The sequence below is a fragment of the Elaeis guineensis genome, chromosome 14 (genome assembly GCF_000442705.2).
Source record: "Elaeis guineensis isolate ETL-2024a chromosome 14, EG11, whole genome shotgun sequence".
NCBI classification, from domain to species: domain Eukaryota; kingdom Viridiplantae; phylum Streptophyta; class Magnoliopsida; order Arecales; family Arecaceae; genus Elaeis; species Elaeis guineensis.
Window position 1 is genome coordinate 52,208,398 of NC_026006.2, and position 72,089 is coordinate 52,280,486.

Sequence of the window (72,089 nt, forward strand, 5' to 3'; positions counted from 1 at the left end):
GCCCCCTGACAGGCCCTCAAAACGGCCGCGACCCTGCTCCACCTCCTGTGGCGGACTCCACGCAGTATCATCATTCCCTGACAAGCCGCAGCAGCCATAGCCGCCCTGCTCCACTTCCTGTGGCGGACTCCGCACAGCTCCATTATCCCCCTGGCAGGCCACAGTAACGGCCACGAACCTGCTCCACCTCCTGCGACGGATACCATGCGATTCTCCTGACGACGGACGCTGCTCCACCCCTCATAACGGATTCCACGTGGCAAGTCGAGGTGATACCCACGTGTCCGCTCCATTATCTTTCGCAATCAATTCCCCTGACCATGGGCGGCCCACTACCAGGCAGTTACACACGTCGCCATCAGTCCGTTGCCTCCCCCCGCCTATAAAAGGGGGGGGACTCAGATACGTTATTTTTTAAGCTCATTTTTCTTATCTCAAAACTCTGCTAAATTCTCCGTTCGAGCACTCCATTCTTGTTGAGGCAGAGAACTGACTTGAGCGTCGGAGGGTCTTGCCGGAGCAACCCCACCTCCGGTTTAGACTTCCCTTGCAGGTCCCGGCGGCGACCGCGGCCTCCTCAACTCCAGCTTCTCCGGCGCAGGCGGATTTTTGCACCAACAACTGTAAATTCATCTCTCGGGATATCGGCCTGAGTGAGCTTTAACTTCATGAGTAAAGAGAGCGTTACCAGTTGATGAGGTAGAGACAACCAACTTCGATCCATCTATTATTTTGATATCAACTTTTGCTAGTACTTCTACCAATCTCCACATAGTTTTTGGAAAATGTATCATCAAGACCTTTTGTCTAGGAGTAGATGTTGATGTAGCAGTACCTTTTGGCCTCCACTCTCCTTGCTGAGTCCTCTAGGATAAGAACCTCAGTTTGGGGTAGAGATTCTGCTCTTAGCCATGAGGCTGGCTTTGAGATTTTAGTTGGGGATGTTTTTTTCTTCTCTTTTTTTTTTGTAATGAAAAATATGTTCAATTACATTGTTTAGATACATAACATGCAGCATACTAGCAAGCCAGAAGAAGAACAAAGATACGGCCAGTCATAGTTGACTTAGATACATTACTAGAAAAATACAAAACATGTAAAGATAGCATCATAATCAGGATATTACAAACAGTTGTAGAGGTTGTATCATGAATCTGATATGTAGGAGAGCATTGTTGATGTGTTGAAGTAGGAAGCTGTGTTAGAGATGCATGTTGATGAAGACCCACAAGAGCAAAGATGAGAGCAATATTTTCCTCAAAAGAAAGTGAAACATTGCATGATAAGATATGTAAAATTGAGCTAGCAGATATTAAGCACAAAGCTAAAATCCATAAGTGCTGATAGGTGGAACAAGAGCACTTTAAAATCAGTATGTGTTGCAAGGAATAATAGCATCTATATGTATTGTCCTCAGAGCATGTGGTCCAGGAGTTCCAAAGGGAATAATGATAGTTGAAAGTATGAAGATTACTCCATTGATGCATGAACTGGAACTTGCACAACAGCAACTGAAACTGGGAATGAAGTAAAATCTCCAGGTTCCTTTCAGAAGTGATAACTATTTTTGATTTGAAAAGAAAACTTTAAACAACCATTGTTATAATCAGCATAAAGATGGTTAGTATACCTAAGGCCTAAAAGATAAATATATCTTGCCAAACCTTAGGCACAATGAAAGGCTCATATATAACAATACAGATGTGTGAAAGAAGAGGATTCAAAGCCTTCCATAATTGAGAAAAATGCATTAAGGGACCCTTCCCATTAGCCACATATAACTCTGGAACATCATTTGGGACATATAATTCATAACAACTTAAGGCCACAAATATATGAGATAAATATAATGCTTGCCCATTCCTATCAGAACCCATTTGGGGTGAAACATCATTTGAGATGAAGTAATAACAGCAGCAGAACCCATGTAAGCAGCAAAGACAATACTAGATATGTCCCATATATAGTATATACTATACAATACCTGAAACTGTATCTGAATTTAAATAATTATAATGGTCCAGTGGCTGATACATAATGGACACTTGAGGTAAGCGCTAACTCCCATCAATGACAAAGACATAAAAAATATCATCTGGGATATAAGTGAAGTACCAATCTGAATTTTCTAACATAGTAAAACAGAAAACTAATATACAGATATCGATCTCATCAGTGAGAACATAATCTGGGTTAGAAGAAACACAAATATATTGATATATAATCATTATAACTTGCATTGCAAAATCATATGCTGTGAAGATCCTATTAACAATAAGATGATAATAGGCCGATGATGATGAAAAGCACATGCAAGTTAAAGAATTTATATCCAGAGAACCTAACTTAGGATATGCCTATCACAGAAAAAAGATATTTATCCAATTCTATAGGCAAGATATTATCCACTGCTGATACCATGAAAAATTAAATAAAGAATAGCAACCATGGATCCTACGAACAAAGCAATGATAGGAAGTCATAAGTAATTTCAAGAGCGGTTCCCTCTATGCTCAAATTTGCAGATGCAGTATCCAAATATAGCAATAAAGCAAAGAGACAAGCAATAATAAAAATTGAAAGCATAAACACACCATTAGTAAAAGTATCAAAGTAGTAAGCAATATGGCTCTATTTATAATAGTTTTGAGAAGCAAATGAGTACTTACAGGAAACCACAGCATGACACAAAAGTATGCATAGGCCTATACCACAAGCTGAGATAGTTATATATATCTCATGACACCATATATCTAAGAAAGGCCATAGAATATCTATCAGATTTGAGAATAGCACCAAAATCCTCATTAATAATATTACCAGGCTGCTAAATAAAGTCACCACACAAAGTTCATTTAGAAACATAATCAGCTGCCCTATTTGCCTCACGAAAAGTATACAAAATATAATAACACTCAAATTCATATTTCTAAACAAGTAGATCATTTAACAATGGATTATGTTGTAATTTCTGTGAATGAGTGGATGATATCCAAGAGATAACTGTTTTAGAGTCACCCTCCAATCAGATTCCTATGCTCCCAAAATATATTTGATAGCGTAAAAGCCTAACCAAGCTATAGTGAGTTCAGCCTTAGACATAGAAGAGGGCAACAACAATTTGCCACCAGCACATATCATTTGATCCATTTTACTTTGAATAACATATCCTACAGCAGTCCGTCCAAACTCAATCAAGGCATCAAAATTGATCTTTAATATTCCAATGGGAGGGGGTAGCCACCACATAGTAATGAGGAACTTTAGAAGCCAGCTGCTGCTCACACAAACTACCCCAATGCCATAACAAAATATTAAGACTATTTTGCAGATGACTACTAGTTGAATTCATAGAAAATCAGAGTACCGTACACATCAGTTGCGAAGGAGGCTTGTGCTCTTGTTGAAACAAGCATTCATTGCATGCCGATCATATCAGTCAAATAGCGTAAGCAATAAGATTTTTACGGATTCACTCTATCTGGACATCCAAAACATGTGCAAAACGAGCTGATAAAGTCAAAGGATAAAAATCTGTGTTACTTGTCCCACTTAGCAACTGCCAAGAAGCCCTGGGATAAGAGCATTGAACCATAACATGAGCACAATCCTCCTTAACATTTTGACACTGGTCACAACACCTAGCATCAAAAGGAATAATATCCTTATGAAACAATGCCATTTTACAGAAAAATTTTTCATGAAACAGTCTCCACCAAAAAATCTTCACTTTAGGAGGAACCAACAGCTTTCACACCCAAATAAAAGTAGAATCAGCACTATGAAGAAGTGCATCTCTTCTTATAGTATACATATTAGAGAGGGTGATATAAGGAAGGCCAGTAGCATTCCAAACTAACTGATCAGCCCAATTATGATGTGAAATAGACATATGTCTTATAGTAGTTATCATTTTAGTGGTAAACAACATTTTCAATTGGTCCTCATCCCACTTAAGCAAAGGTATAATCAGTTGAGCAACAATCACGTCATCATATTACTGATCCATATTGATATAAGTTGGCTAGTGAACAAGGGGAATGGGTGAAATCCAAAGATCTTCAAGAACTCGAATATCTTGCCCAATTCCAATAGACCACTGAAAGTGATATTGGACAAATGGTCCATATGAACAGAGTTTCCTCCAAATAGTCGAACAATGTTGAGGAGGAGAATAAAAAATTCAAGAGCCAACAAAATAATATTTAGCTGAAATAACCCAAGCCCATAAGAAAAAAGGATGAAGAATAAGTTGGGGTAGTAATTTACACAAAGAAGCTCTTATATGGGTCAATAAAGAAACGATTTCCAGCCCATCATAGCTTTTAGGCATGCAAGTCTGCTCCCAAGAAATTAAGTGTGAGCCACGATGATCCAGAAAATGTCCCCACAAAAGGAATGAAAGCTTTTTCAAGCTGATGTAAAATAGATAAAGGAATAGTAATCGAGGAAAGAAAATATAATGAAATTACTGATAAAACAGATTACAATAATGTAGCTCTTCTAACTAGAGACAAAGCCTTCCATTTTCATCTTGCAATCTTTGAATTCATCTTATCCATAAGATTGATAAAATGAAAAGGTCGCAAGGAATAACCCGATATGGGCACCCCAAGATACATCAAGTCCCGTTGTCTATGAGATATATAAAAAATACAACTCACCTGTTGTTTAATTTTCAGAGAAGTCGAAGGGCTAAAAAAGATTTGAGATTTATGATAATTAATAGCCTACTCAGATATGGAACAATAAACAATTAGAATAGAGTGTAAGGTAAGAGCATCAAGCACTGTAGCTCTAACAATAAATAAATAATCAACAGTAAAGAGTACGTGAGAGATTGTAAGTCTCCTTCTAAGAGTATAAGCCTTTAACAGCTTACTTTGAATAGCATAATGCATAAATCTAGAAAAGACCTTCGAGTATAGAATAAATAAATAGGGTGACCTTAGACCTCTAGTTGGGACAAACCAGGATGAAGGCTGACCATTGATTAGTAAGACAAAGGAAGGATTAAAAACACAAGCCCATATCCAAGCAATAAATTGATCATGAAGCCCATATTGATATAAAATATTTGTTAAGAACTTCCAATGAAGACGGTCATATGCCTTCTCCACATCAATTTTCTTTTTCTCTTCTCTTTGGCAGCTGAAGTGTGCACTATCAAAGTATCAGCTAGTATTGCCACTATTATTTTTATGCTTTGTTGACTAGGCTTCTCCTTGGTTGTTTGGAGAGGGATAAATCTTGATCTGAAGGCTTCTTGGGGAGGTGAACTAGACCCCAGAGAGACCTTTGACGGCGATCCTTTGTGCATCTTTTCTAGTTGTATTCATCCTCTAGGTTGCTGATAACTAGCTTGTATTGAATTAGATGACCTCTAACCTACGGGTGTTTGTGGTGATATAAGGACCCTAGCCACACATATCCAAGGGCCTTAGATCGACTTAGTATTAATTGGTTGAATGGTAGAACAGCCCCCAAACTCTACTGCACATCCTATTAACCCACAAGTGTAGTAGATCTCTAATAGGTCTTCATAAGTGAATTGCTTTCACAATGCCATATTATTGGTTTTAACCTCGGTGCCCACATAGATAGGTTTAGAGATATTAATAAGTACACTCATCTCTTAAACCCCATTCTCACTGTGGTCTCCATCCATTCATAAAGAAATAGCAGAGTTCCAGCAATTGACACTATCTTATGATCTTTTTCTTCTCCCACAGTTTCAATGGAAGATCAGACAATCGGATTCAAACCCTAGCATATCGGATAGAATCTTTGCTAGGTCTAAAATTTGGCCTCCAACCTTCTAAGACTAGCAACTGTCCAGCCAAGGACCATGGTTCCTTTGCCAATATTTAATCCTTCACCTCTTCTAAAGGTAGATCAAGCAATAGAGGGCCATCTAAGAGCGGTGAGATATGAAAGTCTCTCTCCACTCCCCAATGGATTTTCATTTTTCACTGGACAAACTCTAGAGGAAATCCTTTGTTGAGAAACTTATCAACTATATATAATAACTTTTCATCAGAGCATTGGATCTCTTCCACTGAAAAAATGACCATATTCTAGAATCTGGCTTCCAACATCGCAATCTCCTCATTAGTCACCTTGGATGTCTCCTATTGGAACCATCGGTCACCTTAGACCTTTTGTGACCAGGACTTTCCTGCTTCCATCTTCTTGGAAGCACCTTTATGAGAAGAACTTCTAGGAGACAATGTCTTCGTTTCTTTCAGAGATTGATCTAGCCTCAAAGATTTATCCGATGAGGAAACCCTCTTTAGAGATGGTTGATTAAGATCCATCGCCATTGATTTTTTTCTTATCAATCCACTCGTTAAAACCCTCGCTCTATCTCTATCTGAGTCAGCCATATGTGACTTATCTCTATCTGAATTAGCCATATGTGACTTTTTAAGATTGAGCTGCAGACTTTGATACTTTTAGACATCTTATGAGAGCCACTGCCTTTCTTTTTGCCCAAATTGTGAGAAAGAGGAAGAGAGAGATGGAGAGAGGAGGAGAGAGGGACTAAAGGATGTCTCTATAAGAAGAGGAAGCCGATGGTATTATAGAGAGAGCCATTGGATCAGGTGAGGACAGTCTTACATTTTAAATGGCTAAATTGAAAATAAGAGAAAAATTAGGAGGAGCTATACATGATTTTCTTTCCTTTTCTGCTTGAATTTTCGATATGTTATATATTGGTGGACGACACCCTACCAACATGGTAACTTTTTTTATTTTTTTCATAAATATATTATTTTTTTAAATTATTAATCTTTTAAATTAGAATATTAGTAAAAAAATTATATTGGGGATGAAAAAAATTATTGCATGCATGCATTAATGGTGGAGAATAACAAAGGAGGTGGACTCACCCAACTGAAACAACATCAGGTGGATAGCTATAGTAATGTTGCAAAGTGTACCAAGGACATAGCAATGTTAAATTTGCAATAAGGGGCCATTTACTTAGTCTGAATGAAGCAAAGTAGGTGGCCAGAAAATAAAAGGGCTTGGTTAAACCATATGATAGCCAAGTTCAACAATCAATATACCAGGGATGATTAGGAGAATTTATATGAGCAGTCCGATCTTAAGATGATATAGAGATTCATGTGATCCATAAAACCCTTCGGGCCTTCAAGCGAACACATTAGGATTAAGAAAAGGTAAACAATTTGAGCCTTCATATTATGAAAAGAGTGGCATCCTTAGTGCATTATGGAGGCATTGCCATTCATACCCAAGAACCAAGAAGCTTTCAATAGATGACAATATTAGGAAGGATAAGAAAACTACAATAGGGACTGCCATTGCTAGTGAAGTGCAAAAGTGGGGCCCAGGTATGGAGCCTCCACGAGCTATATCCGAAGAATGCATTTGAGGGTCTAAAGAAGTAGCAACTCACATGAGCCAAAATATGAGTTATATCGTGTGAAATTTATGCTTGATGGCTCGCTCTGGTCAACAGGGGGGACTCCTTTTTTTTGGAACATGACCTGATGACCATATTTGCTTAAATATGTTGTTAGATTATGTCACGCCCTCCGATCCAAGATTTGAATCGAAGGTCATGGAAATCGCCGCATACTCATAGAAAACTCTTTCCATAAGCATGCAAGGCATCTTATCATACTATCCTAAAATAACAGCAGAATAATTAGTCAATAATTTAAATCCAAAATATAACGACCTAAATTTTTTCTTTAATATCTCAATAAATTCAACAATGATTCATAGTCCTTACATCAAATTCAATAAGACTTTCAATCGAAAATAAAAATATAGAGATTCTGCTTCTGATCACTCTTCCATTCATATCTTGTATCATCTTAATTCCTCAACATCTGTAAAAACAGTAAAATAGAAGGTAATGAGCTAGACAGCCCAGTAAGCAATGATCACTTTTAACAGATTTCATCAGGCATTTAAGTAAATAATCATTTATAGAAAATAAGCATATAGAGTTCATCAATTCGAAATCAATTTCAATTATGCAACATAATTCATGCCAAATTCTTTTTTTTTTTGAAAATTCAAATTTTTTTTTAGATTTCAATTTCTTTCGTTCTTTAATTTTTTTTCATCAACCATGAGCTATGACCATATTTGTCCTGTGGCAGGATCATAATACCGCGTATCTTCTTGCGGTGAGCTGCGAATCATCTGGCAGCAAAGTTCTTCGGAATCGCTGGTCTCTCTTGCGGTTTATTACTGGTCTCTCTGACGACGTAAACCCTCAGGACAAATCAATTGCCAACGTATATGCCCCCATTGGCAGGGTCCTTTACATAGTCAGATTGTCAATTCATAATATTTCTTATATCATAATTCTTCATAAATCATATTTCATATTCTAATTTTGATAATAAAACATATGATCATGTAGTATCGAAATAAATCGATATAATGCATCATGGAATCAATATGTTCAATCATACTTCATCATAACATTTCAAATAAGATATTTTCATAACAAAATATCATTCATCCAATTTATGCATTGTTTCACAAATCATGTCAGAAAAATATATTATAATTTATCGATAAATCTAGAAAAAGTAAAACAATACTTACCTCGAACGCATTCCAATAAATCCACATAATTCTATAAATTTTCTTCCAAAAATTCTATTCGTAGATCATATTGCGATATCCCATGATCAAACATCCACAATCCTATACAGAATCAATTTCAATAATTAGAAAGAATACGAATACCATATTTCAACGATTTAGATTGGATCCGATCATCTAATTTTATCTAATCAAAATCTAATTAGGACCAAAATGATCCAAAGTTTGACTATCAGATCAAATCGGATTCGAAGTGATAGGATCGAGATTTCTTCATCGATTTCATAAAACAAGTAGAGAGAGAAAATCAGAGGAGAGAGAATTCATGAGGTACAATTTGAATTGATCAGGTGACACAATCCAACATTACGATTGATCTAATATCTCGATTGGTGAAATCAACATGATCAAATCAAGTCATGGCTAGATCGAAATCATGGATGATCAAATCTAAAGATTCATGATCTGATTAAGGTGGGTGCCAGTACGCTGTCTGACAACCATGGATCAGGGTTCTTCATTAGAATCAGATCAGGACTATTAAAATAAATTTCTTCATTCACTAATCTTTTTAGAGAGAGAATCAATCAAGAGAGAGAATATTTTAGAGAGAGAAAATTCTAGAGAGAAAAAATTTTAGAGAGAAAAAATTCATCTTGAATTCTTCAGACAATATGATTCAACAAATCTGATCGATCGGATCAAATCATGCTAAAATTATTATGTGGACAATTCAATAAAATCATGAGAAATAAAATTTAAAAATACCTGATCTGATCAAAGTGGATGTCGGTGTACCGTCCGACAATCATAGATCAAAAAATCCATCACGAGGATCATTTAAATTCATCATCATTTTTCTCAAAATTCTAAAAATCTTAGGAGAGAGAAATAATCTAGAGAGAGGATTTTAGAGAGAGAAAATAGAGAGAAAAAATTTAATTCTAGAGAGAGAAAATACTAGTTCAGGCTGAAGGAAGAGAGGGAAGAGAAAGAAACTCTCTTTCTCATATTTTATTATTTATATCATTATTTATTAATTAATTAATTTTATTTTTTTTCTTTTCTTTATTTTTTTTCTTTTTCTTCACGAAAGAGAGAGGAGAGAAAATCCTATTTATTATTATATTATTATTATTTTATTTTTCTTCTTTTTTTCTTTTTTTTTTTTCTTTTTCTTTTTCCTTTTTCTTCCTTCTTTTTTTCTTTTTTCTTTTTCTTTTCCTTCCTTCTTCCCGTGGGTTCCTTTGGGCTGAAACAGGGGATCTCACAATCCCCTATTGGCTGGCCAGCCGGCAGTGCAACCGGTGTGGGGCGGCCGTCGGCAGGAGGGGGGCGACTCGCCGCCTGAATGAGCCAAAATCGATGGCCGACGACGACCACCGGCACCCAAAAAAAAATCAAAGGAAAACCGAATCCCTTTTTCATGAAAATCTGACGACTCTGGTCGCCGGTGAACATGCATACTGACACTGGAAGGAAGGGGGAGAAGAGAGGAAGGGGAGGAGGCTTACCTTCGACGCCGGCGAGGCTTTTCCGGCGAGCAATTGGACGGGTCTCCGTGAGGATTTTCCGACGATCTTTGCCATTTTGCCTCGGGATTTCTCGATGAGAGGGAGAGAGGAGGGTTCTCCTCCTTAAATAGAGCCGGAGGGGGCTCTTTCCGACTCCGATTGGGAGCCGACGAGAGGAGGAAGAAGACTCCCTTCGGGAGTTCTTCTCCTCTGTTTTCTTTTTTTTTTTCGTTTGGGCTTTGGCTGATTCTGGGCTGGGATTTTTACTCGGGTCGGGCCATCACAGATTATCTTTATTTTTGAGCATGAGATATTTGGGTTTACTCATGGATAAAATTTGAACCTAATGGATTATTTTGATTGCATCAATAACAGCTCTATTTTCAAATCAGGTTCAAAAAGCTTGGCTTGACGATTTAGATCCTGAGTTCTAAGTTTTAATATTGCTGAATGACTTCATTAGATTTTTAAATTTTATATGTTGACAAGATATATAACTTATGTTATTATTTCATATTAATGATTTATGATTATGATCAAACTTAGTGCAAAGTTTACTAAATATGGATCAGAACAACATTCAACCAAAAATCCTCAATCTAAGCCAAAACTTTCCACTAATGAAATTTTGATATATTATGGCTTCAATTTTCCAACTCAAATAAGATATTGATTTAGAATTGGTACAGTGTTATTTGTATTAAAATACTTTTATGGTTTGCTGAAAAAAATAAATCGAGCAAAAAAGAAAAGAAAATCCAGCTTGATAGGGTATGGCTAGGTGAGGTAGAGATCATAATTTTAGCTGACCGATCAGATACCTAACTCGATTAGATCTGAATGGAAGTGGGTTTTATCTAGTCTGATTAAAATTGAGATGGATATGGGTTCTAGATAAAATATCCAAATGGGTTCTAATCGTATATAAGTAATAGTATGCTCCGTCACGAGTTCAATCTAATACAATTTTAATCTAAATCTTTTTTTTTAAAATTACAATTATTTTATAATATTTGTATGATGAGTTCCTTATTTGATCTGACCTCCTCTTATCTATACGATCCGACTTGACCTACATACACTATTTGACCCAATCTAGACTCCATCCAAGATGAGTATAGGGTGGACATGAGAATGAAGTTTTTAACTACAGGGCCGGTATTGAATATTGACTGATCCGGTCCATATTTGAACCGTTGCTATCCCTAAAATGAGGCTCATAATTCGGTATATATTAACAAATTATTTTATATAGTAAGCATATATTGCTATTATTTTTTATATTTTTTTTCTTAAAAAATTTAAGCTAGCTAGGATACACTTGAAAGTAAAATAAATAGTATACAACAAAGGGTAGTATATAACTGGCGGAGGGGGTAACCAAAACAATCGAACATTCTATTTTTAGTTTTAGAGCAAATACATACATACATACATATATACATATTATATATATATATATATATATATATATATATATATATATATATATATATATATATATATAGAGAGAGAGAGAGAGAGAGAGAGAGAGAGAGAGAGCTAGTGCGGGTCTTTAAAGATCAGCTATTCTGATCGGCCCTGTGAAACCTAATTTAGTCTTAGCAGATTGAGGCTTGGTTCGATGGGTGTTTAGTCCAGGTTTGATTTATAACTACTTTTCGTGGCTATATGTTGCGGATAACGACTATGTAATGATCTTTGTCGTGGCTATAGACAAATTTCGTAACCAAATATGTTGTCAAAAAATAACAGCATCTCATCAAAATAAATACGTTTTCTGACGACACAATGCCATCATAAAACCTTCTAGTGATAGCATTTATTTTGTTGTCATGAAAGTTTTAGTAACAGTGGTATACATGATAACCTCTAACGACCAAAATCTCATCACCAAAACTTTTAATAGCAAAATTCGGACTATTAGTGTTGGCATCTATTATCACTAAAAGCATACTAATGTGGCTCTGTCACCATGGTCTGATCTTTATCTGTTATGTGAGATCACCATCCTTTTTTTCTTGATTCCTCTACTTCTACCAAGGAGGATCCATGGGTACCCAAACTTAGACCTGACCCATTGACAGTTAGCAGGGTTCAGATCAAACATATTTGCAAATCCGCTGTTTTGGTTGGGATTGACTTGTATGGTATTTGCTCCGAAGACAATATAGCACACATGGTTGGAATTGGGCTTGGACCAACCTCAAGCCCATTGAGTGAAGATGGCTTTGGGACACCTAGCTAGTTCAGTTTTGGCCCTGGATTAATGAATTTTACAGGTGTAGATCCATCTTGGGCCTAATAGTGAAGGCCCAAACAAATTTTGGGCCATAATATAAAGAATCCTGTTGATCCATCCAATTTAGGTGGATAATAAAGATTATGAACATGTTTGATTCGAGAGAGTTGAGCTCTAGAATAAAAATAAAAATGAGGGGCATCCATTTTAGCAAATTCTATTTCTACTATGACTTGGGGGGGAGGAAATGCCCCAATTCCTTAAAATCAAATCCCTACTCTTCTTTAGTATTCAAAAAATCTATTTTGATTCTGATTCTTATCACAAACCAAATACATCGTGGAATATAGTTATTCTTATTTTCATTCCAATTCATTCCAATTTTGATCTAATTTCGGCTCTGATCATGATTTAAATACACCTTAAGTTCTTTTAAGTGAAACTTTGAAGCTTTTTTTTTCCTGTCCCCATCCCATAGCCATTCCTCTCTCCCAACTATTAGGGATGGCAATGGATCGGAACGGCCCATATCTGTATCCGTCTTGCAAGTAAAAAACTCCATTCTTATATCCGCTTTGGGTCAGTTTGGATCGAGTCAAGTAGAGATGCATGATCGGATTGGATCGGATAAAAAAGAGGGGTTGGTCAAGTCGGATATATGTGAATAATATAAAATCATTTTAATTTTGAAAGAGGGATCTATATTCAAGTTATATTGGATCAGGTTTAGATCAGGACATACCATTATTCATATCCAATCCAAATTCACTTTGAATATTTTTTTTAAAACCTATATCTATTCCATATTCCAATCGGATCAACTAAATTTATCCCATTCAGATCGAATATTTGGTGGGTCGGCTAAAATTGCCATCCCCACCAACCATCCCCTCTATAGTCAATGTTTGAAATGTGTTGTGTTGCGGCCAATCGCCTCGTCGCCCGATCGCCGGGAAGCGTGCACCTGCAAAAGGAAGTCCGCACTGACCGGAGGCGGCTCCGGTGGGGACCCTCCGACGGTCAAGTCAGAGAGGTGACTGGGCAACAGTGAAATGCAGACAGAGAGCTCTGAGAGGGAGAGAGAGAGAGAGGCGAGCCTGCGTATGTGGGAGAGACGGGCGGATCGACCCTTTGCACTGTTGCCTTCCCCGGTATATATAGTGGAGCACGGTATGGCGCCGTTATCAATGGCGCGGACGAGTGAGGAACTGTCAACTCACTGTAGACTGTCAGAGCCGCCGTGGAAATGTCATGTCGCCGTGTGGCCGTCTAATCACCAGGGTTGACTTCGCTCTCGGCGGGACAATGCCCCTGGGGAACTGTGCCGCATGTCCGTGTCAGAGCTGACAAGGTCCGGCGGCTGTACGGCGATGGGAGGAGACGGCCGACCCTTGGTCGGTGGCCAGCAGAGTGGCGTCGGGTTCCTCCGTCAGTCGGCGAGTTTCATGTGAGTCGGCCTCTGGGTCCGGTCAATCGGGAGGGATACGCCCGACATACCTCCAGTCGGCGATTGGGCCATTGGAAAGCCGTCAGTAGCGTCCGTTAGTCGGTCACTCCCGGCTTTCAGTCGGAGACGGTCAGTCGGGCCGACAGCCGGTCGGGCCCTCCGATAGTCGGTCGGTCGGTGGGTGGGTATCCCCCAACAGTTGCCCCCCTCCACTCCTAAGTCGGGTGATGAGCTGGCGACTAGGAGTGGATTTGTCGTACGCGAGGATCCGACCGTACCGCCGATTGATACGGTGTCCGGCGCCCTGTAAATGTCGAGAGGTTTACCGGCGCCCGACATCCAGTCGGCGCCGGACGTCTCGTCCCATCAGCATCAGGTGTCGGTCGTCGCCGGACGTCCCGCCGTGCCGGATGTCCCGCTGGTGTCAGCGATAAAACCGGTGCCAGGTGTCATGTCCCATCGGGAAGTGGAACCGTCGTGTCCCATCGGGAAGTGGAACCGTCATTCCCGCCGTTCCCTCGGGAACTCCAAACGTCGCGTCCCGTCGGGAAGACAAAACGTCGCGTCCCGCCGCGACACGTGGCGTGTGGCCGTCGGTTCGCGTTCGGTGGAGCGGATGGAGGCGACGTGGCACGATCTGAAGGAGGGTGCGTCGAACCGTCGGACCGTTGGACGGCCCTGATGATGCCACGCGGCGAAATCTGGGGAGTCTTTGCTGTGCGTGCCTTCATCTCGACCGTTGGGGAGCACTATATATACAAAGTTACCCCCACATGGTTTTTTACCCCTCTCATTTTTACAGTCGAGACTCTGCCCGCTTGAGCCTCCGCTCCAGGTACTTCTCCGCTTTGTCTCCCACTTGCGACTCTTTCCTTCCAAGGGCTAGAGTAGCCTTCCCCCCTCTTTCTTTTTCCTTTCTTCCTTGCCATTTCTTTGAGCTCATGGCTAGGACGTCCCCACGAGGTAGTCGGTCGGGAGAGCCGACCGAAGACACTCGGTCGTCCCCGGAGGTGGAGGCTTCTTCACTTTCGGGGCCGAACGTTGATCGGCTCCGGGAGCAGTACTGCGTCCCGGAGCAGATTCGGCTGTTCGCCCCTGGCGCCGATGGTCGGGTTAATAGCCCGCCCGAGGGTCAGGTGGCCTTCTATCTGGAGGATCTCCGGGCCGGCCTTCGATTCCCGATTCCGGAGTTCGTCCGGAACGTTCTGGACTATTACAGGTTATGCCCGGCACAACTTGCGCCAAACTCGGATCGGCTGATAGTCAGCTTCGCCCTCCTGTGTCGGCTTTTGCCGACCGAACCTCGGATCTCTCTTTTCCGAGTTTTCTTTGTCCTCCGCCCTCACCCTAAAGCCCGAGGGTGGTGGTACTTCATTCCTCGGAAAGGGCTCTCTTTCATTACTGGTCTTCCAACATCCATTCACGGATGGAAGAACCAGTTCTTCTTCACGTCGTCTTCTGCCCCTTGGGGGTTTCCAGTCCGTTGGGGGAACCCCCGAACCGATCCAAATGAGAACAGTCGGGTGGAGGCCGATGATCGGGAGGACTTCCATCGGCTAAAGGATATCTCGGTGCCGAAGCAGAGCGAGCTCGTCACTGAGCAGGCCTTGTACGACGTCGGCCTTAGCCCGGTCCCCCGTTTAGGTCGGTTTGCATTCTCCCGACATCTTCATTTTCTTTTCTGTCTTCTTCTTTAGCTCTAACCTTTCGTCGTCTTTTTCAGATATGCCGCCGAGGACGCGACTGTCGGCAGCCGACATACGTCAGCACGCCGTGAGGAAGAGGCCGGCGGCAGGTGCCGGACCATCGCAGCCTCCCAAGAGGCCCCGCGTGGTTCCGCCGAGCGAACCAGCCGGGTCGGAGGCGGAGCCGGTGATCGCACTGTTGGTGCCGACAGTGCTTGTTGATGTCCCGTCCGAGGGACCGTCAGTCGGGGGAGCTGCTTCGCCCGACCGTCGAGCGGCTGACTCTGCCGGGGGCACGCCGACCGCCCAGCAGATTTCGGAGGTTCGGGAGGGAGTCCGCGAACCTGAGCTGCTGACGCATGCCACCGCCGCGCCGTCTGCCGAGACTCGGTCGGGCTCGAGCTTGCCGTCTATCTCCGACGTCAGGGCCTGGGCGGCAAGCCGAGGTAAGGCCCCAATGGCGTCGGGTGACGAAGGTCGGTCGGCGGGCGGGTCGGCCGACTTTCCGCTTCCCGAGGGTGCGTCGGGCCTGGCCAACCACGACTTGGCCAGGAGACTATGCCAAGCACTCCTCCTTCCCGCCGACATCGAAGCGATGAAGAACCAGCGTGTCTCCGACATGCTGTCGTCCTTCTATCCGATGATGATTCGGGTAAGCTCCCCTTCCCTCTGTTTTTAATCGTAGCATCGCAAGTTCGGCTTACTAACAGTCGGCTCTTTTTTGTGCAGCTGGTCTTCAACATATCCGAGCTGGAGGCCGGATATCGGAAGTTTGGGGACATGCGCGCGGCCTGGAGAGATAAGGTCGCGGGCCTCGAAGCCGAGAAGGCCGTCCTTCTCGACCAATTTCAACAGTCGGTCGACCGGGAGAACCGACTCGAGGGGGAGGTCTCCCGATTTTCGGAGGAGATCTCCGGACTCAAGGAGGCCAAGGCGTCGCTGGAGTCGGAGCTCAAGTCGGCGAAGGATGACGCGGCCAAGAAGTCCCGGACCATCCGTCGGCTCCGACACGAGCGAGATAGCGTCGGCAAAGAGTTGGAGGGCGAGCGCGAGCAACTTCGGGCGAGTCTCGAGAACCTCGCCAAGGCTGAAGAGGGCCATGCCGCTGCTCAGGCCGACGCAGACGTTGCCAAAGCCGAATCAGAGTCGGCGAAGGTGGCTTTGGGTCGGGCGGTCGAGGTCTTCCGGGACTCAGAGGAGTACCGCGAAGAGCTCCTCGAGAGCGGCTACCTCTCGTACCAAGTCGGGTACGAAGATGCCCGGGAAGCCGTTCGGAGCTTGTACCCCGAACTTGACCTTAGCAACATGATTCTGCCAGGGTCGGAGGCCCCAGCTGCGGAGGAGACGGCCAGACCAGCGTCGGATGGTCTCTCCACCAGGGCGGAAGCCGAAGACGTCGCAGAGCCGGTTGCCGAAGATCAGTCGGCTCCGATGGCTGAAGTCGGAGCAGACCTTCCGACCAACTCGCATCGTCGTCCAATAGAGGACGTCGACTCCGATGATTAGTCGGTTTTATTTTGTCTTCTGTTTTTCTTTGGATTGTAATCGGGCTCCGGCCTTTACCTTGTAGACTTTCCTTTGTTTATGGAAAAAATTTCTTTAAGTCTTGAATGAATTCTTCTTTTGCCTTCTCCCCCTGTTTGCAATGCCAAACATGTCTGCAATGTCGAACGTTAGTCGCTGACTTAGTCAAGTCACCAACTCGCATAAGTCGGTAGGGCTTCAGCAACTTGTTCAGCCCCGAGAGTAAAATGTGTCCCGACTTTAGGTCGGGTTCCGACAGTCGAAGTCGGTGCCCCCATACCCCTGCGTCGGGTTCGATGTCTTCCGGCGTCCGGTGGTAAGCCGAATGGCGTTCAGCCGGCCGTTGGTCGGTTGGCAAGTCGTAGATGCGACAAAGGTCGCGTCGTGTGATAGACGGTGGTAAGCCGAACATCCTTCGACCGGCCGTAGCTCGGTCGGAAGTCGCGACAATAGTCGCGTGGGCTTTTTGCCTTTCTTCGGTCGGGGCCCGATCGGCCTGTCGGCCGACGGATTCTGCCCGAAAATTCGACCGTAGAGGGAGCATGAACTCCCGTTCATAAGAGTCCGTCGGCCCTTTGTGGAGGTCCGACAAGTCGTCGAAGGAGGATTGACTCCCGTCGTTGTAGATGCATCGGTCCGTGTAAGGGGCCGATGTGTCGTTGGTGCCAGATCCGCGTCGGGGCTGAGCGCCGACCGGTAGTGGAAGAGTTAGAACTCCAATTTTTCAAACTGAAGATGTATTCCGACAATTGAATTACAGAATTCACTGGCAATACAGCTTCAAGTTGTCGGCGTTCCAAGTCCGGGGAATGGTTTTTCCTTCAAGGGTTTCCAGCCGATAGGCTCTCGGCCCGAAGGTGTCAGCAACCCTGTAGGGTCCTTCCCAGTTGGGAGCCAACTTCCCTTGGTCCAAGGGCTTCGACACCTCCGCCTTCCTCAACACTAGGTCGCCAGGCCTGAAGAGCTTTGGTCTGACCTTGGCGTTGTAGTACCGGGCGACCCTCTGTCGGTATGAGGCCATTCGGATTTGAGCCTCATTTCGCAGTTCGGGGAGAAGGTCTAGGTCGGCCCTCCGACTTTCGGAGTTGTCCGGCTCGTGGTACTGCTCGACCCTTGAAGACGGCAGGCCAATCTCGAGCGGGATCACAGCTTCTGTCCCGTAGGCCAAACTGAACGGCGACTCTCCGGTCGGGACACGGGGGGTCGTTCGGTAAGCCCATAGGACGGAGCCCAGCTCGTCGACCCAGAGACTTTTGGCTTCGTTCAGTCGGGTCTTGAGTCCATGGAGCAAGGTTCGGTTCGTCACCTCAACCTCGCCGTTGGACTGTGGGTGCCCGACTGAAGTTAGTCGATGATGGATGTGGAACCTGGCGCAGAAGTCCTTGAAGTCTCGGTTGTCGAATTGCCGTCCGTTGTCGGTGATGATGGTGTGCGGCAATCCGAACCTGAAGATGATGGACTTTTGGACGAAGTCCTCCATCTTCCGCTCGGTGATCTGCGCCAATGGCTCGGCCTCGACCCACTTCGTGAAGTAGTCGATGGCGACAACGATGAACTTCCTTTGGCCCGACGCCGGTGGGAAGGGGCCGAGAATATCGACTCCCCACTGAGCGAAGGGCCATGGAGCGACAATGGGAGCGATTTGGCTGGCCGGTTGGTGCTGAATATTGGCATACTTCTGACATGGCTCGCACCTTCGGACCAACTCTGCCGCATCCTTCCTCATGGTCGGTCAGTAGTAGCCCTGTCGTAAGACCTTGAAGGCTAAGGACTTGCCCCCCAAGTGATTCCCACAAATTCCTTCATGAACCTCTCGGAGGGCGTAGTCAGCGTCGGTCGGTCCCAAGCACCTGAGCAGGGGGAGGGAGAACGACCTCTTGTAGAGTCGGCCGTCCATGATCACGTATTGCGACGCCGACCATCAGAGTCGCTTGGCCTCCGTGGGGTCTTCGGGACTGGTCCCGTCGGACAAGTACCGGACGATCGGGTCCATCCAACTTGGTTCGGACGTTAGCTGCTGCACTTCTTCGACCCGATCGGTGCTCGGCTGCTGGAGGTTTTCGACAAACGTCCGACCCAAAGAATCATAGGCCGACGTTGCCAATCTGGAGAGAGCGTCGGCACGGGCGTTCTCCGTCCTGGGGATGTGGGAGATCTCGAAATGCCCGAAGCGGGCCACGAGATCCTTTACCTTCTGAAGATACTTGATCATGGTCGGATCTCGTGCCTCGAAGTCGCCCTTGACCTGCCCCACGATCAGCTGAGAGTCGGAGAATGCCCGGAGGCTGTCGACGCCCAGTTCCCTCGCCATCCTCAAGCCCGCGAGGAGTGCCTCGTATTCGGCTTGATTGTTGGAGGCCTTGAAGTCGAACCGGAGGGCGTACTCGGTGACTACCCCATCCGAATTCGTGAGCAGGAGCCCGGCCCCGCTTCCCTGAGCGTTGGAGGCTCCGTCGATGTGAAGTACCCAGGTGGAGATCGGGTCTGGCTCAGAGACCGACTCTCGTCCCGGGCATTCGGCTCCCGACCTTCGGTCGGTCGTCGGGCATTCAGCGATGAAGTCGGCCAAGACCTGGGCCTTCAAGGCAGGCCTCGGTCGGTACTGAATGTCGAACTCGCTAAGCTTCATTGCCCACTTAGCGAGTCGTCCGGATGTGTCGGGTCGACGCAGTACGGCCCTCAGGGGCTGGTTGGTGAGTACCACGATGGCGTGGGCCTGGAAGTATGGTCGGAGCCGTTGCGCGGAGACGGTCAGGGCGAAAACCATCTTTTCCGTCTCCGAGTATCTGGCTTCGGCGCCGTGGAGGACCCTGCTGGTGTAGTAGATGGGCTGATGGGTTCGGCACTCGTTTTCCCGAACGAGCACCGAGCTGATCGCCTCAGAAGATGTGGCCAAGTAGAGATACAAGGTCTCCCCGATCTGCGGCTTTACGAGCAGCGGCGGGGAAGCCAAGTACCTTTTCAGGTCTTCAAAGGCCTGTTCGCACTCATCCGACCAAGAGAAACCGCTCGCCTGGCGCAGGGTCTTGAAGAACGGGAGGCACCTTTCAGCTGATCGGGAAATGAATCGGCTAAGAGCGACGATTCTTCCATTCAGTTGTTGGACCTCCTTCTTGGTGTTCGGATGACGCATGTCGAGGATCGCCTTTATCTTCTCAGGGTTGGCCTCGATCCCTCTCTGAGAAACGAGGAATCCGAGAAACTTCCCCGAGGTCACCCCGAAGGCACATTTGGTCGGGTTGAGCTTCATTCGGTGTCGTCGAAGGGTGCGGAAGGTCTCCTCGAGATCCTGAACATGGTCCGGGATCTGCGTGCTCTTTACCAGCATGTCGTCCACATACACTTCCATGTTGCGGCCGATCTGGTCTTTGAAGACCTTATTGACGAGTCGCTGGTAGGTGGCACCGGCGTTCTTCAATCCGAAGGGCATCACCCTGTAACAGTAGAGGCCCTTGGGGGTCACGAACGCGGTGTGCTCCTCGTCTTCAGGCGCCATCCGGATCTGATTGTACCCGGCGAAGGCGTCCATGAAGCTGAGCAGTCGAAATCCGGACGTCGCATCCACCAGCTGGTCGATCTTTGGGAGTGGAAAGCTATCCTTCGGGCATGCTCGGTTGAGGTCGGTGTAATCGATACAGATCCTCCACTTCCCGTTGGCTTTCTTGACCATGACGACATTGGCGAGCCAATCGGGATACGTGGATTCGCGAATGAAGCCCGCTTCGAGCAGTTTGTCCACTTCTTTGTCAATGGCCTTCTGCCTTTCTGGGGCGAAGGACCTTTTCTTCTGCCTCACCGGTTTCATCGTCGGATCGATGTTGAGTCGGTGAGTCATTGTTTCCGGAGGGATGCCCGACATATCTGCTGCCGACCATGCGAATATGTCGGCGTTGGCCGTCAAGAGCTCCGCCAGTCGGTGGCGTTCGGCGTCGGGCAATTGAGACCCGACCCAAACTTTTCTGTCGGGATTTCCTCCTATCGGGATCGCCTCGAGCTGTTCGGCCGGCGAACCCCGCTCTTCCTCCTCCCGGTGATCCAGTTTGTCGATTGTCAGGGGATCCTTTGTCTCGTTGCTTTGGGCGGAGATTTGAAAGCATCGTCGGGCGAGCTGTTGATCTCCGCGCATCTCCCCGACCCCATTTCTGGTCGGGAATCGAACAAGGAGATGGTACGTCGAGACGATCGCCCTGAGAGCGTTCAGTCCGGGTCGCCCGAGTATGGCATTGTAGGCCGAAGGGACTTGGACGACCGCGAAGATGAGGGAGACCGTGCTTTGCCGTGGTTCGGTACCGACCGTCACCGGCAGGGTGATTTCTCCTTCTGTCGTGACGGTGTCTCCGGCAAAGCCGATCAAGGGCGTGGAGACCCTACTAAGTCGATCAGTCGGTAGTCGCATTCGGGAGAAGGTCGAGTAAAACAAAACATTCGTCGAACTTCCATTATCAACAAAGATTCGTTTTACATCATAATTGGCTATTGTCGCCGACACAACAACAGCGTCGTCGTGGGGAGTCTGGATGCCCCGAACGTCGTCCTCCGAGAAGGCAATCACGTCGTCCGGGCGCGGCCTTTTCGTCGGCTCCCCCCCTGTAGGTGTCCCCGATCCCAGCCGCTTGGAGATCATATTGATGACTCCAGCCGTCGGCTGGTTAGTCGGCGCCTCTTCAGTCGGCTGGGGGCGTCGATCGGCAGTCGGTTGGGCCGGTGGTCCCTTTCGGAACTTGCCGAGATACCCCCGGCGGATGAGACTTTCGATCTCATCCTTCAACTGGATGCACCGCTCGGTGTCGTGGCCGTGGCTCCGATGGAACCGGCAGTACTTCCGATGGTCGAGGCCCTTTGCCTTCAGAGGCGGAGGCCGTCGCAGGTATTCTTTCCCTTCGATCTCCATCAAGATCTGCGCACGAGGAGCGGAGAGGGGAGTGTAGGAGTCATACCTGGGACGCACCGACCTCGGAGTCTGTCGGCCGGGTGATTTTTGGATCTGTCGAGGTGGAGAAAGCCGACTACCGGCCGGGAGCCTGCTTGGTTCGGCGGGCTCCCGACCTTTTCTTCGTTTCTCCTTCGGACCCCTGGGCTCGACCAAGCGTCGGTCGGACGCTCCTTCGTCCGCGCGCATATACTTGTATGCGCGCTCCAATAGCTCGGCGTATGTTCGGGGGAGGGTCTTGTCCAGAGAATAGGTAAATCGGGACGACCTCAGGCCCCTCTTCATGGCTGAAACCGCCATGTCTTCGTTGAGGTCCCGGACCTCGAGCGTGGCAGCGTTGAATCGCGCCACGAAGTGTCGGAGCGTCTCGTTTTCCCCCTGCTTGAGGGAGAAAAGGCTATCCGACGTTCGCGGCGGCTTTCGGCTGGTGCTGAAATGGGCCACGAACGAGTGCTCGAGCTGCGCGAAGGAATGGATACTGCCCGATCGAAGACCGGAGTACCAAGCCCTGGCAGCCTTGCGAAGTGTGGCGGGGAAACCGATGCAAAAAAGAGCGTCGGTTGCCCCTTGAATTGTCATGAGAGCTTTATAGCTCTCGAGGTGGTCGACCGGGTCGGTGGAGCCATCATATGGCTCCACGTTCGGCATTTTGAACCGACTGGGAATCGGCTCATCGAGGACCAGTCGAGAGAGAGGCTGGGCGGTCTGGAAGTCGACGTCGTTCGAAGACTTCTGGCCGTCCATCTGCAGTTGGGCGAGTCGGCGGTCGATCTCCTCGAACCGTCGCTCGTAGTCGTCCGCTCGTCGATGCTGGGAGACCCCGGGAGTGGAGCCTCCGGAAGACTCTGAAAGAGAGGCCGACGGTGTGCGCGGCCGCTTTTCCTTCCTCGCCCGTTCCAACGGGGAAGGAGAGGGCCGCTGGGACCGTCGGTCGTCGCGCCGAGGTCGACCCTCCTCCTCCCCGTGGGAGCGCTGTTGGGAGTGCTCGCCTGGAGGCGGCAGGGGTCGGCGCGACCGTCGGCGGCTGCTCCTGGAAGGCATAGGTCGGGCCGCCGGTTGTTGCTGGAGGCTTTTGACTGCGTCGGTCAGCACGGTCATCTGCCGCACGATGGCCGCAATCTGGGCCTCCGTGGTTACTGCGGGGTGCGGAGAGCTAGGCTCCGCCGCCGGTGGGGGCGGGGAGGCTTCTTCCCGGCGGGAAGAACGCCTTGCCGACCCAGTGATTCTCGATCGCTGAGCTCTTGTCTTTGTCATGCCTTCCCCTACCTGGCGCGCCAATCTGTTGCGGCCAATCGCCTCGTCGCCCGATCGCCGGGAAGCGTGCACCTGCAAAAGGAAGTCCGCACTGACCGGAGGCGGCTCCGGTGGGGACCCTCCGACGGTCAAGTCAGAGAGGTGACTGGGCAACAGTGAAATGCAGGCAGAGAGCTCTGAGAGGGAGAGAGAGAGAGAGGCGAGCCTGCGTATGTGGGAGAGACGGGCGGATCGACCCTTTGCACTGTTGCCTTCCCCGGTATATATAGTGGAGCACGGTATGGCACCGTTATCAATGGCGCGGACGAGTGAGGAACTGTCAACTCACTGTAGACTGTCAGAGCCGCCGTGGAAATGTCATGTCGCCGTGTGGCCGTCTAATCACCAGGGTTGACTTCGCTCTCGGCGGGACAATGCCCCTGGGGAACTGTGCCGCATGTCCGTGTCAGAGCTGACAAGGTCCGGCGGCTGTACGGCGATGGGAGGAGACGGCCGACCCTTGGTCGGTGGCCAGCAGAGTGGCGTCGGGTTCCTCCGTCAGTCGGCGAGTTTCATGTGAGTCGGCCTCTGGGTCCGGTCAATCGGGAGGGATACGCCCGACATACCTCCAGTCGGCGATTGGGCCATTGGAAAGCCGTCAGTAGCGTCCGTTAGTCGGTCACTCCCGGCTTTCAGTCGGAGACGGTCAGTCGGGCCCTCCGATAGTCGGTCGGTCGGTCGGTGGGTATCCCCCAACATGTTGCATTCAATTGAATGTGCTGGGAAGAAAGGTAAGCCACTGGGCATGAACGTTGCTTGCCTCTTTGGAGACATGGATCACTGTCGCTTGTATCCATTGCATGTGGTAACAAATAGGAGAATGCATTAGCTTCCATATCTTCATTGGCCTAATCTAGTGCTTGTTCTGAGAGACATTACCATAAACAAATTATATGATTAAACATTCATGCACATTCTATTAAAACGTGACAAGGACCGGATACCACATGTAATAAATTAATAAGGTGGGGAAGGAGGATTTTGGGGTGGGTGGCTGCTGGAACAAACCCAAAAACCAAACTTAGAGCCTCTGATTTCTGAGCACTAAAAGCTGTGGCCATTGAAGCAAACTCTAGTTCATATGTAGACCTTCGTAGATGTAAACCTGCTCAAAAACCTAACTCATATACCAATAAATTTTTCAAAATAAATACAAATATCTACATTTTTGTATGACTGAATTAAATTGTCAGATCTTTTGCTTGTATATATCATGAATTATAGCAGTCTTTCATACCAAGGCATACTCTGCTTAGCTGAAGTCATGGATCAAAACGGAGAATAGAAGAGACGAGGCGGATCTCAATCAACGGGACCCAAAGCTTCCACTAGGCAGGAAAAATTTTTGAAAGTAAAACAAAAGAACAAATGAAGACAAGTTAAGAGCCAGAACTTCAGGTTTATTTGTCAGTTTGCAGCAGGAACGAGCACGAAGTCTGCAGGCAGGACCACTAGCAAACACATGATCCCAACTGGATAGGATTCTTCGACGGCAGGATATTTTAAACCGGATCCAATGGGCAACCCCAGATGACCTCGAAAACTAGACAATTAGCGATGGATTCGATAGAAAAGATCATCAAAAAATTATTGCATACATTACATGCATCAGATAGTTGTGCATGCGGTCAATAACGACCGCTAGTTCTTTTAAATCATGTTCATCAAGTATGTATCTCGATGCATCGTCACAGAAACTGACGTTCAAAATTGGTTGTGTGTACAATCATATCGGTACATATAGTGTAGACAATAATTTTCCAAGATCATCTCCTCCGCAACATCATTTGATTCCAGGGCTCAACTTTGTTGAATGGCTGTGGACCAGATGGTGGCAAAGATCCAAGACATGTGCAATAATTGAAGGGGTTGTAGGCAATTTACCAAAAGCACAAAACGGTTGCACATGTAAAGCCTACTCACCCTCCAAAATAGTCATTAAGCCATGCAATGTGGATGGTGACTCCCTTCCACATATCCATAGCCTATAATAAATAATGATCATCAATAATTAGGAAATCAAGTACAGCCCACATCTCCCTGCTCTCCATGTGATGATCCCCTCCCCAATAAGAAATTTCTTGTTGGACCAGATCTACTATTGAGCTAATAAACTAGTATAAAGATGAATAAATCGATATTATGCTCATTTTCTCTATTATCTATTTGTATGTTACTTTATAGTTAGATTGGTTCACCAGTTCGATGGTGGATCTGGTCCAACTAAAAATTCACCTCCTCACCACACCTTGTACAAAGCTTAACGAACTCCGCTATTTCTTTCCCCCACCCTTTTACTCATCTCTCAGTCTTCTCTCTTTGGTGCGGAGTCATAGGAGTTGGCAAGAAGAAAGAAGGGAAGATGGGGAGGAAGGGAGACGGGGATGGTGATAGGGGAGGCCGCGGCGGCGATGACTTGCCTACGCTGTCCTCCTTCCCGTCCCCGTCGTCCTCGTCCTCCTCCGACTTCGAGTTCACGGTCTCGCTCTCGCCGTCGTCGCGGCAGGCGGCGGCGCAGCTATGCCCGGCCGACGAGCTGTTCTACAAGGGCCAGCTCCTGCCGCTCCACCTCTCGCCGCGGCTTTCGATGGTGAGGACTCTCCTGCTCTCTTCAGTCTCCACGTCCTCCTCCTCCGACACCGCCACCACCGCCTCCCGCGACTCCAACGGCAGCTCCTCCTCCTCCTCCTCCTCCTTCTCCGCCGACCTCGGCGGTTTTCTCCCCGACTGCGACTCCTCCCGCCCCAGCTCGGTCACCGAGGACGACGCCCGCCGCGTCTCCCCAGCCGCCAAGCGTATCAAGTACTTATCCTCCTTGACCACCCGCTTCTCCTCCGTCTTCCTCCACCGCGGCAGCAAGAAGGATCCATCCAACGATCTCACCATCAACCAAATCCCTCTCCCTCCCCCTCCTCCTCTTCCCTCCAAAAGATCGACGAAGGAAGTGATCAAGAAGTATGTCAAGAAGGTGAAGCCTCTCTACGAGAAGATCTCGTTCTTGCAACAAAAACAAAGCCAGCAGCAGCCTCATAACCAGAGCAACCAAAAGAAGAACTTTTCTTTCTCAATTAAGAGAGAGAGAGTCGCCGGATCCGGCAAGAAAACGGAGGATCGAGAAGAAGCCATGGCCGGCCGCATGGGGATATATACTCACTCACACTCTTTCTCCGGCAACCTCCGGTATCCCCGGAGGAAGCGGTGCGCCGGGAGCTGCCCCTCGTCGATGAGGTCATCTCCAAGCCACTCAGGCTTGCTCTGCATTGCCGGCATTGGCGGTGGATTTCCCGATCCACCGTTTCCTTCTTCGTCATCCGTGAATTCGTCCATGGAGGAGCTGCAGAATGCTATAGAGGGAGCAATAGCCCACTGCAAGAGCTCCATGGTTCAAGCCAGCCAGAACAAGGCTTCAGCTGCGGTAAGCGTCGACGATGGCGACGAGATCTGTGGATCTTGACTGCAACTTTTATGACTGCTGTTGCTTTACAGTTAGATTTCTTTGGTATGCTTTTAGTCAGAAAAAAAGTGGTTTTGAAGTAGTGGTTGCAGGAAGAAAAAGGCTGTGATGTGGTCAGATCCCGGATGCTGCTGCTACTTTGTCTCTCTCTCTCTCTTCTTAGACTTTGTTTGATCTCTACTAAGATTAGAATGGTTTTGTTGTATTGTGACTCTCTGTCCCCTTGAATTCTAACTTCATCCATATCAAGTCCACAAGTTATTATGGTTTAATTAGAATTGGAATTGAGGAAGATATTCCAGAATGAGTTCAGAGGTTGGGGTTTGAGATTGGTGGTTTAGGTGAGAGCTTCATCCGTTTCTCTTGGAATCTGTTGAAGAAAAAGATTGTTGCTTTCCTTGTAGAATAATAGATCATGTTTTGTGGCTGTTGGTTTTCGGTTTACCGAAGGCTGACTCGAAACCCATGTGAGGTGGCTTCAATGATATCTAACTTTCGGTAGATTCTACGGCCGCTGAGCTTTTTTGAGTTTGGAAGTAAATGATAGCACCACTCATTCTTTGATATTTGTACTCTCGATGTCCTCAGTTTAGAGAGAGAGAGAGAGAGAGAGAGAGAGAGAGAGCATATTGTGTTACTGGTTCCGCCTGTCAGCATGGGGCTGATATGGCACAGTATGATTGGCTTACGTGTTTGTGAATCGCATGCATCTCTTTGAATTGCACCAATGTCTATGTGCCATTTTGACTTGATGATTTGCTTATGATAAGGGTGGTCGATTTTTGGGAGTAGCTAATTTGGGGCATTTTTTTTTTTTAATTTGAAGTGGAATAAAAAGCAAGAGTGGCTGTATCAAGTCAAAAGTAATAGGTCAACTTCCAACGGTGGATTTGGACGAAGGAAGGGATCCTTCTTTCCGCACGAAAGACGCAACCTCGATCTGTTGATTACCGGATCAGATTGTCTGTTTTGCGTGAAAGAAGGGTTCACCTCCTTTAGAATGAATCTACGTTCCATCACCCACCGTACAAATTTTAAAGTATTTCAAACAAGATTTACACCAAAAAAACAAAATATATTTCAAACTCGATCATCCATCCACTTGCTTAGATAAAACGACTACTGGATAATCCAATAATGGATTTGTACGAAGGAAGGTGTTTGTGCGGAAGACAAAACCTAATTTGTTGATTACTGGATTGAGGTTGCCTTTCGCACAAAAGAATGATTCTTCTTTCTTAGTACAAATAAATCATTGGATCATTCATCATACAGATCTCAAAGTATTTTATTATATTTCATTTTCTTATATGAATTCAAAGCAACTAGTAGATGATCCAATAGACGGTATGCACAAAAACAAATACTTCTAAAGACAATTCTAATCCTTGATTATCATTGCAAATGGCTCTACCTATAGCTCAAGCATGCCTTTGTCCCTTGGGGTCACGGCACAATCGCTACTCTTAAGAGCCTTTAGTCTCAATTTTTTTTTATGAAATTTGCAAAAGATAATAGAAGGTAAAAATAAAATAATTTTGATTTTATTATTTTAATTTTTTTTAAAATTTATTTTATTTTTTTTAAAATATATTTTATTAGAAAGAGTTGAACTCCAAAAATGAAATAGAAATAAAAATACGACTCATATTTCAGCCGTTTGGTTGAATCTCATTTGTATTTTAACTGAAGAAAAAAATAAAAATATTTTAATTTTTTAAAATTTAAATTTAAATTTAAATTTTATTTTAATTATAATTATAATTTTAATTATAAATTAAATATATTATAAATATTATTATTTTAATTTTTTTATTTCAATTCCAGTTTGGATCGCGAACCAAATGCACCCACACCATCTCTCCGCAAGTTCCCATTATTCTAAAAATTCCATGGTGATATGGCACGCAAAAACACCAACATCCACGTCTGCATTGTGCTCTGCTTCGCATCATTATTTCAGTGGACACCACTCATTTATTACTACCCTTTTTTTTCCCAAGGGGAGTGATAATAAATTATTATCACTCAACAGTGAAACTTACATTAATCCATACTAATTTTCACTTACCGTACTAATATAGTGCTGTCACATCTTAATTTTATATTTTCACGTAAGAGTTGGATGAAGGAGGCTAGTTTGCAGGTTTAATTTTCCCAACTCTCGGTAAAAGTGCCTGCTCCACCAACAGATTCCCATAAGATAATCTGGGCACGCGAGAATCTGGCTCAGAAATCAACAACTTTATCATCTTTTTCGTTTAAAATAACCACCAAGCACTTCGATCCGTTATACATAGCTACTAGATGTAGCCATTACCATCCTATAAAATAGTTAAATCTCTCTCTAACTCTAATTAGAACTCTTAATAGAGATGCAATCGAGCTAAATAACTTTAGATTCCATCTGGATTAGAATTAAAATATTTAAATTTAAAATTTAATTTATGACCTGAGTTCAAATTCAACTCAAAAATAAAAAAAATATTATATGAGACTGATTTAATTTGATTTGAATATCAATCAAGCAATATTTAAACTCAAATTTAAATTTAAATTCAGATATTAATCTATTTATATAATATAAATATATTTTATAAATAAAATTAATATTATTAAAAATATATAAATTTAAATATTTTTATAAATTTTAATATTAAATATTTTGAATTCGATCAAAAAAAATTATTCTAACTTGCTCGGATTTGCACCCCTGATCCACTCATTAGTGGAGGAGGAGAGAGAGAACCCTTGGAGTGCGAGAGATTCCATAGTTTAATGGCTACCGACAAGAGAGGAAAAAAGAAATGGAAAGGTGGTGGTGGGAACCTTGTTTCAGGGTTTTAATTGTCGGCTGCGGAGGGAGAATTTTTTTAAAATATTTTTTTAAAAAAATTATTTTTCAGTCTACCTCCAACTTATTTTTCAAATTATCCTGGGGTTGACAGTAATACGGCGAAACATGCAATTTCGGATTTAAAAACGCATGTCCAACGTATGATTGTAAACATGCGATTTCAAATTAAAATGATTTTTTATAGATAAAATAAAATAAAAAATAAAATTACATATAAAAGATGAGTGAAATTATATTTTTAACATGCAATTTTTTTTTTCCGTGCATCACACGGTCGATTTTTTTTTTTTTTTTACCCTATTTTATCGAAAAACACACGGAGGGACACGAGCGGTCACCGATGCTCACACGGAGCCATGAGGGCTCGGGTTCACTGGGCCCGAAGGAGGGAAGGGGAGGGGATAGCGGTGGTGCGGAGGTTACAGAGGGTGTGGAGGGCGGTCGCACGGGGTGCAGGAGGCACGGGAGGCACCAGGGGCCGGAGAGGGGAGGGGGGTTGGTGGCTCCGGAGCCAGAGGGCTCGGGTTCGCCAGAGCTGAAGGAGGGGAGGGGAGGGGGTTTGGTGGTCTCATGGAGCCGGATGCGGCGGAAACGGTGGATGCGATGCAGATGACAGCAGGATGGGGCAGGGTCGGATTGCGACCTGGGCCTCATGAGAAGGCCGCAGATCGTCGGGGGCATGGGGGTCAGACCGCAGCCTGGGCCTCATGAGGAGGTCGCGGATCATCGAGGGTGGGAGGAGGGGGTTGTGGGGGGCGGCGGAAGGAAGGGAAAGGAAGGAGAAAGACAGAAAAAAAGAAAATATTTTGATGAGAGAAAAAAAATATTATTATTTTATTATTAATAAATAATTTGAATAATAATAAAATATTATTATTTTATTAAAAATAAAATATTATTATTTTTGATTAATAGTAGTAAAATATTATTATTATTTTTGATTATTTTTGCTCAAAAAATCTGGATTTTTTAAATATTTTTTAAAAATAATATTTTTATAAATAAAAATATTATTTTAAAAAAAGAATATTTAAAAAAATCTAGATTTCTTGAGCAAAAATAATCAAAAATAATAATAACATTTTATTATTATTTTATTAAAAATAAAAAATAATAATAACATCTTATTACTATTAATCAAAAATAATAATATTTTATTATTAATAAAATAATAATATTTTATTATTAATAAAATAATAATATTTTATTATTATTTAAATTATTATTAATGATAAAATAATAATATTTTTTCTTTCTTTATCAAAAATTTTTTTTTTCAATTTTTTTCCTTCCTTTTCCTTCCCTTCCGCCACCGGCCCCTCACCCCCCATCCACCCCCAACCCCACCAAACCACCTTTCCTCCTCCGATCCTGGCGAACTCGAGGCCCCACAGCCCGCATCGTCGCCTTCCCTCCTCCAGCTCCGACGAATCCGAGCCTTAGTGGCTTCGCACGAGCACAGACGACCGCCCACATCCCTCCATCTCCGCTTTTCGGTAGAGTGGAGCGAGAAAAAAAAGAAAAGAAAGATCGATCGCATGATGTGTGGGAGAAAAAAAATAGATAAATCATATGTTAAAAATATGATTTTATCCAAAATCACATCTTGTATATATAATTTTATTTTTTATTTTATTTTATTTTTAAAATATCATCTCAACTTAAAATCGTATATTAAATATATAATTTTAAGTCCAAAATTATATCTTCAATATGTGATTTCGTTGGCCATCGTCAAGCAACCGCAACTAACGAGGATAGTTTGAGGAATAAATTAGGTTCCGGGGTAGGTTGGAAAATAATTTTTTTAAAAAAAATATTTTAAAAAAAATCCGCGAAGGGAAGGAGCACGATCAGTATGTAGCCGGGACCACCAACGCATCCGCATACGCTGAGAAAGATATGATGGGTTGATGGGAAGAGAGTTTTATTGAATTGGAATGCCTTGAGGGTGCTGACCAACCTGCCCATCCACGTTGAGGGACGATAGATTAGTAGCAGACATGGCAATGGTTCTCTGTCCCTTAAAATCAGCCCCTCAGGCTCCGATTCCAAAACCACAATATCATGTGCGAAGCACATGCAGTGAAATGGTTCGAGCTTGGAAGGAGCCATTAAAAGCTCATTTTTAGATAGATAAATATTATAAAAAAAATTAATTAATTTTTTATTAATTAATTTATCTATATTTTTATATTTTTTAAGATGAATAAATTATTTTGCTATGATAGTAATTTATTTAAAAAAATAGTAATGTAAAAAGATATGAATAACATATTTCTAAGCCACTTTTTTTTATATAAAATAATAGGAATAAATTATGTTCCTATCTAAAATTTTTATATAGAAAAAAATAGATTTTTATGTAAATTTTTTATTCACAAAAAAATAGATCCTAAAAATTTATCGGGGTTGTGTAAAAATTTTCTTTTTCAACCTATCTTGTGGACCATCCATCTATAATTAGTTGTATAATCAAGGTCTGGACTGTAATTGATATTTTTTTAAAAAAAAATAAAAGAAGCTAAGCAAAATTGTTCTTGTTTTTGTAAGACAACATTTTCTTTGTTTCTTTTTTTTTTAATGCTGATCCTACAGAGCGGTGGCAAGTCACTACTTGTTTCATTAAAATAATAAAATGTTGGAGGGGAAGGTGGGCTAAAAGCCTAAGAAAAAAAAAGCCGGAAGGATAAAAAAAAAATCAAAGGCTTATCTCGATCGGTAGGCCTCTCACCAACCCCACCATCCAAAATAGGGATGAAAACTAGATACCGAGAAGATCACTTCAACATACAATTGAAAACAATGATCTTTGCAGCAGGAGGTCAAACCAAGGGAAAAGCTAACAAATGGTTCGGGAGGAATCACGCCCGCTCTATGTTGGCAAAACAATCGCTAGTTTTCTGGTCAATCTACCAGGGTTTCATTGCTGATCCTGGAGCCTTTGTCATTTTGTGGCATACATGCATCAACAATGCCAATCTTCCCAACTTAAGTTGCTCCAAACATCTCGTGCATGATGCAGGACATCTTTAGATGATCCATCACCTCACAAAATGAAGTCACCAACCCAAAACAAATCTCCCACCAAAACAGTGTCCTACCCTTTCTTTCAGGAAACAAGTCCGACAATGAGGATTTTTAGGTAGAAGGCTTACCACACTTGCTTCTCCCTTGCCTTTCAGTGAGTAGACGTATGTCCGAATCTAGCGCCACATGATGGAATAGCTTGTCAAGAAGAAATGTGTTTTGTTTGCGATCGAAATCGGAATACGATCGGATTGAAATAGGAATCGCAATGATTAATTTTTCTAAAATGCTTGGTTCATGATTAGAATTGAAATCAGAATGAGATTTGAATACTAAGAGGAATTTTAGGACATTTGCATTTCCTTTGGAGTTGGAATGAGAATGAGATTTTTCCCATTCAAATTGTTGGAATCGGAATCAGTGTTCACATTCCCAATCTAGAGTTCAACTCTCCTAAATCAAATCTTGGATGTTTTTCTTATGGTCACTGGCGCTTGATAGCAAATCTATAAGAGAAGGCCTTGTTCTATTACGACACTTGGGAGTTTTGATTGTTCACTTCTGTTTATATCAAAAACAAAAGAAAAAAAAAAAGCCCATGTACGTGATCCGGCCAATGTGGACAGTGGTGAGGACCCAGTTTTCTAAAGTAGGAGTGATTGACTCGTCATGTCGGATCAGTCCATTTTGGATCAACCATTTTGGAGGGGCCTATAATTTATATTTATTTATTAATTATAGATATTTATAAGTTTTAATTTTGTTTTTAAATATGGACGCTTTTTAAAGCTTCCAGGTTTTATTAGATATAATTCATGAATGGTGTGTTTAAAGCTAATGGAAGTATGTATCTTATTTCTCTTTTAAAATTTGGAAGCATAATCGCATTGGGATATGTAATGTCATCTTGTGTCTATATAGTCTAGAGAGCTTTCAGATTTGAGGGTCATCCTTTGAATTTTAAAGTCTCAGTGAAAGCCAAATGCTTCTTGTCCAGGGGCATTTACTGAATAGATAATAGTGTGTTGAATCAAGTTTCAATTTTGGTCAGTTTGGTTCAATTGAGGTTTAAGCACAGTTTAATCAGAAGTTTCAATGCAATAATATGAGTTGAGTTTATAGTTAAGTTGGGTTGGCTTATAGTAATTCATGCTGGGTTGTCTTCGGTTCCTTTTTTTTTTTCTCCCCCTAAAGTGGTGCATGTATGAAAAATCCAATCTAATTCGTTTCCAAATCTAGTTGACACTTTCCAATCAAGCTTGACCGGCCTAACACAAACTACATTTTAAATCAGATTTAATTAGACTCCATCCACCAAGCTATAAATTCATAGTTTGTGAAGGTAGTTAGGGACTTGATGGTTTGAGTTCCAAATACAGTGAGAGTGCTGAGTGCGTTTGATGCATAACCAAAATCCGGAGTGGGATTGGAATTGCAATGGATGGGAATGAGAATCAAAATCACCATATCTACCGACGTGTTTGTTTCATGATTGGAATCAAAATAAAAATTGGATAGAATTTGAATTATATGAAACAGTAAAAATTGAGTTTTAAAAAATTAGAACTGTTGGGATAAGTCAATCGAACCTCGACTCAAATCAACCGATCCTCGATTCCGACTCTACGGCGAACGACTCCGACTTTACAATAACCAACTAAACTCCGACTCAAGCCAATCGACTTTCGATTTCGACTCGGCAATAGCCGACCGACTGAACATGCGAATCTGACTAAGTATCGGTGAACAGATAGTACTGACTCTTCATCAACCAATTGAACAAGTTTCACCGACTTATGGTCAGTTACCAACTAGTGATCGGCTGATACTGATAAATATCAAATAACTTGGGCTGTCGGTGCAACAAAACTATCAGCCGACTGCTATATCTACTACCGATGTATGAACGGCAGATCCGCTCAGCATACCATAACCATCACGAACGGTTATCCACCGCATATTACGACGCAATTAGTGAAAACTAATGACCCACTATATGATTATGGCCCGATAATTTAGTGCCATAAAATACGGGACCACGTTCGACGGTTACAATAATCTCATCTATAAAAAGAAGGGTGAGTGAACAGCACGGAGGCTTCTGGTCAGAGCTCTGCTACTCTGAATATCTATAATACTACTGTTCACTAACTTCTTTTTTTGATTTAAGCATCGGAGGGTCTCCACCAGACACCAATTCGGTTTGTGTGGATGCTATTTTGTAGGTGCTCGTTATCAGCGACAAGCGATGGAGAGTTGGCCGCAACAGATTGGAGCTCTAGGAAGGGGGACCCGAGGATCATTTTTGTCATGACAAAAATCAGAGCCCAACGCTCGACTGCAACCGGATTGGCGAGACACTTTTCCTACTGGGAAGAGGTTCCTCCCCCTCCTCTAGTAGCAGAGCCTAGTTCCTCACGTCCCGTGATTACCATGGACGTTCATTGCTACACTTGTGCAGCAAATGAATGTTCTTATGGAGGTAGTTAAAAGCCTCCAACAACAGCAGACCCAACAGCAGCAGCAGCCACCGACGACAGCAGACCCAACAGCAGCAGCAGCCACCGACGGAACAACCAGTGGTGCATTCGGTGCTGTCCAGGCACAGCCGCCGCCATCCACGGCAATCACCTTCCCCTTCTTCGAAGCAGCCATCTCGACTTTTCTGTCGAGACAAACAACCACACTCTCGACGTACCACTCATAGTTCACGGCGTTCCCCCTCTCCTTTCCATCTCAACAATATTAGGAAGGGAAAACGACTGTGAACGCCCTCTGCTTCTCCTTCAAGTTCATTGGATGGTTCTATCCTCAGAGTTTTCCGACAACGATGGTTCGATGATTACGACCATAAGTTCCAAGAGATCAATCGCCGACTTGCTCAGCTCTAAATGGAAGGTCGGAAATCCTCAAACGATTACGACTTCCACACCACCCAGCTCCTTTCTCAGCACATCTTGGACCAACCGATTCCATCTCGGTTCAAGATGCCTCAGGTAGAGCCATACGATGGCTCCATCGATCCGATCGACCATCTTGAGAGCTACAAGGCTCTCATGATAATTCAGGAGGCAATCGATGCTCTCTTATGCATCGGCTTTTCGATCCCTCTTCGAAAAGCTGCTCGAACTTGGTATTCTGAGCTTCAGTCGGGAAGCATATACTCCTTCGGACAGTTAGAACATTCTTTCGTGACTCACTTCGGTACCAATCGAAGACCGTCATGAACTTCTGACAGTCTCTTCTCGATCAAGCAAGCAGAGACTGAGATACTTCGAGATTTCGTGGCTCGTTTTAATACGACCACGTTTGAGGTCAAAGACCTCAATGAAGACATGACTATATCGGTCATGAAAAGAGATCTAAGGGGATCATGATTTATATATTCTCTAGATAAAACTCTTCCTCGAACTTATGTTGAACTTTTGGAGCGTGCATACAAGTATATGCGTGCAGACGAAGGAGCTTCTGACCATCGCCAAACAAAAGACAAAGGTCAGAAGAAGAAGAAATAAAAGAAGGACGAAGCTCCGGCCGAATCAAGTCAGCCACCTTCTAACAAGCGAGCTTCGCCCTGACGACGAAGTCCAAGGCCGACTTATGGTAGGTATAACTCCTATACTCTCCTTTCTACTTCCTGAACGTAGATCCTCATGAAAATCGAAAGAGCAGAATATTTGCGACACCCTCCACCGATGAAAGCACCGTCGAGGAGCCACGATCGAAAGAAGTATTGTCAGTTTCATCATGATCATGGTCACGATACCGAACAATGCATTCAACTCAGGGATGAGATAGAGGTCCTGATTCGATGAGGCTACATCGAAAAGTTTCGGAGAGATCCACCGACTTAACCACCTGTCGATCGATGACCTCAGTCGCAAACTGGGGAAGCTATAAATAATCAGCCGACTGCAGGGGTAATCAACATGATCTCCGGACGACCGAATTGGAGGGCAACTTCCGAAGAAGAATCGGTGAAACGATGATGACTCAACAATGTAACAACTTTTTCGAAAGAAGATGTTCGAAAAATTCAAACTCCTCATGATGAGGCTATTATTGTTCCGATAATTAGCTAATAAAAGCGCAGTGGATATTTTATTCTATTTTACTATGCAATATTGAATTTCAAAATTACAAATTTCAATCAATTGCAGAGTCGTAATGAACCGACAGACGGACAGTCAATCGATTATATCCTAATTTTCACTGAAAAAATCGATGTACAGACCGTATCACGGCTTTCATTATAAAAGCCAGAGGATCGACTTCATCTTAGTACAGAACATATTTTGGCTTTCACTGTAAAAGCCAGAAGATCGACTTTATCTCAACGTTGATTATATTTCGATTTTCACTGTAAAAGCCAAGATATCGACTACCGACTATATTTCAACTTTCACTGAAAAAGCTAAATTATCGACTATGCCTCGAAGCCAAACATATTTCGACTTTTCACTGTAAAAGTTGATTATGCTAGCTTAGTTCTAACTAAGCGGAATGCTATGCCAATACGACCAAGGTCAGATTGGAACTATATCGACTTGGCCACGGTCAGTCGAAGGATATTCGGCTTACTATGATTATCAGATAATCAGACATACAAACCTGACCAAGCATCAGATACGAGATATTTGACTTACCATCATTATCCTAACTCCAACAAGTACGTCAATGCTACAATTAACGGATGATTCTATAAGTCTTACCGAACACTTGAACCACCGATCAATGTTTGATAGCTGCTCTACATGACAAATTCGACATTGCACACAAGCAAGACAAACATTTGGACTTGGAAGAAAAATTTTTCTATTCATTGTCAAAAAGAAATTACAAAGTTGGACCGAAGTCAAATTATAGATTTGATTACAAAAAATAAGGAAAGCAAAATACATCGATCAAGCACGCTCGATATTCCATCTTGAGTCGATGCAGTTTCTTCTTCAATGACCCCATCTACCAACCTTGAAGCAACGATACTACTCAAGTCAAGATCTGGATATGACTTTTCGACCTCCTTATCTGGCCGACCACATCAACAGCCTGACCCACTCATACAGGAACAGAGAGGGTCTCACCTGGCCAACAGCCCGACCCACTCATACGAGAATAGAGGGACTTCAGATTTTCATCCACTATCATTAGCATCCTTGGCTTAGAAATCGATGCTGATGATAAGTTGGATTCCCTTGGTGCAGATGAAGCAGCTACCCAATTCTTCTTCAATCGAAAATGTTCAGTTTCGGATGCTCTCCTTTTCTTGGCAGTATGCTGATGAATATCGTCATTCGACATTCGACTATGAAAGTGAAGAAGCCTCCACCTCCAGACCTGACTGGAATTTGTCCACCGGACTCTCCGGCCGACCATCCTGAGAAGAAAAAGTCCTAGCCATTAAGGAAATGAAAACTAGAGGAAGAACTCAAGAAAAGACAGCAACACCTGAAAAAGATGAAAGAACAGTCCTCAGACACTAAGGCGATCTCTTGGCACAGTTCCAGCACTAGAAAAAACAAAATGAAAAATAGAAGTTTGGTTGAGAGCATCTCTATATATAGAGAATCACTCAACAGCCAGGATTGAAGCAACCGAATCAAGATCGTGTCAAAAGCAGACACGTGGCAATATTTGAACCAACCATCGATCCGATGGTTCGATGCACCTACACCAGATTAAGCCACGTCACCCTCATCCACGTGAACGACCATGTTCCAACAACATTCGGACCCGTGGCAAAAATCTACTTGTCAGAATCATATCGTCCGATGTCGAATCGACTTTTCGAAATGACATCTGATACTGATGACTAATACCGAATTGTCCTGTCAATATGGCAGTTTAAAGACGACTCTGTGCTTGCCAAAACGACAAAGCAGCCGATCGCCTGTATCCCAGAGAAAGTGACTGCAGAATCGGAGCTTGATATGACAAGAAATAACTCCTTTCATCCAACGTGACAAACTACGTGATAATATACACGTCGGCTCACCTTAGACTTGGGAGTAGGGGGCAACTATTAGGGTAAGTCAATCGAACCCTGACTCAAATCAACCGACCCCCGACTTCGACTCTATGGCGGACGACTCCGACTTTACAACAACCAACTAAACTCCGACTCAAGCCAATCGACTCCCGATTTCGACTCGGCAATAGCCGACCGACTGAACATACAAATCCGACTAGACACCGACTGAACAGATAGTACCGACTCTATATCAACCAATTGAACAAGCTTCACCGACTTATAGTCAGTTATCGACTAGTGATCGGCTGATGCTGATAAATATTGAATAACTTGGATTGTCGGTGCAACAGAACTATCAGCCGATTGCCACATCTACTACCGATGTATGATCGGTTGATCCGCTCAATACGTCATAACCATCACGAACGGTTACCCGCCGCATATCACGGTGCAATTAGTGAGAACTAATGACCCACTATATGATTATGGTCCGATAATTTAGCATCATAAAATACGAGACCACGTCCAACAATTACAATAATCTCATCTATAAAAAGAGGGGTAAGTAAACAGCTTGAGGGTTTCTAATCAGAGCTCTACTACTTTGAATATCCAAACTATTACTGTTCACCAATTTTTCTCTCTGACTTAAGCATCGAAAGATCTCCATCAGATATCAATTCGATTTGTATCGATGCTATTTTGCAAATGCTCGTTACTGATGACAGATGACAGAGAGTTAGCTGCAATAAAAATATATTTTTTTTTCTTTTGAAATCGAAATAAAAATATAATTATTTTCATCTAGATGGTTGGAATGATTGCTGTTTACTCTCATTCTCATTCTAGAATTCAATTCATCGCAACCAAAAATGCTTTAAAAGTAGTTACTTACGGTTTGCATCCGACCATCCTTGTGTAAGCTCCGCCACCAGCAATGATTATTACTCCATGAATTACAAAAAAAAAAAAAATGTACCCCGAATAAAAATCAAGAAAAATGCGTTGATGGTCAGAGCTGATGTAACGATATTTGGTTGCAATGATGAGATAACCTTGGACAAAAATCTATGCAGCATCGATCACCTACAGCAAGGACATGGTCAAAATCTGTCTCTGCGTTGGCCTTTCCTAACAGATTTTGATACACATGACGGCCATCACATATATCTTTTTTATTTTTTATTTTTCTTAAATTAGAACGAGCTACTTCTTAATTTTTTATATTGTATCCATGCCATTCTCAAAGATTCTAACACCAACCGAAATCGAACCTCTTAGCAAGGGATGATACCATCTAGACACCGACAGAAAACCAAACTTTGTTTCCGTCGAACATCATGTACTACTAATTTCAAAAAAAGAACATCATGTATTATAACAGACTCGATGTGCCACTACATGCAACCTAAACTGCACTTATTTCGCACCAGTCTTCTGGTCTAATGTTCAAGTCCCAAATAATATTAAATCGACCCATTAAAACAGCAATTTTGCAACCAACTCGACCAGCTGATCCCTCGGCACTTGGAGACCGCTTCTGGCTCGTTTTGCTTGCTGTAAACAGCAATATCTTTTGAGCTCGGATCCTCTACGGTGAAAGTTTTGCATCACAATAAGGTTTCATCATAGATAGCCATCACGCCATTTATCTCGGAGATGAATGGCTCACATCCATTTCTGAGACACGATGAGGTAATATTAATGCGATACTTGCCATGTCATGATGATTGAAAAAAGCCATCTATCTCCGAAATGGATGATCCTGTCTCATGTACAGGAAAAAAAAAAAAAAAAGCAATGCCCTTTTCTTAAACCACTTAAAAATCTGGAAGGAAACTTACATCCAATTCCACTTCAGATTTCAGAACCAAGAAACTCCTACCATCCTTCGCATATAGCATACCATTACAAATTTTACAAATGAGATGTTGTTAAAATTCAGATACTTTTCTCCTTTCCACCATCAGGATATCACCTCTCAATCCCTTCAATCTTGTCCTCCACCTCCGAGTACAACTGCCTCAGCCTCTCCAAGTTCTCCTCCGACGTCTCCCAGTACCCCCTCCCACTGGCCTCCAAGAACGTCTGCACCAACTTCCTGAACGAGTTGGGGTTCGTCTCCATCAGCCTTTGCAGCATCTTATCATCCTTGATGAACGTGTCGTTGGCCTCCTCGTACACCCAATTGTCCACCTGACCGGAGGTGGCGCTCCACCCCACCGTGTTCGTCAGCCGCTTCTCGATCTCCCTCACCCCCTCGTACCCGCTCCCCATCATCCCCTCGTACCACTTGGGGTTCAGCAGCTTCGTCCTCGCGTCCAGCCGCACCGTCTCCGCCAGCGTCCTCACCTGCGCGTTCGCCGTCGTCGTGTCCGCGATGTACGCGCTCGGCTTCCGCCCATCCTTCCGCAGCGACTGCACCAAATTGGTCGGGTCCGAGTCGAAGTAGTGGCTCACATCGGTCAGCGATATCTCCGACGAGTCCAGGTTCTGGAACGTGGCGTCCGCCGTGCCGAGCACCATCTCGAACACCTTGCGCTTCTCCGTCATGCCCGCCCCTGGCGCGTCGCAGTCGAACGCGAAGGACTTGCGGCTCACGTACATGTCCTGGAGCTGCTTCTCGTCGTTCCACGACGAGTTCTCGACCGCCAGGTTCACGTTGGAGGAGTACGAGCCGGAGGCGTTCGAGAAGACGCGCGTCGCCGCCTCGCGCACCGGCACGCCCAGTTCCTGCGCCTGCTGCATTGCGTGCTTCCGGACGTAGTTTTGGTCCTCTGGCTCGTCCAGCTCTGCCACCATCTTCACCGCCCGGTCCAGTAGGTTCATCTACAATTTGCATTATATGCATTCTTAGCTTAATTTATTTGAACATGGAGATTGGCAACACCAATTAACCTACTAATTTAACACACATAAATACCTGGTTGATGAAGAGGTCTCTGAAGACACCGGAGCAATTGACGACAACATCGATCCTAGGCCGGCCGAGCTCTTCGAGGCTGACGGGCTCTACACGGTTGACACGGCCAAATGTGTCGGCGACCGGTCTCACGCCGATCATCCACAGCACCTGAGCCAGGGACTCTCCATAAGTCTTGATGTTATCAGTGCCCCACAGGACAAGGGCGACTGTCTCAGGATATTTTTTTCCATTGTCGGCCTTCTGCCTCTCAATTAACCGATCCACCACCACTTTGGCACTCTGCATTGCTGCCGCCGTCGGAATGGCCTGCGGGTCGAGCGCATGGATGTTCTTGCCGGTGGGAAGCACCTTCGGGTTCCGAATTGGGTCTCCGCCGGGACCTGGCTCCACGTAGCTGCCTTCAAGTGCTAGTTTCAGACTGGCCAATTCGTTGTCAGCAACAACAAGCTTCAAACACTCTCCTAAGAACTCGAACAAGGTCCTGAGCTTCTCCCTGTCCGCCCTTAAGAACTTGGTCTTGGAAAGGTATTGCACCCATGGCTCCAGGCCAAAGCCAAGCATGGAGCTTAACTTCTCAGCTACATCAACCACCTGCCCTTTCTTGTTTGTAGTCCGATCCACGAAGGTGGTGATCGCACCACGCGACGCCTCCGTTATCTGGCGGAGGAGCTCGACATCAGCCAGTATCCCCTTGTCACTCCCTCTGTACACATCTTCAATGTCCCTTCCAACAGTCTCAGCCAGTATTCCAGGAAGTGAGTATATGCCATCCTCAGGGCGGTCCAGTGCTGCAATGTTCACCAACGTCGCCACCGCCTCCATGGCCGAAGGAGGCTCGCCAATCACATGAAGCCCACATGGCAGTAGGCGAGACTCTATCTCCATAATCTTGGAGTAGACCTTTCCAACCACAAGATCCCTTTCTTTGGCTGAGAGCTCCACCCCTTCTTCTGGCAAGCTGACATCTTTGTCAAGGTTGCATTGCTTCGCAGTGCTGATGATGGAGCTCACAATCTGCACGCCACGCCCTGTGTCCTTGAGGGACTGGTAGGATGAGATTAGTTCAGCAAGTTGCTTGAGGCCCTTGTAGAGACCGGCATTCTCGGCCGGCGGTGTGAGGTAGCTGATGGTGTTTGCATAGCTCCGGCGCTTGGCAATGGTGGCCTCCGATGGATTGTTCGCCGCATAATAGTATATGTTTGGAATGTTGCCAATGAGACTGTCAGGATAGCACACATCGCTCATGCCGACCTGCTTCCCTGGCATGAATTCCAGAGATCCATGGGTGCCGAAATGGAGAACAGCATCAGCTTCGAAGATCTTTTCGACAAAGGAATAGTAGGCCGCAAAGCCATGGTGAGGACTAGCTGACTTGGAGAAGAGCAGACGCATCGGATCACCCTCGTATCCGAATGTGGGCTGCACTCCAATGAAGACATTGCCGTATTGCTTCCCATAGACCAGGAGGTGTTCGCCGTCGGAATTGAGGTTGCCAGGGGGTTTGCCCCAGTTCTCCTCTAAGGCTGAAGCATAGGGAGTGAGGGCTTGGTATTCTCGAACACTCATCCTGTAGGCAACATTGAGGTTGGGGCTGCTGAACTTGGCCTCTTTGTCGTGGATGACGTCTTCGATGAGGGCTTCAGGGGTATCAGGAAGGCCATCCACATCGTAGCCATCTTTCTTGAGGCCACGGAGGACGGAGAAGATGGAGGAAAAGACATTGAGGTAGGCTGCTGTCCCCACATTGCCTTTGTCTGGTGGGAAACTGAAGACTGTAATGGCCACCTTCTTCTCCTCCTATTTCCGATTAAAAACAATGGTAGCAGACCAATTTAGAAAACATCATACGGTCTATGTACTATTTACAAATATTTCATCATAGATTCAATGTAGGCGCAGCAACTGCAGAGTAAAACAGTGATGTAGTAATTCAGTGAGAAGCAACACAAGGAACACAAAACAGTCAATTTGGGAGCTAACTTTAGAAGCAAAAAAAAATCTGAGCATTGGTGATATAGATCTAGCCAAAATAGTACGCGCTTAATCCCCTGAATTCATATTATGGGCTAGCTGTGACATTGACATGAGTAACCTGGTTTCCTATTTTAAGCGTAACAGCTGGTCAGGGAAAGCAAGACTCCTATTATTAACAGGGAGTGCAATCCAGGTTATTTTAGTCCAAGAGGAGTACATCTTTTGCAATTTATACAATATATCTAATTGATTTACCCATGGTATGGGTGAGACAAGAAATATGGCCAAACAAGCATATCAGTTTGGGGAAGAAAAGAAAAAAAAATAGTAAAAAGAGAAAAGCAAAAAAATAAAAAAAAGGTACATTTCTCTCCTCTTGATTGAGAGTTTAAAGGAAGAAAAGAAAATATTTTTTTCTTTTTTCTTTGGAAGCAGAAAAAAATATTACAATATTTTTTATTATTATATTTTTGAAAGGAATCCAATGAACTCAAAAAAGAATCAAAAAAAGATTTTATTTTTTAATTTATTCTATCTTTTTTTTTATTCTCATTGATTTTTTTCATCCACAGAAGTTTCAATCGGGTGGGAGGCTTAGGTGAGAGGGCTGACATAAGTCTTAGAATTGAAATATAATATTAATTTTGTTCTTCATTATTAAAAGGATAAGATAGAAATTATAAAAGATTTATTAACTTTCAATCCTTTTTTCTCCAAATCCGTTTGATTTGAAGGAAAAAAAATTATAAATTTGAGAAAATTTATATTCTCACTGTTTCTCTCCTTTCTTTTCTTTTATTTGATTAAAAAACTTTCAACTAATAAAAAATATTAACTTTTTCTTTTTTTTTTTCTTGTCACATATTCTTTCCTCCCAACCAAAGCGTGAGCTAGCTTTGCTTGTAAGGTATCCATCATGTTCCTATCCTAAAAAGACATCCACCATATTTGGGGTAATAAAATAACATTGAAAATCCATCACTGGTGAGGGCACTTGCGAAACAAAAGGTCCACTAACTGAGGTACGAGAATTTCAAATTTCTTTCAGTTTCCTTCAGGCTTTCCCACAAGCACAAGTTTGCTTTGTTTATTCAATTAAGCAGAAACATGACTTTCCTTCTATCAATGCATGAAAAAGTTGAAGCATTATCAGCAACGAGGAAAACAAAATATTCATGTTGAAGCTGTTGGGCAGAAGAAAAGCTAACCCTTGAAAACAACATTTTTCTGTAGAGTTTGGAAATGAATAATAGCAAGCATACCTTGGATTTCCTCTTCAGTTCTGCCCATCTGATTGCTCTGGTGCAAAGCTGCTCCACTCTCTTATGCAGCGCATGTGATTTCCCTGAATACAAAACAGTGCATTGAGACCACAATTTAGTCCCATTGAACAAAAGGTCAGGCACAAACTAGTAAAATGAGTATGAGAACAAAACAAAAGACAAACATAGTAAGCCTGAGCATTAAACAACAAAACAAAAGACACAGCATAGCAGAGCTTCACCTGAAACAAATAAGGCTACCAAGAAATCAATGAACAATAGAAAAGAATAGGTTTGATGCCTTGCCTGTTCTTGCATCCCGGCCTGAGAACACAATGGGCTCCATTCCACCATCAAGCTCCGGGAGGGCCACCTGCAGAGCCACCTGAATAGGATGTAATCCCAAGCTACTGATCAGCCACTCCTCAGTGGTCTGGAACACCAAAGGCAATGCTACAATGTAAGGAACATCAAGCTTCCTCAATGCCTCGATCGCCCTCGGATGGTCCTGCCTCGCCGGACCACCGACAAGTGCGAATCCGGTCAGCGACACGACCGCATGGACGAATGGCTTGTTACTGATTGGATCAACCAAGAACCTCTCTGCAGGCCCTGAGAAGTCGAGCCCACCTGAGAAGATCGGTATCACCTTCGCCCCTCTCGCCTCCAGTTCCATGATCACAGCAACATAGTGGCCATCATCGCCGGTAACTATATGGCTCCTCTGCAACACCAATCCGATAACCGGAGAATTGGGGTCCTTCAGCTTCTCATTAGCATCCCTCCTGGTCCCATACCAGTTCAAGTACTCCTTCGCGTCGTCATACATGCAAGGAGCTAGTGGATGCCATATTCCACTGTCCAAGAACAGGACAGGATCGGCGTAGTCGATCTTGGTCGCCTTGAGCGCCGGAACATATGACCCGGTGATCATCTTCAGAAAATTCTGAAGGTTTTCCGGAGATCCTCCGAGCCAGAATTGCAGACTTAGGATATAAAGCCGGGCATCCTGAGCTTTGTCACTAGGCAGGTACTTGAGGACTTTGGGCAGAGTTCTAACCAGCTTCAGCATGCTCTCGGCGAACCCAGCCGACTGCTTCTTCCTCTTGAACAGTTGGAAGAACGGGCTCTTCGATTGCCCGAGCTGCGACATGCTGAACGAGCCAAGCTTATTGAGCCTCATCACCTCTGGCATGGATGGGAAGACAAGAACAGCATCCATTCGATCCCTTTCCTTCTCCACCGCCACCTTCACCTTCTGCGCAAGCTCCTCGACGAAGATGAGGGAGCCAATGAATATATTAGCATCTTCCAAATCCTTGCGGAAGGTCTGGTACGTGCTCTCGTCGCGTAATTCCTCCACCAAGTAGCCCACCACCTCGAAGGAGGCATGCCGGCGATCGGCATTGAGGGACCTCACCGCAGCCGAGACCGAGGATTGGTACTGAGCCTCGAGGACGACATAGACCACCTTGACCTTTGGGAGGCCTGGACTGGCGTCAGGGAGGATGCGGCGGACCTCGGGCTTCGTCTGGGTGAATAGCCCGTTGCCGATGGCGGTGCACCGCACTCGGAAGCCATTGCGAGCAGAGTGGCTCGGCTTTCTGGGAAGGAAGGAATGAAGAAAGATGTGCTTCTGAGAGACAGAGGATAAGTGCTCTGTTCTTGTTGAATTGGGTGGAGCAAATGGAGTAGACACCAAAGATGACATTATGAATTGGCTGGTAATAGACTAATGGAATGGACAATGGAGAACTAAGAGGAGACAATGAAGTGTTCTGCTTTGAAGGGTTTCTCCTACCCTTCCCTCTTCCACTAAAACTTGGAAGCCAAGGGATGAGCAATATGTATAGAGTTTGGTGTGTAGAATGTGAATGGTTTTGTGTGGAGAGGAAGGGGGGAGATTTGAGGCCAATGGTTTTTGTAGGTGCTGATGGTGGAACCTGGGACACGTAGGAAACTAAGGAAAGGCGATAGATTTGCTGGGGGGAATGGGAGTGTGCTTATCTGAGTCCGTGATGGGGTGGGGTAGGGTCTGGATTGCGAGTGGTATGGGGCTTGGCTTCCCATTGGTTGGCTTGGATTTCCAGAGTAAATTGCGGGTGAAGGAAGGGGAAGATGGGGCACCAGTGTTGATTTTTGGGGTGCTTGTGACCCACGTTGCACGGTGATGATATTTCCACTGCAAAGCATAGGTGGAGCTTTGTGGGCTTTTTGATTGCAACGATTCTTTCCGGAGCAAAGATTCTTTTCTTGGCCTGTGGTGTTGTTTTGGACTCAATAGAATAAGGGTCCGGGTTGAATCTTTCATGCAAAAGAATGATTAATTTTCTTTCTTGATGTCCACCGTTGGATAGCTTCTTGCACAGGTCGCAAAGCATTCCAAATTTCCTCATCCATCTTTGCATGGATCTCAAAGTGATTATTGTGTAATCCAACAGTGGATTTGTGTGGAGGAAGGTGAATCTTTCTCTCATGCCAAAGGTACAACCCCAGCCCATAGAATAAGAGCTAGGGAACAAAACAAGAAAGTGGTGGTATCATCCCTTGCCATTTGGACAAGATATTGTGTTCGATTTTAGATTGATATCCTAGATGTTAGTCCAGATTATGTTGGATTAGTCTCTAAATCTTGGAAAAAAAATAAAAAATCAAGAACGAAAAGAAATCAAAATAAACTAAAAATAAAATAGATAAGCTACAAATTTCGCCTCATCCTGGATGTTAGTCCAGATTATGTTTAGGTCCATGCATTTTAGGATGCAAGCAAGTGTTCATCTCCAGGCCATTGGTATACATTTCAAAGCATTTTGAATGGCAGAAGTTGTAAGTAGAAATTAGAAAATAGCTATGGTTAACACTTTGAACATAGACAACTGGCTGGGCTGCCATGGCTCGGCATGAATCGTGCTATGCCTGGCATGGCCCAATGCTATAGTAAAAGGGTAATGCCAGGCACAGCTCATTAAAAGATACTGGGTCAGGTTGAGGGTTTGCGGCCCGCAGCTCAGGCCCAGCACGGCCCGCGGCCGAGGCACAGCATGGCCATGCTAAGCACGGTCCGACACGGTCCAGGCACGATATGGCTTGCGTGCTGGTCCGGCTCTTTTTTTTTTGGCTTTAAAGAATATGATTTTCTTTATAAATTAAAAAAGAGTTAAAGAGCAAAATGAAATATAGATATTAAATTTTTTTTGTAAAAAATAAAAACTACTTTGTAATGATGGGAGTTTTAGCATTGATCCCTCCCAATTTATTAATAACAATCAAAATTGTACAAGAGAGGAAGGGGGACTAGGCCTGACCTCCAGAATACAATAAGGAATAGAAAAGAAACAGAGGTGGCTCACCTTAATAATTAAAAGGTAAAAACTAAAAAGTTACAAATATAAAAAATTAATAATTAAAAATTTTACTGATCATCATTCATTGGTAGTGTTTGTATCATCGTCGTCATCGAATGTTGTATCATGTCCACCTTTATCTTAAAGTCTCATCTTGGCATCCAACCAATCTTTAAAGTAGAGCAGTATTTCAATTGTTTCGCTGGTCATCCTACTCCTCTTTGCATCCAGAATATGTCGATCCGAACGAAAAGTAGATTTCGATGATACTGTAGATATCGGCACAGCTAAGATATCACATACAATAACGGACATTACATGATATTGATTTTTAACATTTTTTCAACAGACTAACATATCAAGACTCTCTATTTGATTTTTATCATATGTAGATTGAAGATCATTTCGTAAATAAAATTTAAATTTATTGCTTAAAGATGAAGATGTAGATGGCATGTGTATGTTTCTTATATGTGATGAATGAGAAATCAGATGATGAATGGGAAGTACTAGAAGAAGAGGCAGAGATTTGTGAATGAGAAGGACTAGATTCACGAACCTTTTTATCATATAAAGCATAAATATCATAAAAAAATTGGTTTATCTCAGCTTTAGAGGGTTCAGAATCTTGATTCATATTTTCACAATATACATCAAGTAAAATTAACACACCATTTAATTTAATACGTGGATCAAATACAGCAATTAAATTATGGATAAGACATATCATGTCCCAATACTCATTCCATTTAGATTCTATTTCATAAATAATAAGCTCTAAAACATCATCACATCTATGTTATGTAAATTTTTGGCTAATAAAATATGCTTATTGTAAAAATGAACAAGAAGTTGGAGAACAAACATCAGAAAAAATATTAATGGTATTATAGAAACTAACCAAAAATTCTTTCAAAATTTTATCTTTATTTCAATCATTTTCAGTCAATGTAAAACCTAATCCATGATCATTAATACTTGCACTTAATAAATTTTTATATAAATATGTATCATATATCATGGTATATGTTGAGTTCCAACAAGTAATTATATCAAGTTTAAATTTTTTAAAGCATCTATACATATTTGTTTAAATTCTTGAAGTCTTGCTCTTGAAGCATGAATAAAAGAAACTATATTTCTAATTTTTACAATAATATCTTAAACCATACCCATATCAGGTTAAATAGAGAGATTTAAAATATAGCATATACATATAATATGCAATAAATTTTTATTTAGAATGGATGCAACGAGTTCTTCAATAATCTAACAGTAAAATTATTATTAGATATATTATTAAAAATAATAGACATAATTTTATTATTAATATTATATGAACATGCAGTTTGGTAAATAGTGTTAGAAATTTATTATTCCGAATGTAGAATATCAAAAGCATGAAAAGCAAAAATATATTTATTTAATAGCTAATCATTATTAATATAATGAGCAGTAATAGTAATAAAATAATAACTACCAATAGATACTGTCCAAATATCAAAAGTTAATAATTTTTTTTGAATTTAAAGTAGAGAGAGTTTCAATTAAATTTTATTTCATTGCTAAAAAATTAGTCACAGCTACTTTTTTAAATATACATCTATTAGTTTTTTTGTAAGCAGATTGTAGGACTAATTGAACATACTCTTCAAAATTAAATGACTTACATAAGCTGAAAGATAATTCATCTTTAACTATCCATCTTACTAGTACTTTCTTTTGATTTTTATGATTATATACAAAATTACCTACAAAATTACCTCTTTGTGTATTAAGGATGCTTTGAAGACGAGCATCACTCATCATATGGCTCTCTTGATATCTCTTCAAATGATCAGTTCTCCTATTACTAGCACAACTATATATGATATATTTTTATATTTTACTTTTAAAACTTCATCTATCATGACTCTTTCAAAATCATTCCATACAGTACTAGTTCTCTTACGGAAAGAAGAGGTAGAGCCTTGATCTTTGGTGTTGATTTCAGAGGGAGCAGGAACAGTAGTTTCTTATCTTTCAAAAATTGAAAGAATGCCAAAATGACTCTCATCAAAAGATTTCATATCTAAATATGAGTTACGCAATAATAAAAATTAACCAAAATACCAAATGGAGAAATTGAGTAGAAGTAGGTGAAGATTTGTGAGCTTCTTTTTGTACTCCTCAGGATCTTAATAAGGACCTTCGAGGCTCCAATAGATAGACTAATTCTCCTTTTGTGTAGTACTTGAACACTTGCTAATTGCTAAATATTGAACACTTACTAAATATTGCTAGAAAAGAAGGAGCAGTAGAAAAGGAGAGAAGAATTGATTTGATGTGGTGAAAATAGAAGAGGAGAAGGATATTTATAGGAATTCTAATATTTTTATTTTCTCAAATTATCCTTAAAATTAGCCATTTTATGACTGTTAGGAGGTTAAAATAGTAAAAAAATAAAAACTAGTCATTATCCAACCTAAAAAATAAAAAAAAATGAATTAGTCGTTATGGACCGTGCCTAACTCGTAATGGCATTAAACTGGCTGTGCCTGGTACAGTCTGTAACAGCACTAAATGGGCCATACTTGGCACGGTGCGTAATGGGCTTAAATGGGTCATGCCAGGCACAGTCCGTTTGGACTGCATTTTTAAAAAAAAAAAAGAAAAGAAAAAAATGCCACTTATCAGGCTCGCGTGCCGTCTATCAGGCCTGACGGGCCATGTGCCATACCGGCACGGCCCGCTAGACCTCAGGCCTAGGGTTGTGCCAGGTCGAGGTTTGAGCTAAACGGACCAGCCAAGCATGGCCTGTTTTATCAGACGGGCTGTGCCGGATATGGCCCATTTACTAGATGGACCATACCTGGCATTGCCTGTTTGGACTCTGGCTCGGTGGGCCTAGGCTAGGCCATGCCGTGCCAGGCATGGCCCAGTGCTCATGCTTGGCACGGCATGGCCCAGTGCCCATGCCTATTAACACATTTTTAGTTAGTAAAATTTTAATAATGAAACTACGAAAGATATAAATTTATATTGCCCAAACACATAGGAAACGCATGCAAAAAAATAAAAAGAGTGGCTCTATGGCCATATCAACCTCATATATCCTCATTCCTAGTTCTGATTCACCTATAAATTTGTCCTTGGGGGGGCCTCAAACTACATATCTGGTGTTTCTATTATAACCAAGAACTAGATGCTTTACTAATTATTTGGCCAAGATTGTTCCACATTATCAAGGAAATAGTATTATTCCTGGCAGAGATCGATTCCCGCTATTCTCTAGTACTTCTATAAGTAATCGAGGCAGCCAAAAGATGGATTCATATGGTTTTGATCATGCTTCTAATTGTTCTTCAAAATCAGGTTGTTTTGATTATACATTCTAAGATTTTTTTTCTTGATTTCAACTTAATGAACTTGGCAAGGACCATTGGGTGGAACGGTGACCCCGACTTCACTTTGGGACCTTGCACAACCTTTTGAAATTTCTAGGAGTTTTGACTTTGATTTCTCCACCAAAAGAATCTTTCCATGTTCACCTTAAATTCAAGTGGATTCTAGGGTTGATACTATGTCCATATCTATATGAAGAAAAGATAGATTAGAATAGCCTTATTTTATTGAGCATAGCAATGAGATATATATATACATATCATTTATATAAATTCAGTACATTTATAAAATCAATTCAATATATGTTCAAATCTCACAAATCAATCTTTGGGATTCTATTAGATCCCGTAAATATGTCCATGACAATGCTGCCCAACTTAACTAAGTAAATGGGGCAAATGTTCTAGTAAATGTGGCAAGTTTGAAGAATCTTTAAGATTTTTATCAAATCCGATAAATCAATTCATGATGGAGCTTCCCAAATTGACCAAATAATGATGGCAAGTATGTAGGTAAATATAGAAGATTTGAAGAATCTCTAGAATTCTATTAGTGAAATATTTAAAAAAATATTTAGGATTCCATCATCCTAGGGTTGTGTTAAAAAAAAATGGCCAAACCATGGAACTTGACCTGAACCAATTTTTTTGGTTTACTTTATATCAATTTTTTAAATTCATTTTGGTGTCAATTTGAGAAAGACTTGAGCTAAAAAAAATTTGTTTCGATTTTAATTTGAGTTTTTGGAAAATGATTTCAACTGACCCAATGCAATATAACACACACATGTGTGTGTGTAATTTTTTTTATATTTTATCTTATATATAAAATAGTCTAGCCCATTGAACATCAACTCTATATGATGTGGAATTTTTATATTTAGACTTAACGCAACCCATTTAGCCCAACTCATTAGTATCAACTTGAAAAACAAAACAGAATAATGTTTAAAAATAATTGATTCTTGTTTTGTTTTTATATTTTTTTGTCTATTATTCATTAATGCTTTTTCTAATTCAACTCTGTTGGATTTTTAGGACCGGTTGGTTTCAGAGATTGCTCATCGAGGAAAAATGCTTGCAATTGAGATTTCATGCCCTTCATGGTTAATCATAACAGATGGCCTCTTCAATTAGTTGGCTCAAACAAAAGTGGGTGCTCTGCTTGCTAGTCCAAGTGAGTGTTGTTTCCCATTAGCTGTTGGAGCTATTATTGCACGTTGTAGGCATGGCTGCTTAGCATCATGCCCCAAACCTCATACATGGATTGGCCACATGACATGACCGTATATCTCTTAGAATATAATTCTAGAGTATATGCATGACCTGATAAGTTTATACCAAAATATTTAATTCTAGGAGATAAACAACTAAGGCAAACCACATATTACATTCTTTGTAAGAAATTAAAGTTATCCAAAAATATACAGTTCAAATGTATCCGGCATCAGTTATAAAATTTAGCTACTACTGCCTCTCATCAAAAATTTCTAACTTAGTCCGATCTAGCCAGGTGTTTTATAGCTCTGAAAAATGAAAATAACAATATGAGCTAACAGCTCAATAAAAATTTTTTAAGCATACACAAGCATAAAAAGATTACAATTTGTTAATAAGTATGCCCATTAAGAAAATAATGATTCAAATTTCAAAGATTAATAATTGAATATTCATATATCCATCTCAATAATGAGATCGAGATGTTCATCAAATTTTAAAATATAACAATTCAAATGTATATAATATCCCATCGACAGCAGCTTTGACATGCTCATTATATATAACTAGATAAAAAATTCTATTCAACTGGAGTTTTATTTTTAATTGATATTATTTCTATTAATATTAATACCAAGCTATTATTCTTATTTATTATTTCATGGTAATGTGTCTAATATAGATCAGATATGAGCATTTGAATTATTCACGATCATGCTTCTGCCTGTGACTGGCTATACTGAAATACCACATTTCTGTCTATACGAGACTATACTGATAAAAATACTATATTCCTGTCTATAGCGAGGCCATACTGATAAGAGTATCATATTTCTGCCTGTAGTGAGGTCATACTGATAATGTGACTAGCCCAGATGCCCCAATTTTAAATCATTATATATCATTCCTTTCATTTCATTATCATTATTAATTTATAAATTATTTGTATATATTATATTTATGCAATTGGCATAATTTAGGATCATAAAAAATCAACGCTTACATTACATGTAAGTATGCAATACCCATAATTTCGAGAATATGATACCAAACATTCATGATTAATGTACGTGGTTGTAATTAGAGATCTTTAACTTTAATAGCTAGCAAAATTCACCCAATCTTCCAACTTGAACCATCGCACATCTAAAAGATCCGATTAACCCTACATCAACATTTGATACTAGAAAATTTAAAAATTACTCTCTTTTCTAACTTATATGATTATGATCTAATTTTCTTGATTCCTGAGATCAATCTATCATTCTACCCCTATCATAATAATCCATAATTAGCTTAAAAATTTAATGGATTAGACTCCACATCAATTAGTAAGCCCGGAAGAGCCTCCAGATTGATCTTCTCTGACCTTAAGATGTTGCCCACCTTTAGAAAACTAGAAAAGTGAATAAAATCAAGATTAATCTTTGATTATAGTTAATCATTAGCACCAGAAGAACATAAGGATAGATTTAAGAATATAAGGATGTAGAAAGATTAAGAGAGATATAGTAGAGGGCTTGGTCCATCTTTCATAAAAATTGAAAGAGAATAAGTAGAGAGCTAGGTTTACAGCCAAAAGAGAAAAAGAAAGAGAGTTATTCTTCTCTTGGTGAAGAAAAGGATGGCCATGTCATCCTCTAGTTGGCTGCAACTCACGAGAAGGGTTTCATCCTTCTTTAAAATAAAAATTAACCAGAAGAATATAAATTAACAAAAAGAATCTGAAGATAAGAAATTAGATTCAGGATTTATCTGAGTGGAAGATGAAGAAGAGATGGGCTAGCATCTAGCATGGAGAGAGAGGAAAAGAAGAAGAGAAGAAGAAAAAGAAGAAGAAGAAGAAGAGAAGAAGAGAGGGAGAGAGATGTGGGATAGGAGAGATTATGGAAGAGGGAGGGCATGGGTAGAAGAGAGGGAGAGCAAGAGAAAAGAGAGAGAGGTGGGAGATATAGAGATGGAAGGAGGGAGGGCGATGAGAGAAAGGAAGAGATCATGATGGGGGGTGGTGGGGGTTTTAATCACATGGAACAAAGGATAATCCTCTATTTCGATATTATCTAATAACTTCCTTAATAGGCGGCTAGACAAGTGGGCCGAGTGGGCCAGGCCTCACATTCTCTCCTCTTAATTAAATTTTATTCTCAAGATTTATACATCTAAGTTTGTAAAAAGCTGAGGATATCTTTCTTTTATCTTGCTCTCAAGCTCCCAAGTCGCTTTCCTTTCTATATAATACTCTATTGAAGCATGACATCTCACAACTTATTTTCTCCTATTTATAGTTTTAATTGGATACTCTTTATATGTCAAATCCTCATATAATTGTAATGGCTCGTACTTTACTATATGGCTAGGATTTAGTACATACTTCCTTAGCATCGATATATGAAATATGTTATGTACACCAAAAAAGACTCTGTATACCACCTTTTCGACTCCATCCATAATTTCAAAAAAATCCACATATCTTGGACAGAGCTTGCCATGGATACCAAACCGTATCGGATCTTTGGTCGGAGATACTTTTAAGAAGATATAGTCCCCAACTTGAAACTCTAACTCTCATCTTCTATTATATGTATAACTTTTATTTATCTTGAGCAGTTCATAGCCGTTCTCTAATTAGTTGAACTTTTTTTATAGTTTATTGTACTAATTCAAGGCCCAATAGTCGTCTTTCATCAACATCATCTCAGTAAATAGGGGATCTATACTTCCTGCCACATAATGCTTCAAAAGGAGCCATCTGAGTACTAGCCTGGTAGCTATTATTATATGCAAATTCTACTAGAGGCAAGTGGCTATCCCAAGCATCTCCTAGATCCAGGACATAAGCTCATTAGTTTGCGGATGAAAGGCTATATTAAAATTTAATTTGGCACCCAGGCTATGTGTCGACTTCTCCAAAATTGAGACACAAATCTGGTATTTTTATCTGATACTATAGAAATTGAAACTCCATGAAATATCACAGTTTGTTCAATATATAATTTTGCTAGCTTCTTTAATGACATCCCAACTTTGAAGGATAAAAAGTGAGCTAACTATTACCTTCTTATTGTGCATCAAAATATAATTTTCGAGAGACATCAATATAAATAGTGAAACCTCTCGTTCTAGATGGAATGGTCAATACTGGAGCTGTAGCCAATCACTTTTTTAATTTTTGAAAGCTCTGTTTACACTCCTCTATCCATTTAAATTTAATTCATTTTTGAGTCAGATGAGACAAAATCATAGCAATGCGAAATAATCCTTCAAAAAATCTGCAGTAATAGCTAGCTAATCGCAAGAACTGCATATTTCAGATATATTAGTGGGGCGACTCCATTCAGCCACTACTATTTTTCTTTGATCAATATAAATGCTATTTTTGGATATCACATGTGTAAGGAAGGCGACACTAATAAGCCAAAATTCACACTTTTGGAGTTTTGCATAAAGCTTCTTTTCTTTAAAAGTTTGCAATACTATCCTCAAATATTCCCCATGCTCTTGTGTACTCTTTGAATAGATCAAAATATCATCAATGAATACTGTTGCAGTCAAAGGCTCATGGCTCGGGTGGATCGGTCTCTACTTCCACATACATGAGGTATGTTCTTTTTGATTTCTTGTACTATGGTATAGGGCCTCATGGTTTTATCCTTTGAAAGGTATCTTACATGGGAGAGAAGGTTCTATCCTATATAAGTCAGAGTTTCTCTTGACTCATAATTAATATGAGACTAATGATGTCCTCCCACCTACATCACAATATAGCCCTCTAATCAAGGGAGACTCTAGGCAAGATTGTGGAAGGTGCACCATAGTCCGCTAAAGGCATGTTGGCCCCATGATGGGTATCAATGTTGCGTTCAAAGGCTCATAACTCGGATGGATCAGTCTTCACTCCCGTATACATGAGATATTATCTACTTCAGCCTTTGACACTATGGCATGGGGCCAAACGATTTTGTTCTTTCACTACAAAAAATTGAGTCGATAAATACAGCAAGATTCATCTCCAAAAGAGGGATCCACCTCTAAAAAGCATTTGAGATGGAAAAAGCCATCTCTGAGAGCCGTCTCTGTAAGTCACATCACTAATGGAATCAAAGATGGGCCTATCGAGATGACTTTTCTAGAGATAGCTGATCCATCACCACATCATCTCTAAAGATAGTCGTCTCTAATGAGATTAATTTTTATATTTTTTAATCTCTATCGCCAAGCCATCTCTAATGGTTGCCATCGCAGATGGATGCCATCACCATGCTGTCTCTAATGGTTGCCATCTCGAAGCCATCTCTGTTGATGCTGTCTTTGTTCCATCTCTATTAAGACCGTCTCTATTCTATCTCTAATCTTAAAATTATTTAATTAATTTAAATAATGCTATTCATATTATATTTGTATTAGTTATAACTAAACCAAATTTTTTATAGATCAACTAATTATTAACTATAATTAAATAAAAATTATTTTTGAATTACTAATTAATCACATAATTAATCACTTTTGAATTTCTAGCTATTGAGAATTGAAGTAGATGAAGAGACGTGACCACACAATGGCTCAAGTAAAGCTCGAGACTCAAGAAACCCAAATCCATAAATCTTCCCTGGGACCACCATATGCATTATTCTAGTCATTGATATCTAATGATGGTTGTGAAGATTGATCATCTCCATATTTTTAACTTAAGATTTGATCGTAACTTTCCCGCAAAATCAAAAAATTCATCTGATCAGTTATGCATCCATCTTTTATCCAGTGATACATCCAACTATGATCCATCGGCATTAATCCAAATCATCTAAATTACTCAAACATAACAAAATCCTCAACCAAAGCATCTAAATTATTCCAACCAAAGTTCAAAAGTAATGTATACTTACATTGAAATTAACATAAAACAATAAACATAAACTTACCTCTTTGAAACTAAATTGTTGGAGAAATGGTAGAGGGATAACATCGGCAAAGCCATCGGCATCGCGACTGTAAGTGGCCGAAAAGTCAATTTTTCATGAATCTTAATTACCTATATTTGAATAAACCAAAATTATTCAAACCCCTAGCTATCGTCGAGCTAGGGTTGGGATCGTTTTCTACGAAGCAGGGTGCAGGGTGCTAATATAGTGGGGCTGGCTATTTGAGATAGCTATTAGAGACGGCTCAAGCCATCGATACTGGTTACTTATTGGAGATGGCTAAGCCATCTCTGAAAGATATTAATTAATTTTTAATTTAGCCATCACCGGACCGTCGGTGTAGAGGAGAAACGATGATGGAAAAACTATCGCAGGAGAGTATTAATTAATTATTTTTAATAAGCCATTGCTATGTTGTCTATGAAAGTTTATTTATTTTTTAAATCCCCCATCGCTATACAGTCTCTGAAAGCCCAACCATCTCCACTCTGTCTCTATGTCGTCTCTAATACTCAATTAAAATAAAAAAATTTAATCACCATCTCTAGGCCATCTCAGTCGACCATCATAGGAGAGCACCGTTTCTACGCCGTCTCAATACTATCGACGAAAGTGGATTTCTAAGACTGCTTTTCAGCCGTTTCAGATGAACCATCTCTAAAGCTATGCTTTTCTTATATAATTTAAAAGGGGCCTCACATGAGAGAGAAGGTCTGCTTTTCAGCCGTTTCAGATGAACCATCTCTAAAGCTATGCTTTTCTTATATAATTTAAAAGGGGCCTCACATGAGAGAGAAGGTCTCATCCTATATAAGTCAGAGTTCTTCTCGACTCACAACCAATATGAGACTAATGATATCCTCCCACCTACACAACAACAAATACCACCACAAATTGATCTAAATAGAGTTTGAATATTCTATTCATGAGGTCCATGAAGATTACAGGTGCATTAATCAATCCAAAGGATATAACCAAAAATTTGTAATATCCATATCTTGTTCTAAGGGCTGGCTTAAACACATCACCAGCCTTAATTTTTAGTTGATGATAGCCAGAATGAAGATCAATTTTTGAAAAGACTTATGCTTCTTGCAACTAATTAAATAAATCATCAATTCTCGATAAGGGATATTTATTTCTTATTGTTATGTTATTCAGCTCTCGATAATCAATGCAAAGCCAGAAGTTTCCATCCTTCTTCATGAATAGTATGGGAGCATCCCAAGGAGATACACTGGACTGGATGAAGCTCTTATTTAATAATTCTTGCAACCATTCCTTCAACTCTTTCAATTCAGTGGGAGCCATTTTATAAAGAGTCTTAGATATGGGACTAGTTTTTGGAACCAGATCAATAGATAACTCAATCTCCTTCTCTGAAGGTAACATTGGAAGTTCCTTAGGAAAGACATTAAAAAATTTCCTTACAACTAGAATATCCTTTAGCTTCTATTCCTTCTATCGAGTATCTCTTACTGTAGCTAAAAATTCTTCACATCCTTAGAAGCTTTCTAGCTTACAAAGCGGAGACTAACTTTAATGGGGTATTTGATCTACTACCTGTGAAGCTAAATTAAGTAATAAAAAAAATAAATTATTCACAATTATATGCCACCTAATATACATACCCAACTAGAGGTTCGCCTACCCATACTCATTTAAAGCTTATCCTTAACAATCTTAAACATAGGCTCTAATATTGCCTGTGTTATATCCCAAGCCTTACACTTGGGTTGTCCACGTGACACGACAGCATATCCCCTAGAGTATAATTCTAGAGTATATGCAAGGCTTGATAAGTTTGAACCAAAATATTTAATTCTAAGAGATAAATAGTTAAAGCAAACCATATATTACATTCTCTACTGAAAATTAAAGTTATCCAAAAATATATGCTTCAGATACATGTGGTATTAGTTATAAAATTTAACTACTACTATCTTTCACCAAAAATTTTCAACTCAGTCCGATTCAGCTAGATGTTCTGTGGCTCTGAAAAATAGAAATAATAATATAAGCTAATAGCTCAGTAAGAATTTTCTAAGCACACACATAAGTATGAAAAGATAACAATTCTTTAATAAATATATCCATTGAGAAAATAATGGTCCAAATCTCAATAATTAACAACTGAATATTTATATATCCATCTCAATAATGAGATCGGGAGGTTCATCAAATTTCAAAATATAACCATTCAAATGTATACAATACATAATTGACAACAGCTCTGATATGCTCATTATATATAACTAGATAAGAAATTTTATTCAACTAGAATTTTATTTTTAATTGCTATTATTTTTGTTAACATTAGTACCAAGCTATTATTCTTATTTATTATTTAATGATAATATATCTAATATAGATCATATCCAAATTTTTGGTATTTAGGCTGTTCATAATCATGCTCCTCCCTGCGATTGACTATACTTAGATATCATGTTCCTATCCATGGTGAGGTCATACTAATAATGGTATCATGTTCCTACCTATGGTGATGCCATATTGATAACATGACTAGTCCAAATGCCCCGATTTCAAATCATTATAAATCATTCTTTTCATTTCATTATCATTATTAGTTTATAAATTATTTATATATATTATATTTATGTAATTAACATAATTTAGGATTATAAAGAATCAAAGCTTGCATCACATACAAGTATGCAATGCCTATAATTTCTAGCATATGATACCAAATATTCATAATCAATATGGGTAGTTGTAATTAAAGATCCTTATCTCTAATAGTTAGCAAAATTCATCCAATGTACCAACTTAAACTACCACATACCTAAAACATCCTATTAACCCTACATCAACATTCGATGTAAGAAAATTCAGAAATCACTCTCTTTTCTAACTTACATAGTTATGATCTTTTTTTTTTTTGATTTCTAAGATCTAATTTATCATTCTACCCCCATCATAATAATCCACAATTAGCTTAAGAAATTAATGGATTAGACTTTACCTCAATTAGTAAGCCTGGAAGAGGCTCCATGCCGATCTTCTCTGACGTCAAGATGCTGCCCACCTATAGATAAATTTAACCTAAGTTAGAAAACTAGAAAAATAAATAAGGTTTAGATTAATTACATAAAAATGACATAAGGATAGATTTAAGAAGAACATAAGGATGTAGAGAGATTAAGAGGGAGATAGTAGAGGGATTGGTCCAACTTTAAGAAGAAGCGGAAGAGAACAAGTAGATAGTTAGGTCTACAGCCAAAAGAGAAAAGAAATGAGACTTATTCCTCTCTTGGTGAAGAAAAGGATGGCCATGTCATCCTCCTTTTGGCTGTAACTCATGTGGAGGGTTTCATCCTTCTTCAAGATAGAAATCAACAAGAACATAAATTAAAAAGAAGAATCTAAAGATGAGAAATTAGATTTAAGATTTATCTAAGTAGAGGATGAAGAAGAGATGGGCTAGCATCTAGCATGGAGGAAGAGGAGAAGAAGAAAAAGAAAAAGAAAAAGAAAAAGAAAAAGAAAAGAAAAGAGAGAGATGTGAGATCTGAGAGATTGTGGAAGAGGAAGGGCATGCATTAAAGAGAGGGAGAGCAAAGGAAAAAAGGAGAGAGAGAGCTTATGGCATATGGGAGAGATGGAGATGGAAGTAGAGGTGTCAATGGGCCGTGCTAAGCCGGCCCACAGCTCGGCATGGAAAAAAATTTCATGCCCGTGCCGTGCCGTGTTGTCCCAAATTTTATTGTGTATGCTGTGCCGTGCCATGCCATTTTTCAAATATCTCAGTCCAACACGGCCCATGGCCCATGGCACAATAGGCTGCATACCGTGCGATGCTGTGCCATCATGCTGTGCCGTGTCGGCCCACATGCCTGGCTAGTGGTCTTTTTTTTTTTTTTTAAGTTAAGGCTTAAACTTCTATAATTTTTTTAAGTAGTTGCTTCAAGTATTTAGTAAGTTGTTTAATTCATAATTGTAAGTTAGAAAATTTATAATATTTAGTAAGTTAGAAATTCATTATATTAAGTTAGTTGACATTATATTTTAAGTTTGAAGTTATTGTGAAATTAAAGAACTTAATTATACAAACAAATTAAGAAAAATATAACATAAAATTTTATTGATAAATACTTAAAAAGAGATATATATTACAAGTTGGAGAATTATTTTTTTTTGACTGTTCACAATTTATACTTATGCGGGCCAGGAGTGTTACATTTTTTTCTACAATTTATTCATCATCACCAGGAGGGTCTTGAACTAATATAATTTGTTGCATTCTTTCTTTTGCATCTAACCAACCGCTTAAACAAACTGACATCTCCACTGCATCTATCGAAAGATGTGCCTTTCTATCATCAAGAACTCATCCACCTGCACTAAATATGACTTCAGAGGCTACTGTAGACATTGAAATTATTAATAAATCACGTGCTAGAGTGAAAAGAACCGGCATTGCTCGTTCTTGATTTTTCCACCATGCCAAAATATCTAAATTCACAATGTCTGCATTGCTCAAAAGTATGCACCAATTAGTATCAAGATAACCTTGTAGTTCACCACCAGCATGCCTACCACCACCTCTACGAGCCATTCATAGTAGCATACTTGAACTTGATTCATGAGAAGAAGTGGTTGACATTATGCACTTATGTGCTCACCAAACCTAGACCTATAAGTGTTAACTAATTGCACAAGAGAACAATGAATAAAATCAGAATCAAATGCTATAGGGCTAGGATCCATGCAAGCAGCACATAATTCTATATATTATTTTGTGCCTTCTAATTTAACCCTAGGATCCATAATTGCTACTAAATAAAATAAAGGTGGTATATTTTCTCAATATCTTAAAGACTTGACTTCCATTTATGCAACTATTTGCACAAAATTATCTTTCTCCCTATGAGCTACAAAAAGTGCACAAATTTCATATAAATTCGAAAGAACCAAATAAGAAGTAGGATAATAAACACCAGAAAAAAGATTAGTAAACTCATAATTTTTTTAAAAAAATTTTATAACAAAATGATAATGATCCCATTCATCATCACTTATACCCCATCCGGGCATTCTACTAACAAAATATTCATTAAGTGGTTGTCTAAATTCAAGAGCTCTATTTAACATCATGTATGTAATATTCCACCTATTAGCAGTTTCACTAAGCAAAGATTTATGTTTTAAACCATATTGTCTACATAATTGTTTAAAGTCTTGTCTTTTAGAATTAGAACTTGTATGAAAATTCATACAATTTTTAATATTTTCTATAAGTGGTCTAATGATTACTAAACCATCTTGTACAATTAAATTCATTATATGGCATATACATTGCACATGAAAAACTAAACCATTCAAGACAGGTTGCAAATGTGATATCAAAATAGGAACAATAGCATCATTATTAGTAGCATTATCAAAAGAAACATTAAAATTTTTTGATTCAATATGATATTCACTAGCAGTACCAATAATAGTAGAAGAAATAGCAGGGCCATTATGTGAAAAAGGAAATAGAGTGAATGTCAGTATTTTTTTATTGAAAATCCAATTTGAATCAATGTAATGATCGGTAACACCAATAAAATTTGTTCCCAAAGATGTTTGCCATGCATCACATGTAAGCAAAACAGAATTAATATTTTCAAGTTCGCTAATTAGTTCTTTTTTCTCCCTTTGAAATCTGGCCATAGCATCACTCCAAAAAGTATTTCTATTAGAAAACTTAGCAGTAGAATTAAAAACTTTATGAATATAATTATAAAATCTACGACTTTCAACTAAACTAGAAGGTAAGCCAGCAGCAATACTGAAATCTAATTGTTTTCTATTTAATTCATCCGAAAAATTATGAACACCAAATGATGATCCATCTCCAACATTAATTTGTTGTTGATTTGATTCTCTATATCCATATTTAGGCAAACATTTTTCCAAATGTCTATGAAGGTGGCCTGTACCACCAGAACTTGCATAAGAAAAATTTTTTACTTTACAAACAGTACGAAAAGCTCTCAAAATACCATCAACTTCTTTTACTTCCATATATTTCCATATAAAATTTTTTTTTCTATTTGCAACATTAGTAGCATCAGTGGTTTCCTCATCATTGGGGACTTCCACCATGGTGTTGACTGCACGGAGACCATGGTAGGGGGCGAGTAATTATCACCTAATAGCATTTCATGTGGAAATAAGATAGGGTGAGAAATATGAATACTATGCCTAGGTGGTGCATTCTCACTAACCGTAGGTGCCTTTTCCCTATTATTGCATCTAGGTCTTAATGATGATGAACCTTCCATTTTTTTAGTTTTCAAATAAAAATAAAATAGTCAAACAAAAATATAATAGAATGGTAGAACCTGATTTTGGAAGCAACTTGATATTTGATATTAACAATTGAGAAAGTCTTCAAATTTTGATAACTTGAAAAATGCCTCCTCCTAAATTCACCAAAAAATTAACATTAGGTAATAATAATTAAATATTTATTAAATTGAATATAAATAAAATTAATAACAAAATTGATAAGAAAATAGGATACCAAGTTTCTTCTCTTCTTCTTGAGACCAATTCACCAAACCAAGCTCTCCAAATTGCAAGATATAAATTAATTAACTATGTAATTAAACTAAATAAGATTGACTAATAAAAAAATTAAGAGATTAATAGCTTTTGAGAGATTTGTGAGTGTAGGAGAATGGGAGAGAATGAGATTGAGTTGTGAAAAAATTATGAAAAAGGTTAGGTATTTATAGAAAAATTTTTAGATTCAATGAATAAAAATACCCTTAAAACTAGCTGTTATATGTCTGTTGGAGGGGCTAAAGTGGTCATTTTCTCTTTTTTGACTGTTTTTTTCATGAGTAGCATTTATGTAAATAAACATAAATTATTAATGGTAAAAAAAAATTAAATTTTCATGCTTTGTCGTACCGTTCCGGTCTGCAGGCTATCGTGCTGTGCTATTCATGTTTTGTCCGTTGAATTAGTTCCTTGAAATTTGAGTATAACATTAGGCGGCAAATCTTAGTGCAATGATAAGGTTGCTCCATTTTAACTTGGATATCATGGATTTGAAATATGAAAACAATATATTCGGAGGTAAGGCTGCATATGGTTAATACTTCCCAGATGTTGTAGTTACAGGAATTTGGTTCTAATCTTTGTTTCTCTTTTCCTCAAAATATAGATTACAAACTCAAACAAAAATAACTAGTATGTTTTTCTTTTGGTTGGATCACTTAATGCTATTTGTGGGATGTGGAGGCATCCCTCCCCTCATTGAACCCAATCAGTTGTTGGGTTTATAGGCCATTGCCCTACTTTCAGGCCAACAAATCTGTGCCTTACAAACTTGGCATATCTTCCTTCTTTTTTAATTTTTCCCTATATTTCTTTTTATTTCTGAGCAAAAGAAACTGAGAACATCGATCTGAATCACCAGCAATTATGCATAACAATTCTTGAACTCGCGACCTCCTTCAAAGACTAAGCTATCAATAACTACACCAAGCCTTGATCCATTGCTTCTTTTCTATGCTTGTTAAGTAAATTTGTATGTCTATATTTATTAGGAATTATGATAGTAATCTTATGTATGATCTTTAAGAGGGCAACCAAGTACATATAAATCATTAAAAATATTTTAAAAAGTAAGAATATAACTATTCAATGATGAATAATGATTCCTATGTGTGTCTTGAATTTGTTGAAATGAAGAAAATTTTCACTCTTGAGAAGCTGTAGCATAAATGTTCTCAAAAGCATGCCACATCTCAGCAAATATTTGTAAATTAACAACATGTGCAAGGATCGCTTATGAGAGAGTTCTAACTATCCATGCCCATAAAAGATGATCTGATCTCCTCCACTGCACATAGTTTAAGTTTATTTTTTCTTTCTTGCCATCTGCCACCAGCATCTGGGGTGGAAGTGGTTATGGTTGAACTCGACATTGGATAATCTTCATCAATAAAGCTTTGGAGATCTTAGCTCTCAATATGACCAAGCATTTAAGTTCTCCAACTACAATCATTTGATTGTGTCAGTTTCAATAGCACAAAATTTTCTACGATTAGAGTTGATGAGTCGGGATATTTTGATGCAAAGGATAAGTCTAATGTCACCACGGATGGAGAGTTGAGGGTTTCTCTTGGAAGATAGAGAGGACTTTGATACCAAGATAAAAAGTGAAAGATAATATACTTTTGGTGACTCAATCTCAATGTGAGAACTGAGAATATATATTATTGTACTTATAATAATAGTCCATGATGGTGCATATTATCAAAATTTCAAAGAATATTACATTCAAATCTTGAATGAGAAATACTGGAAAAAATCTTTTCAATACAGGAGAAAAAAATCTCTAAAGTTACTGTAACAGTAACATAATCATAGAGGATTTGTATAATTTCTTGCTAAGTTAATGAAGATCTGGAAAATCATTTTGATCCCTTGCAATCATAGATGATTTATCTAATTTCTTTCCAGGTTGATGAAGAACTAGAGGGTCAGTTTAATCTGTTATATTAGTGTTGTTATCAATTGCAATTATAAGTTGTGGCTCAGTGCTTGCATCCTTCATATGGAGGAGATTCAGGTTCAAACTTTTTCTGTTTGTTTTTCCAATTAGGGTAGTAAAAAAGAAAAAAGACTTGAGAACTGCTCAGGCAATCTGTGAATCTATATCTGAAGTATTTTATGCATCTGACTCCTATTGAATTGCTCTGTACTTTTGAATTGCTGCAGTTGGAGTCTCCTAAAAAAGGAAAATTTGTTCTCATATTTAAAATGCTAGAAGCATATTTTTGATGATCCACAATGGACATGAGAAAGCTCATTCTCATTCATCTGGTAAGAGGATGACTGATTGACTAATTATTTAAGTAAGTGATTGATAAATTAACAAGTAAATAAGAATTAGCAAATCTATGTCATGGTATAAACCACCAGCTTTCCCGAATGTTATCAAAACCGAATCAGGACATTTCTTTTTTGATTTGGTTGAGATGAGAGAACCAGATTAGTATAATAACCTATGTGAAGAACTTCGAAAACACCAGCATCAAAATTTGGAGGTCATGAGCTTCTCTCAAGCAGTATGTTCTCCATATTAGAATTTTTTGTTGCATTATGACCGTTATCTTGATGGTCTAACAAATGTGTCACCTAGCTAATATCCTCTATCCTCTCTCCCAAAATGCACACTTTTGGGACATGGATGTGCTTGGATGATAGCATGCCAATGTTTTCTTAGACTTCTTCATTTGTAGTAAGTAATTATCTCACACGATAACCCTCGCATCGTTGCATGGGAATTTTAATTTGGGAGCTGGACATGATGTCCAACTTGTGTTATTACGGAAACAAACACTGTAGGCACTTCTCTACCTTTATTGAAACACTGGAGCCCATCTATTCTTATTAGACTGCAAAGGTATACAGGAAATATTTTAGGCATTGATCATTTCTCCCGAGAACCAAGAGAGTGTCATGAATTATATTTATATTTGTGGAACAAGATAGAACAACTAATTATCACAATAGATGCAGCTAGCCCTGAAGCTTATGTAACAAATGGAATATGATTACAATAATTCAGGTTAAATTTGAAACTGAGTATTTAAAGTGTAATCTGTTTTGGTGAGCATCTTATGTTCCTTTATCATGCCTGCAAGCAAAACTGGGGTTGGTGGTGCTGGTGCTGCACCATGAGGTTGTACCTTCAGAGCCAACAACAGGTAGATGGTAAAGCTCTAATCATGATATTAGCGACGACCAATATTGGATATTAAGCGAACCTCAAGCTCTTCGTAGGACCTCTTTTTCTGAACAAAATGGAAATCAATTTCGATATGCTTTGCGCATGCATGTAATATAGGATTGGCTGTAAGTTAGGTAGCATCAAATTGTTACACTACCAGACTGTCTACAGAGATAGATAGACATATAATTTACAAAGAGGATAGTGGAGCTAAGATAACTGAATCATGGCATAAGCCAGTGCATGATATTCTGATTCACTGCTAGAATGGACCATGGCTGTTGCTTCTTGGAACTCCAAGAGACGATATTTGGACAGAGAAAGATACAATAGCCACTAATGGACACAGCCATTGGCATAACTGGCCCAATCTACATCAGAAAAGGCCTCAATGCCATGGATTTCTCTAGTTAAAGACAAAGCCCATGATCAAGAGAGTGCTTGGGTTATCACAAGCATAATTTGACAAAATTTCTTGACTTAAAAAGCAATTTCGAAAAAGGCCTACTGAAGGCAGTATATTGAAGTGCACCCGGACATGGTTCACCAATGTGCTTGGTTATTTGCATGCTGGGAGTAACACATGGTTTTGCCCCATCCATCTTGGTATTGACAAGGTGGTCAACATTGGATTGCAGCTGAGAGAAGAAGATGCCTTGTGGAGTTGACTGGGCCTCAAATCCATGGAAATAGTGTGGAGGGCCCAAATACTTGAGTGTTAAAGAACCATTGAGTTCGGATACGATAGAGGAGATAGCTTCTATTTTGCTACTAGGGACAAGAATGTCATCTAATATAGACCCACATCACTTGTAAGATGTTTTGAGCGTTCGTCACCCTTTTAGAAAATTAAAATGAGTGTCATGTTTTTTTTTTTTATATTGTTTAACAAGATACAAAAAATAATTAATACAACAGATGTGATTATCCCAAGACATATTTCCATCTCTCATTCGGAAAAAATCGAAAAAACCACCTCAAGATATGATCATAATTTTTCACCTGCGAGCACGATTGTGAAGGAGGTTGATAAAAATATTTTCAGTATCTAGAAAAAGAAGAAGAAATATTGTAGTATAAAAAAAAAATATTAGAAAAATCTTAGAAAGAAGAAGAAGGGAAGACTCTTGGATGGCTTATTTAGCTTCTAAGAAAACTCTTTTATAACTAACTAATGTGATCGTTTATGATTGTTTGTGACCATTTATGATCATTGGGACTTTTATTGACTCATTAAAATATTAATAAAGAGCCCAATGGTTAGAAAATAAAAATAATTAAATATACATGACCGTTTAATAATTAGGAATCCAACGGTCAGAAATTAAAACATGATAATAAAGAGATTAAAATATTTAAATGATAAAATTTAAAAGATGAGATTAAAATGCTTGATGGAGAATTTTTAGGAAAAATTTGAGTTTTTTTTTTGGATTCTCTCCAACAGATAATCCTCATGAGGGAGTAAAAAAATGCCTTTCCTGGAATCAAGTAATGCATTAGAAGACCCTTTTTTTTCAAATAAACAAAGAAAAGGAATATATTATGATTTTTTAAAGTGGTGCTGTCCTAAGAATTTTTTGGATATATTTCTCAAGAGTGGAGAGCCTAATGCAATCAAAGCTAAGCTGAGAGAGATAGAGAGAGACTTGAGCTTATTCAGGTCTGATTACATCCAAGGATGCATTATAAGAAATATATTCTTCTCTCTCTCTCTCTTAAAAAGAAATGTTTCCATTTCTTTAAAGTGGTGCGCTTGCAAGAATTTGTATATAGTTCTCAAGAGAAGAAAGCGTAATTCAGGCAAAAGATATGTCAAGTCCCACGATATATCTTGGAGGATTTTGCAGGAGAAAAGATCATTTAATTATCAAATTTATCAGAAGAGTCCATGATTTTTCCCCATAATTGGTCTACTACAAATTTTGGTGGACGTTTTACCTCTCTTCTCATAATAACTTATAAGAACCATTTTAAGTGTTCATCAAATTGTATTATATATGCAATCATTACAAATACAAATGCACCGACTAATATGATTAAGATGCCACGCCCATTCATTTGTAAGTAGGGGCATATAGATCCAGTAAAGTGGAAAACAAAGGATCGCATCTGTTGTAAAAGAAAAAAGAAAGTAGAAAAAGGATTTCCATAGTCCTTGTCATCAAATAGAAAATAAGTCCAACATCTCTGCAAAATTTCCTTCATCTTGAGTGGTTCCAAGTAGGTCACTAACTGTACCACTCTAATTCTGCCAATTGGCTACAAACTAGCAAGGGTTGGAGCATGCTTCACAAAAAGCAAGTTAGTCCTTTAACCTTTCTTCTTTTTTGGTAAGAAGTCCTTTAACCTTTTATATCTGCACTATTAGCGCTTAAGAAATTAGCTAGGAATATATAGATTCTATTAAAGGAGGTGGCACAACCAAGCTATATTTGAGAGAAGTTTTTGGAGCTGTGCTTTCCTTCATCCATTTGAGCTTTGATATCACTTGATCCACAACAGCCATCCACGTCATCCAATTCCAAAGATTAGCCGTTTCTTCCAACTTTAAAACATATGGAATAGATTGAAGGCAACCGTTCCTTCTACCCTCACAACACCTGAACAGATGAGAAGCAAAGTCTTGTGGCCTTAACTGAACAAGAACAAATGGGACCTTCCTTCTATAACACCATTAGTTCTTCAACCTTTTCTCTTCCCATTTTCCACTATGCCATTTGCATTAGATGGTGCTGCAATGGAAGTGGACACAAAAGGTTCTGATATGGATGCATGGGAAAAGTGGGGGTAGGGTACTATGCCTGCTGAGGTGGCAAAGGAAAAGAGTGATGAGATGGGACCCATGAGTTGAATGTGTGGTTCAGGACACCATGCAGACCATCCAAGCCCATGATTCCCACGCAAGGTTACTGTGTACCTCGTGAACCCGGGGACATGCAGTCCACAAAGAGTTGAGGGACACGTAGGAATAAGAGAACCAGTCTTTTGCGCTTGCGACCGTGTGTTTATCCATAGTTGGAAGGAGGAAAGGAACAAGTCAATTCTTCTCGGCCTTTTGACCTTGATGTGTGCCCATGGTTGGGAGAACAAAGAGAAGGTGGCATCCTTTGAGGAAGGGTTAGGATGCCATGGGGGCTGACAAGGACTCCACTCTTTTTCTCTTTGTTTTTGAGGTGTCCAATTAATCTGGATCAAGTGATGTTAGGTACTTGGATTGGATCACTCTTTGGAATCTTGCTTATTGTAAGCTGAATTGGTTCTATATGTTTATCTCTATAATACTTTGGTAATATTCTCCCCAAGTATTCAAATATTTTGAGTTCTTCCTCACAAGCAGCTTGCGTCCACCTTATCCTTCAGTTTACTCCTTGTAGTTAAACAACAGAATTTCATGCTTCCAGTATGATGGGGCCTTGCAAGAATTTATTAGCTATGTTTGGATGATAATTCATCACTCATCCTTAGTTTGCATGGCTTATCTATTTTTTTCACCCATATGAGACAATCTTAAGCTTCACTACACAACAAAATGTTCTTCTCCACTCATGTAGTTGATCCTATATCATTTAAAATTGAGCTACTATATCACTTATGATTGAGCAAGTAGTCTTGAAGAGTTTTTATAGAATCATGTCATGGATAAAGAAATAAGGCATTTAAAATTTCTTTAACTGATAAAAAGTTGAATTCGATTTTTTTTTTTTTTCACTATGTAAATCTACAAATAGTTAAATTCTTGTGGAGCTTTGGTTTCTTTTAATATATAGGACTCTTGAAGTTCCCCGGTGCCAATTTTGGAGGGTTAGCAACTGATCTTTGCACCTTATACCAATTAATTCAGTTTTTTATTCAAGAATTGGGTAAATTGCTGATTCACTACTTTGGTTATTGTTTTATTTGCTTGTCAATTTCTCTAGTGTTTTTTCCTTTTTTCCCATCACTTTTGTTGCTCTCTTCCTTCGCTTTCAAATCCATATGGCAACTACTTTGCCCCCGCTGGATAAATGTGACATGCATCCTGCTTCAGGCAATACCATCAACTTTTATGCCAGATACATTGTTATCCAGAAAGATGTTCATAATTTTTTAATATACTCTTAAATGGAGTTGTCCGTCATGAATGGGTCTATCATTGTGTAAAAACTGCTGTTGCAACTTTGGCAAAACAAATTAAAATTTTGAAAAAAATATATACATATGTACATGGTACATACATAATTATACACATAAAAGTAGAGAGAGAGAGAGAGAGAGAGTTTCTGCTGTTGGAAATACTACTGGCTAATAAAAGATGCTACCATTACTTATATAAGCATGCTGGCACATCTTTTATTTTTACCGGTAACTACAATCGTCAGTAATTCTCCATCCCCAATTTTATCAATGGCCCTGCAAAAATTTTACTGGCCATGGATTACGCTTCCAATTAGGGCCAGTAAATATAATTTGATCTATCAATTCAATCCATATTCGGTCCGCCAAATAGATTTGAATTTAGGTTAAATAGATTTAAGTCATAAACAGGTCGATCCATTTAAGTTATTTAATATTTGGGTTAGATTTAGATTTTAGATATTTGATCCATTTAATATTCAGATCGGATTGGATATAATAATCTATTTAATTTATTTAAAATCTATTTAACTTATTTAAAATCTACTTAATCTATTTCTGATCCATTTAACATGATCTGTTTAACAAGTTTAATCCGTTTAACCTAATTTGATCTGTTTAATAAATGGTTTAAGCGGGTCGGATCAG

General features: G+C 40.6%; 2 protein-coding genes across 2 annotated transcripts; one reads left to right on the plus strand and one right to left on the minus strand.

Moving 5' to 3' along the window:
• Positions 1-25,425: 25,425 nt before the first annotated feature.
• Positions 25,426-26,889, plus strand: LOC105057581 (probable membrane-associated kinase regulator 1). Its single transcript, XM_010940229.4, has one exon. It carries the CDS (start codon positions 25,593-25,595, stop codon positions 26,682-26,684), a length of 1,092 nt encoding a protein of 363 aa, XP_010938531.1. The 5' UTR covers positions 25,426-25,592; the 3' UTR covers positions 26,685-26,889.
• A 13,459-nt stretch (positions 26,890-40,348) lies between these two features.
• On the minus strand, positions 40,349-46,543 carry LOC105057582 (magnesium-chelatase subunit ChlH, chloroplastic). Its single transcript, XM_010940230.4, has 4 exons — positions 45,011-46,543; positions 44,705-44,787; positions 41,466-43,265; positions 40,349-41,371 (listed from the first exon to the last, which is right to left on the minus strand). Exons 1-4 carry the CDS (start codon positions 46,413-46,415, stop codon positions 40,517-40,519), a joined length of 4,143 nt encoding a protein of 1,380 aa, XP_010938532.1. The 5' UTR covers positions 46,416-46,543; the 3' UTR covers positions 40,349-40,516.
• Positions 46,544-72,089: the final 25,546 nt, after the last annotated feature.

What these genes read in the sequence shown, in the direction of transcription:
- LOC105057582 (XM_010940230.4), bottom strand. Translation starts at nt 46,415, where the DNA reads ATGTCATCTTTGGTGTCTACTCCATTTGCTCCACCCAATTCAACAAGA. An exon ending in AGGCCGGGATGCAAGAACAG is followed by an intron (nt 44,788 to 45,010) that starts GCAAGGCATCAA and finishes TTTTGTATTCAG; the next exon opens with GGAAATCACATGCGCTGCAT. An exon ending in GAGACCTCTTCATCAACCAG is followed by an intron (nt 41,372 to 41,465) that starts GTATTTATGTGT and finishes TGCAAATTGTAG; the next exon opens with ATGAACCTACTGGACCGGGC.
- LOC105057581 (XM_010940229.4), top strand. Translation starts at nt 25,593, where the DNA reads ATGGGGAGGAAGGGAGACGGGGATGGTGATAGGGGAGGCCGCGGCGGC.